Source organism: Humulus lupulus, chromosome 9 (assembly GCF_963169125.1).
Source record: "Humulus lupulus chromosome 9, drHumLupu1.1, whole genome shotgun sequence".
In the NCBI taxonomy this organism is placed as follows: domain Eukaryota; kingdom Viridiplantae; phylum Streptophyta; class Magnoliopsida; order Rosales; family Cannabaceae; genus Humulus; species Humulus lupulus.
Window position 1 is genome coordinate 127,227,085 of NC_084801.1, and position 72,089 is coordinate 127,299,173.

General features: G+C 36.0%; 2 protein-coding genes across 2 annotated transcripts; one reads left to right on the forward strand and one right to left on the reverse strand.

Annotated features, from left to right (window-relative positions):
* Positions 1 to 37,634: 37,634 nt before the first annotated feature.
* On the forward strand, positions 37,635 to 39,748 carry LOC133802386 (CBS domain-containing protein CBSX5-like). The gene is made up of 2 exons (XM_062240684.1): positions 37,635 to 38,203; positions 38,641 to 39,748. The coding sequence occupies exons 1-2, from the start codon at positions 37,857 to 37,859 to the stop codon at positions 39,416 to 39,418; spliced, it is 1,125 nt and encodes a 374-aa protein (XP_062096668.1). The 5' UTR covers positions 37,635 to 37,856; the 3' UTR covers positions 39,419 to 39,748.
* A 148-nt stretch (positions 39,749 to 39,896) lies between these two features.
* Positions 39,897 to 42,819, reverse strand: LOC133802385 (uncharacterized). The gene is made up of 3 exons (XM_062240683.1): positions 40,799 to 42,819; positions 40,590 to 40,680; positions 39,897 to 40,487 (listed from the first exon to the last, which is right to left on the reverse strand). The coding sequence occupies exons 1-3, from the start codon at positions 42,740 to 42,742 to the stop codon at positions 40,297 to 40,299; spliced, it is 2,226 nt and encodes a 741-aa protein (XP_062096667.1). The 5' UTR covers positions 42,743 to 42,819; the 3' UTR covers positions 39,897 to 40,296.
* Positions 42,820 to 72,089: the final 29,270 nt, after the last annotated feature.

Sequence of the window (72,089 nt, forward strand, 5' to 3'; positions counted from 1 at the left end):
TAAGCAGGCAAACAGGGCATTCAAGCACATATTCAAGCATATTAGTCAATCATACCAACCAACCCTGAGTCAAGCTTGTTAATGACAGCGAGCGTACATGTTCGGTCAATCTCCAGAACCATAAACCTTGGCTCGCTCTGATACCAAGTTGTAACACCCTAGTTCCTTAGAGCCATTACTATGTGAGTTTAAAATGTGCTTTCAACTCGCTAATCGAGGTTTAGGTCAAAAGTGTAATTAAATCATAAACAGAGTAATAAACTTCAAAAATAATTTCAATTACTGAAAAACATAATGTGTTTGACACTTGGGATCCCAAAATACTGTTTAGAAATATTTACAACATATAAGTACAAACCAAGTCGACTAGACGACAAAATCTAGGTTTTAATATAATCATCTCTCAAAACGACTGGCTGTGGTAGCCAGGCAGGCCAAACATGTATGTGTCGCTTCACACACTCCGTACTCATGGTTGGTCGACTTTCCCCTTGCCCTTACCTGCACCACAGAGCACCCGTGAGCCGAAGCCCAACAAGAAAACCCTTACAAGCAGAAAACATATGCATAACAAACACTTAGCATATAAACAGGCCATCAATAGGCTAAACACATATGGCCATGCTGTCCCAGGCACTTTACCAGGCCCTAGGTTCGCGGTCCACACCGTGAGGATATCTCAGGTATCCTTTAGGGTCTCGCCCTGGCAACTCGCACTCCATGTGCTCAATGCTGCTCCTGGCCCCTTGCCTCACTCGGCCTTGCACTCCACGTGCCTAACGTCGTTCCCGGCCCCTTGCCGTTCCCGGCCTTGCCGACCTCGGCCTGCGCCGTTCCCGGCTCTTGCCGAACATTCACACATTTGTATTCATAACATAATAAAGCATATACTGAACATGAACAAATTCAATCAAAGGGCTACGCCCTGCAATACAATCATATAGGGCTCTGCCCTGCATACAAGCTCTATGGGAACAGTGGTTTTCTTACCTGAGTCCCGAGCTTTCCAAGCACCAATATCCCAAGCACAGTCCCCTAAACTGAGCCTCGTCGAAACCCTAGTCACAACACATTAACAATATTCATCCATCAAGTTCTAATCCATTAAATAGCTTTGAGTTATAATTCTAATCTCCGGGACCTTGAATCCTATCAATCCGGATGATAAAATCCATCCCGAGCCTTAGCAAATAGGTTCCCAAGTCAAAACCCTCAAGTCACCCTGCACCTTGAACTAGGGCCGCGGCCTAACCCCACAAGCGTTGTGGCTAGCCTCAAAACAGAGGCTAACACCTCCCTGAAACACGCACGGGCCGCGGTGCACTTGGCCAAGAGCCGCGGCGCGCCTCGAGCCCCATGGCCCCCCAAGGCCTCGCATGCACACGGGCTGCGGCATGCCCCTCCTAGGGACGTGGCCCTTGCCTCCAAACCCAGAAAAACACCATTTTTCCTTGCATATCCTTCGATCCAACACCTCCAAAATCACCTCCAACCTCATAATTAAACCCAGAATTCATATTTATGCAACCTAAACATACCAACAACCTCAAGAACCAATTCCCACACCCATCAAACAATCAAAACCTGTCCTAGAATCCAAACCATGCATACTCTATGAAAACCAGCAGAAATTCCAAACTTAATCCTTATAATTTAAAGCTCACCCTTGCTGGATTGAATCTCTGAACCAGCTTCCTAAGCTCCAAGCTTCAAGCTCCCCTAAATCCCAGCTGAATTCCTTAGCTTCAAGTTAACTTCACCAAGTTTTCCCTTGATATGCCTTAGAGAAAGATGAAGAGAGGACAGCTTCAAGAGAGGGAGAAAGAGTCGATTTCTAAGTTTCTAAAAACTCCCTAGGCTTTGTTTTATTTAACTTAAGCTTTAAGGTTACCTCAAGGCTCGAGGTGCCAAAAATGTCCCTAAGGGCAAAATGGTAAATTTCCTCAATATTCCCTCCTAGACATTCTAACCTCAAATATATCTCCAAATATTTATTTCCATAACCCGATAACCCCATAACACATCTAATACCCAAAATATCCCTCGACTCGCCTTGAGTCGGATTCTCAACCCCGTTGTGACTTTCTGGCTAACTGCTCCCTAGGACTGTCTCGGAACGTGCTACACAGATATATATCACAAATATATCACATTTATACCCTCAACGGGCTAAAATCACAGACATACCCCTAATATCCAAACGGGGCCCACATGCATATCTAATTCAACTAAACATGCATCTCTATCACATATTCACAAATTATATCCATAATTCACCTATTGCCCTCTAGGCACGCTAATCAAGGCCCTAAGCCTTATTAGCAAATTTGGTTCGTTACACTTTTCTTATCCCAACTTTTTGCCACCAAGGTTATATTCGTACCCCACCCATTGGATCAAATTCCAAATCGATCCAAAGGCCCAGATCAACCTGACCCTTGATATCCTCTAGGGCTTATAAATAAGCCAACTTCATCTTCTTCCTTTTACTTTTGTTCTTTCTACAGAAAAAAACTCGTACCAGAAAAAGAAAAAAACCAAAGATTTCTTTGTATGTTCTCAAAACCCAAAAAGCAAAGCAATCTTTCAACCCTCAGTTCAGTGGGATCATTTCTGCTGCCTCTTCTACAATCGAATATATCCTCGTATCCTCGATCCAATTTACGTAAGTGCTCTGATCATTCATAGGTGTATATATATATTTTATTTTCTACGTGCTTTTCTGCTGTATAAATATGCTTGCTATTTTTTACTTCTAGCTCTTAAAATGTAGTTTATCTAATATTGCGCAAACTTTGGATTCAAAATTTTTGAAATTACGGTTCTCAAACCCAGATTTAGTGCAAAAATGCAAAAATAGGGTCTTTCGGATTAAAGTAGTGTTTCATGTAAGCCAAGAAATAGGGGTTTTGATTTAGGGTTTTAATTGCACAAATCCCAAAATGATCACCTTTTTGGGTAATTGTCAGCTTTATCCCTAAAAATCTGGGATCCTTAAAATTGATATTGTTGGAAATGTGCCCTGAAAGCATATGTAGTGGACATTGTTTTTATGAAATAAATAAATAAATTGAATTTGTTATGCATATATTTTATGGACTATATTATTCTATGATAATATTATGTAAATATCAGGAAAATTCCTAAGTTCATGAATGTAATCTCAAACACGTATTAGTACGAGAGGATTGTGTTTGAGATAAATGAACTTGAATAGTTCGCAGTAAAATAAAGTTATGGAATCTTTAGATTAATTACTGCAAGTACGGTCCACTAGTATTATGAATACATGTGATCTAGATCCGGATCACTAGTGTGGTAGGACACTTTAGTGGAGGTGCTTTATATATTAGAGAATATATAGAACTGGACCAGATATGTTTACTAATACTTAGTTAAATACTGTTTCGAAGTATCAATTAAATATATCAACTGATGATCATATACAAATAGATCTTAATCCTGAGGTTACTATGAACTCCTGTTTATGTTATATGAGTTCTTTGATTCACTTGTTAGGGTCTGTCAGAATGATCAGGCTAAAAACTTTTGTTTTGGGAACTCATTAATATAGATGGCTGGGGACATAGTATACAGATATGGAATCTATACCTTCTCGCAAGAGATTGAATGATGGTTCTCTTAAGGGTTGACTTTTGGGACTGAAAGGTTATTGAGCTCAAATTCATAATTTAGTTATGAATTAACCTTCACTAGTAGAGTCAATGGTACTTAAGGAAACAAGACATAATTAAAAGGGTAAAACGGTAATTTTATTCCCGATTAATTATGAACCATTATTAGAGGGTCAAGTTGTATGCAATGATTAAATCAATGGACGCTTTATGATTATAAAGTACTCAGTAAATGAAATGTCTATAATTACAAGAGTTCAATCTCATATTTATAGTGGAATAATCATGAGATTAATAAATTAAGATTATTTAATTAAAGAGTTTAATTAATAATCTCAAATTTATTGGAGCTTGGAATTATAGGTCCATAGATCCCCATAGCGGCTCTATCAACACTGTTCAAGGTAAGAGTTGATATGAAGGGAAAATAGTTTAAAGACATATTTAGGAAGAAATTTGTTCTTTAGGCCAAATATGCAATTATATGATAATAGTGATTAATTGATTAATTACAAATTAGTTGTAGTTAACCAAATTAATTAATATTTAATTATTATATAATTTTCAAAATTATATTAAATAATTAAATTAATTTTCGAAATTTAATTAAATAATTAATTAATTGTAATTTTCAAAATTATGATTAATTAAATATTTATTTTCGAAAATTTTGGGTTTAATTAATTAGTAGAATTAATTAAATATCTTTATTTGAGTGGGAGAAAATAATCTGATAAGTTCAAATTGGATTTGAATTTAAAAGATTAATATTTATTCAAATTATTAATTATATTTGATAATTAATTAAATAGATAGTTAATTTGAATTCAAATTTGAATTAGCTATCAGGTTGTTAGATCTTATCTGACAAAGAAATTTGAATAAATAATTAAATAAAATTTGAAAAACTAATATCCCTAGAAATTAGGAAGCTACACGTTCACACACAGTCCATAGACTGTGTGTGGCGTGTAGGGCATGGTATTTTTTAGGGATGGGATTTTCAATTTCATTTATTTAATTAATTAATTAATGGATAATTCAAAAAATTAGTTTTTGGATTTTTTCATTAATGGAATAATTAATTAATTAAAAATTAAATTGTAAAATGGTTACAGATTTAATTTTTAAATTTTGAATTTTTTCTGTTAAGTATGACTGATCAGATAATTATTCAGATAAGAAAATAAGAGAAGTGAGAGTGAGACTACTCTACAATTTTCGCTCTGTGAAAATAGAACGATAGTTTTCTCTCCCTGAAAATAAAGAACCAATTCTCAGGCCTATTCTCTTGATCTCATGTGTTGAGTACATCAAGTAGAATCACAAATAAACTATCCTTCATTCTCTAAGTGCCCACACATTTCTTGAGGTGTAGAGAACGCTTTGGAAGATCTTGGTGTGAGTACGTGGAGCGGCTTGGATAGGAAGATCGCTCTAAATACGAAAAGATAGCAAGGACACTTGATAGGCTTCAAGAGGTATGATTTCTATCACTATCTTGCTTATGATTAATGTATGTATATTAATGGATCCGCATATTTAAAGGTAGTTTAAATATGTTACAAAATTTTTGTTGTACACTGGGCCAACCCCACCACCTTTCCGCTGCGTATTAGGAAACTCGTTCCTAACAGATATCCACCTCCCCAGTCTCTCGTGTTGAGTACATGTTTAAAGCCTGAACTTTACAATAGTTCGGGACTCAACTTTGAATTCAACATATCCTTTTGAGACCTCAGTCTCGATTGAGTTAATTCCATGATCTCGGGCTTTCGAGCTCGAATCACCAAAACTATCTTTTCTCTTTTCTTCTTTTTCTTTCATGCCTGGCCCTCACCCTTTTCTTTCTTGCTAGATGTCGCAGAATTCTAAGAATCGGTTGGGGTCAGAGCTCGCAATCCCCTATTCTCCATCAACTCCTAGCCCGGAATTGCTCTTCACTCTGAACCAACGCTTGATACGCGAGCACCAGGAGAGGTGCGAACAAGAAGACATCCAAGATCACTTCCGACGCCAGATTGACGAGGTCGAGGAGAAGAGGAAAATACTTCGGGTCGCAGTCTACCTAGATCCGGATCCCGAGATCAGACCCATCCCTCTCGATCCAAAACTCAAAGTCACCATCGCTTTTGAGCCTGATGTTATTTCATTCTCGCTGATGGGAGATCCTTCGAGCCGCCCTTCTACCTCACAAGCTGCTTCAATTCTGACCTCAAGGGAGGAATTCTTTGAGGCCAAACACTACTGAAGCTCAATCACATCCACTAGCCAAATATTCGACCTGCTAGCCTACCATGGCTTGAAACTCTCAGGCGCTCTAATGTGTCGGCCTGCGACCTCGAGTGAGCAGAGCTGCTTTTCCCTGGGAGATGGCAATCCCAACAAGAAAATCAAGCTCGCCGCATGGAGTCACAATCACATGAGGGCAGGGGCTCTGCTCCCCCTGAAGTCCTACTTCAAGGACTTTCTAGAATTTGTTTGACTCACTCCCTTCCAACTCCAAACCAACTCTTACAGGGTCCTCTCGGCCCTTAAATCGTTATATCACAAGCTGAGGTGGGAAGGACCCTCACCTCGAGAGATTTTATATCTCTTTTGCCTCAAGGGAAATCCCTCTCGAGCTAGGGGGGGAGACAACTTCTACTACCTCTCAAGCTATCCAAAGGAGAAGAAGCTCTTCGGGGACATGCCCAACCATCCCCCGAACTTCAAGCTCGCGTTCTTCTGGATGGATGGCCTCGCCCATTCGAAGTTTTACTCCTTCTAACACATTCGTAAGTGCTCTTAAGCCTAACATTCTTTCTTTTTCACCAAATCATAAGGCTCAGAATTCTAATGTTAAACTGTTTCTACAGCCAACTACCACCGTCCCACTCCTACCGACTCGATGGTGGAACATAACGCAGCTTTGTTCCAACTGCCTTATGGATGGCGATCGCTGTCGTATCTTCTCCATGAAGAGCGACTTCGAGCCTGTGGCCTTTTCGAGGAAGGCCAGTCAACCGATGACTTTGCCTACCGCAAATACATCCGGTGGGATCACATGCCACTTCCTACCGACAAGCTTCCTCCCAGGAGGAGGTCTTCGAGCTCACGGGCTCGCCCCCTTGCAGCTCGATGTAATGACCGTCCTGCTTCGGGAAATGCAGCTTAAGACAAGCCTTCACTGAGCTCGGGTAGTGGAGGTAAAGTTGTGCTTAGCTTCAAAATGTGGTCACCTTCCTTACTTAAGCACAAGCCCGACACCTCAATCCTTTTCCACGACCCTAGGGATAATTTTTACATTTGGACCTGGGTAGATCATAGGGTGCATAGGTTCGATTGTTTTCTAGGCCCGTTTCAAACCATGTATAGTCTAAATGAGGCCTGGGATGGGGTCGCCTTTCAATACGGGACCAATATATATAGAGACCTCTCGAGGCTAACCCCTACTTATAGAGAATGGACTCCCCAGCATCCTTGGAGGATAGAGAAATTACTTGGTTGTCGAGCTCAAGCTTGATATAGAGTACCAGTTAGGTTTCTTTTCTCCTTATTTTAGTAGCTTAGGCTTGTATACTAAACTGTAACTTGTATGTTTTGCAGACGACATGGACACTGACTTGGACAACATGCTCAATCGCCCTGCAGGAGCCAAGGGAAGCAAGCGCCCAAGGGCGCCTCAAAGAGGAAGGTGCCCATCCAAAGCCCTGAAGAAAACCAAGGTGACTCTTCCAGCCTCGGCTGTCCAAGATACGAGCCAAGCTTTTGACCCTATACCCGAGGTCAGGGTCTCATCCCCCAAGCGACCTGCACCGGCCCCCAGAAAACCAGTCCTACCTGGGAAAGTCTTCCGTCTATCTTGACCCACGTTCCCGAGTATGTGATTGATCCAGTCGCGGGGTCACACGGGATCAACTTAGGCTCGGACATCTTATCCCGAGTCTGCCAAAGCCTTAGAAACCTCAGAGCTCCCCAATGGCAGTTCCTTACCTCCTGCCACGACACAAACACCATCTTTGACAAGGGCATCGCGCTCTTCACTTCGGTAAGTCATTTTATTTTATAACGTTGCCTATACATACTTATCTTGTATGTTTAATAACCCATTTTTGTTTATGTGTACAAGCTTTCGTCACATTTGTTCAACACAACTTCAAGTTGAACAACGAGGTTTTAGCGAGTCGGGCCCACGCTCAAGAGGCGAAGAACCTCCAGTCAAAGCTCGCAGACAAGGTCAAGGTCGCGACACTGAAGGTGTCCGAGCTTGAAAAGAAGCTGGAGGCTGCCCTGGCATCTGCCCGAAGGGTGTCCGATCTCGAGTCTACAATGGCCGTGACTTTGAGAGAAGTCAAGGCCAAGAACTCTGAGATCAAGGAGAAGGACTCCAAAATCAAGAACTCCAAGAGCTCAATGCCAAACTAAAAGAGGACAAAAAGGCAACCTTCGATATAATCGAAGGTGAGAAGGCCCACCTTCTTGAGGTCGAGGATGAATCACTCCTCTCCTCAGGGTCCAGATCCACCATAGGCTGCTTTCCCAGTCGTCGGGGATATTCCTCGGTACGAGGAATCTGCTCCTCGAGTATCTGGGGCAATGGTCGCCCACCAGTACTGGGGTTGTTGGCAGCGGCCATTGATGATTCAGGAGGTTTTCTGATTAAACAGGATTACCTCTTGTTTAATGGCTCTCAATGAAAGCACCAAACTATTGATGTCATTTTTCGTCAACTTAGAAATGAAGAGCAACTAAACAAAATACCAAAAGAGACGAACAATAAAAGATATGATTTTTACGTGGTTCAGCAGTTAAAATCTACCTAGTCCACGAGTCGGTGTTATTCACTTTATGGAATTCTCTCAAAGCTTTCTGGAAGCAATTTTACAGAGTCTTCCCAATACTAATTTTCTCAGTCCCCACAAATGAATTATTCCACACTATTTATAGAGTGGTTTACCGAATATCTCCCATCATATTTCGGGGAGTTATTATACAAATGAACTAAATGAATGTAATTAAATGCATATAATTACTACGTACGCGTATAAACCCCATGATATTTGGGATTTAATAACAAATTACAACCAATCCCTTAGATATAGGGATTCTATAACAATAACTATGTTCACAGTTATCTTGCGACCTTAGACACCGACCCACCATCACGAGCTCACTACCTCAGTTTGCCTCGGCTTTTTACAAGCAACCTTGTTCGGATTATCCTTTTCGAGCTCACAATGCTCGAGCTCGAAGCGTCTTTGTCTGATGGCAGGAAATGAATCAGGAAATTTATACTAGTGCTGAACCATTGTCATTGTAGCTTCGAGCTTGACTTATGATCTCAGAATACCTCTGAGACCACATAGTTTCTGAGCTCGCCAGTTCCGATATTGTCGCACTTACTGCTCAGCGAGACTGTTCTTGATATTTTCATTAAAGTTGATTATGGCGAACCTGCTTATTCCGAGCTTACACTTTACGAGCCTCACTTTTGAGATCAAAATTTCTATCTTCAAAATTTGGGTGTAACATATATTAAAAAAATAATATAATATATAATGTAACAGGAATGTATATTATCACCTATTTTTTTAAAAATCATGTCACAATCTTTGGAGAGGCACATAAAAGATTATATAGATAGATGTTCTATCATATTAATAAATTTAAGATAATCAAGAAAATTAAGACCATATAATATATAAATTTATTTTTGTTATGTTATCATCTACCTTTTTTGCTCATCTTATAGGATAAAAGAAAAAAATTGTGATACTATATTTAGTACCTCATATTTTTTTATATATAAGAATTAGAAAAATTATTAGCAAATTGAAGAAAAAAATTAATTTTTGAGATAGTTTTAAGTTATGAGTTAAAATATATGTGTATGTATATATATACATACTTTTAGGTGAATTATACAAATATAGCGTTAAGAAATTGAGAAATTACAAAATGTATACAAAAATTATAACTTTATATTATTATCAAAAAAATTATAATTTCTTTAATCTGATTATATTCTTTTTCTAAAAATTTATAATTAACCAGATAAATATAATTTTTTTAAAATATGTATGTAGTTTTTTTAAGGGAATATACTTATTTGGTACCCTATGTTTTTGCAAAATATTATTTTGGTACCCTTTGTTTTCAATAATGCTCATATGGTACCCTGTATTTTAAAATTGTACATATTTGGTACCCTAAACTCAGATTTGATAGATAAAATTTTGTCAATATAATCAAACTGTCATCAGTTATATGTAATTATGTAATTAAATTTAAATTTGTAACTTACATAATTGATAGCAGTTTGATTAAATTGACAAAATTTTATCTATCAAATCTGAGTTTAGGGTACCAAATATGTATGATTTTAAAATACAATGTACCATATGAGCATTATTGAAAACAGAGAGTACCAAAATGATACTTTGCAAAAACATAAGGTACCAAATAAGTATATTCCCTTTTTTTAATTATAAAACCGCGCGAGATGCAACTATATTTGCAAAGTTTTTAAAATTGTGAGTACACAACTAACGACATTCTTTCTTTCCAAAATCATTTTTCATTTTTAATTATTACAGCTTTGAAAAGTCTTATTTCTTTTTATTTTTTTTTAATTAGGTATCATGTGAATCTATCTTGTAAAAGTTGATTTTTTATTGACGTTGGAGAAATAGATTTGAATTTAGGACTTTCTCATTGTGGGAAGAGATGTAGTGTTATTGGATTATGCCTATAACCACTACAAAACAATATTTGATTCATTAATATATTTATACGCCTATATATTTCTCCTCTTTGTATGTGACCAATAAAGTAAATGGTTTATATCTTTTTGGATCCTGTGTTTTTTTCCATTACTTGTTTGGACCCTGTGTTCAGGGCCGTCTTAAATATTTTGGAGGCCCTGTTCTAATTTTAAAAATTAGGCCCCTAATAAAAAAATTGTAATTTGTAAATAAAATTTTTAACACTAAAAGAAAAAAAAAACTAAAAAATCACTAAAAAAAAGAGAAAAAAATCAAATTAGGCCCTATATTTTGGGTTGTTTAACTGGGTTTATTAAAAAAAAAATTTGAAAAACATTAAAAAAAAATATTGGGCCCTTTCTTTTTTGGGGCCCTGTGCAGTAGCCAAGCTTGCACACCATTAGAGCCGGCCCTGCCTGTGTTTTGACAAATTACTTTTTGGACCCTATGTTTTGTAAAATGATTAAAATAGAACCCTAAACCCGATTTTGGTCAATGTTTTCTCAACTAAAATCATAAATAATTTACCAAACTAACAATTCAGAACAAAAATAAAATCATTCTGCTTAAAAACTGTATTGTTATATTCATTTTTTTTTCATCAAAATTGAGTTTAGGGTTCTATTTTAACCATTTTATAAAACATAGGGTCCAAAAAGTAATTTGTCAAAACACAGGGTCCAAACAAGTAATGGGAAAAAATACAGGGTCCAAAAAAGTATAAACCCTAAAATAAATATGTGACAAAAGTCTTAATATTTTTTATTTATTATTTTTTAAATATGGTTGTTAATTCGGCTAAAGTATTAACATTTTAAATTTGTTGTACTTATATTCTCAATCTTATTTTTTTTTACAAAAGTTTCTAATATTTCATTTTAGGTATGATTTTTAAAAATTATTAAAAATCTTCAAATAAATAAATTATAACCTTTTAAAAATCTAAAATACATCTATTGAGATATAAATGTAACAAATTAAAAATATTTAAGACTGCAAATATAAAAAAAAAATTACGTATGGTTTTCAAAGCTTTTAAATAGCCTATAGGCTACTTTTGAGAGTGTTTTGCATAAACTTTCAAAAATACCTTATACATTGCTATAGAGCATTTTACAGAGCATTTTACAGTGTCTAATACCATTTGATGTGATATACGCTAATTCATGTATTTTAATTTTTTTTTTATTGAAAGAGAAATTTCAGAAAGGCAAATGAGCCAAAGAAACATACACAGATATAAATGCCACTTAAGGCCATAGACAAAATGGAAAACCAGGTCACCAAACATTAGATGTCTCCATGGTAAAGGCCAGTTGAGCAAGGGAGTGTGCCATATTATTATTGGCATGATTACAATGATAAATAGTAAAAGAATTAAACTTGCTACCCATGCTATTAATATTCTGTATGATCGTCTCAAACTCAGAGCTACTAGGATTGGAGCAGCGAACTGCTTGACAAACTCTCAGACAATCAGACTTGATTCTGACATGTAGAAAGCCAAGGCGACTACAGAGCAACATCCCTTGAACAACTGCAATAGCTTAAGCAAAGTGGGGTTCCATTGTAGAAGAGATTGGAGAGGCCATAGATGCTAAGATGTGGTCTGTGTTGTCAAAAACTACCGCCTTGATACCAATCTTCATATGTGTTGTATCAACAAAAAGCTCCACTTCGTCAACATTCAGTGGCGTCTCAGGCAGTGTACAATGGCCAACGTGGTCCTCTTAAGTGACTTCGGTTACTATCTTTTCTTGTGCATCTTGATACCAAAGCAAATAGTCTAAGGACCACTCCAAAACATGCTCATTTAGTATCCATACTCGGTCATGGACAACCTTGTTGTGACAGACCAAATTCTCCAACAAAGCATAGGTAATTTCTCCATTTCAGCTTTAGTCAATCATTCCATACATTCAAGCAGGAAGACATAGAAGTCGTGACAGGTCCTAAACTTACCCATATTGCAAGTGTGCCAACCCTCCCTAATGCTACTCAAAGAGGGGAAACTCTAGATAGCATGTAAAGTGGTTTCAGGTTCCTCATTGCAAAGAGGGCAAACTTGGTCAGTGGGAACCCCATGCTTTGCTAGATTGACATTGGTGGAAAGAAAATTGTGCGATGCTTTCCAAGCAAAACTTTTCACTTTCGGTGGAATGCATAGAGACCCAGGAACTTCCACCACTTGGATTGGCCTGAAGAAGACGAAGCTTGACCATACCCCAAATCACAGATATCACACCAATAGCCACTCTTGACCGAATACAGACCTGATGCATTGTAGTGCCAAGAAAGACGATCATGCCCCAATGTAATGGGAATCAGAATAGAGAACACAACTCGAGCTTCTTCAAGCCCAAAGGACTGCTTAATGAGCTCAGCATTTCACTCCCTTAAGGGTTTTTTTTTAAAGAACTCACATGAACCATATTGTCTTTCCCCTTGAAAGAGAGTGACTCCCCAACATCCTTCTTAGGGATCCAACAGTCATTTGTAATATGGACTGACTCCCCATTGTTAATAATCCACCTGGACCCTTTGAGGAAAATCTCTCTGCCCCACATCACACTGCGCCACAGGTATGCGACTCACTGGTTAACCTTGGTGTGAATGAAGGATGACTTAGGGAAATAGGAACATTTTAGGACCTTGCCTGCGAGAGAATTTGGTGAATTATAAATACGAGTTGATTGCTTTTCAAGGAGGGCTTGATTAAACAGAAAGAGGTTTCGAAAGCCTAGACCACCATCTGACTTGTGCCAACATAAACGGTCCTAGTTGCACCAGTGCAATTTTTTTTTATCATCACCTCCCCACCAATATATTGCACACAATATGTGGATCTCATGTAATAAGGAAGCAGGCAGTCTAAATAAATTCATAGCATAAGTCAGAACAACCTAGATTAATGATTTTAGAAGAACCTCTCTGCCCCCTGCTGAGAAGAATTTTGACTTCTAACCAAAGAGTTTATTCCATACTTTGTCTCTTATAGATTGGAAGAGGCTACTTTTCCTTTTGCCAACGAAACAAGGGAGTCCCATATACTTCTCATTGCAAGGTACAAGGGGAACTCCAAGTTTGTTAGCTAGATCATCACACATTTGGGGGCTCATCTGGGGTGAAAAATAGACTGCATATTTATTTAAGTTTACTAGTTGTCCTGGGGCATTCTCATAAAGAGATAGGATTTCCTTGAAGCGAGTGCAACTATCCATGGATGCTTCTAAGAAAAAGAAGCTATCGTCAACAAAGAATAAAAGAGATACCATAGGTCTTCCAAGGCCACACTTTAACCCCTTAATCTGATCTATGCTTAGAGCATGCTTCAACAATGACTATAAGCCTTCTGCACAAATGAGAAAAAGGAAAGGAGACAGAGGGTCACCTTGTCTAAGGCCACGTGTGGGAGTGATGTTACCGATGATAGCTCCATTGACATTAATTGAGTACTCAACAGTTGAAATGAATTTTTCGATCAAAGCAATCCATGTGTTTTCAAAGCCTAACTTTTCCATAATACCCCATAGAAAGTTCCAATCTACTTTGTCATAAGCTTTTTCCATGTCAGCCTTGAAAGCACAACAACCTGTTTTACCTATTTTGTGTCGCTTAATGGCATTGAGACACTCAAAACCCACCATTGCATTATCTGTAATCAACCTTCTAGGAATGAAGGCACTTTGCTCTTCAGAAATGATATTTCCCGAGACTTCCCTTGTAACATCCCAAATTACCTAATAAGTCTTAGGGCCTTGATTAGGGGACCATGATGGAAAATTGTGGAGAGTTATATGAATATATGTGATTTAATTATGAAATATGTGTTTATGTGATATATATGTGCATAATTATATGATTACTTGAGTTATATTATAATATGACTAGATATGTGTGAGGTGTATTAAATATCCATGTGGGCCCATTTCTTATTAGAAGAGAAATTTTCATAATTTGGCACGTTACGAGTATATTTGGAATATATGTGCATATATGTGATATATGTTATGATTGGTTAAATACAAATAATAAGTGTTAAAATACAAGCAATGTATAAACACTTACTATAATTCACATAATGAAGATATGAATTTGAGTTTCAATTATAGGCACTTATAAAATGCAAATTTGGGTCCAAAGTGATACATGAGAGTATCTAAGGGTTCCCAAACAGTTTGATAGCATTTGGAGCATTTTCGAGACCTTTGGAAGTGTCCAAAGTTAGAGAGGGTGGCGATACGTCGCCACCCAAGAGGCAAGACATCGCCTGAAGGCTAGGGCTTCTAGAAACCCTAGCAGGTGATGCGTCGCTTGCTGTATTACATGAAATATCGTAAATGCTCTAAATGACATGTTTTCATGTCTAATTCTATTTGTTAGACATAATGACGATTCCTACTCTATATAAGGGTCAAAAATAGTGATTTGGAAGACTTGATCACTCTCTCCAATCTATCTCTACCCTCTAGCTCCAAGAATCTCTAAGTTTTCTCCAAGAACACTCCAAGAAAGTGCTTGACTTTGAGAGTTGAAGGCTTGTTCAATCTCAATCCTCATTTCCTCTAGAGAAGGCCTCAAGCATCAATGGTGGCTGGGAAATAGAGTATTAGGACAGCGTTTTACAACGTGTATAATCCTTGGTTTGTGTTTGTTTACTCAAGGGTTTGCTCAAAGGATTTGCTCAAATTGGTGAACTTGCATGGGGTTTGAAGCTTCATCAAAGTTGAAGAACACCATTGTTCTACTTGAGTTTGCATGTTCTTTCTCAATCTTTTTTAAGTCTCTGTCAATCAAAATTTTGTGTAGATTCAAATTTTTGTGGTGGCGTTATCTCACTCTCCCCCAACATTCTAATATTCTATAATCTGAAATAGCATATCATGGAAGAATCTAACTCTCTTTTGGCATTGAAATTCATAACTCAAGACTTTGTTAGATTAGATAGATTTGATGAGACTAACTTTGTTCGTTGGCAAGACAAGATTAGATTCTTGCTCACTACTTTGAAAGTTTTCTATGTCTTGGATAATGACCTCAAGGCCTTGGAAGATCCCAAGGAAGATGATACACAAGAAGTTGTCAAAGAAAGGAAAAAGTGCAAAGAAGATGAGTTGATTTGTAGGGGTCACATTCTCAATGCCCTCTCGGATAGGCTCTACGATCTCTACACCAACACCAAGACCGCCAAGAAAATTTGGAAGGCCTTCGAAAAGAAGTACAAAATGGAAGAGGAAGGTACTAATAAAATCATTGTTACTCAATATATGGAATTTAAATTTTATGATGATAAACCCCTTCTCCCTCAAATTCACGAGTTGCATATTATTGTGAATAAATTGTCTACTCTTAAAATTGTATTGTCGGAACAATTTCTTGTGGGTGCCATTATAGCCAAGTTACCTCCTTCATGGAAAGACTATAGGAAAAAGATTATCTATAGAAATGAAGAGATTTATTTGGAGAAAATTCTCAAACACTTGAGAATTGAGGAGGAATCTCTCTCTAGAGATATGAATGAAGAGACGTCCAATGGAGAGACTTCTAAGGCCAATGTTGTGGAAAATCCTCCTAACAAAGGGAAATGGCAAGAACAAGGGCAAGGGTCAAAAACCCTTGGGGCCCAAGAAGAATGAGGGACAATTCAAAAGTTCCAAGGGACCTTCCTTTGTGTGTGGCAAGAATGGCCACTTTGCTATAGATTGTAGGTTCAAGTGGAGCCATAACAATGAGGCAAAATTCAAGTCAGCCCAAGATGAGCTAGTGGCAACACTAAGTGAGGTTAATGCCATTCATGGAAAGGTGAGTGGGTGGTGGTATGATACTTGTGCCACCATTCATGTTACCTATGATAGAACTCTATTCAAGACCTTTGAATCTTCAAAGGAAAGGCATGAAATCCAAATGGGTAATTAGAAAAGGTCCAAGGTTGAAGGAAAGGGAACCAATGACTTGTTCTTCACATCCGGCAAGAAGGTTCTACTCACCAATGTTTTGTATGTATCGGAAATGAGTAGAAACCTTGTGAGTGGAAATTTACTTGGCAAACCAGGAATCAAGGTTATGATAGATTCCGGCAAGCTTATTTTATCTAAAGACAATATTTTTGTGGGAAAGAGATATGCTTGTGATGACATGTTCAAAATTTGTACTTCTATTGACAATGTGAACAATAAAGTTTCTTCTTCTTGTTATATGCTTGACTCAAATTCTATTACTTTGTGGCATGTTAGACTTGCACATATAGGATTTAGCACAATTAAAAGGGCTGTCAAATGTGGATTAATTTATTGTGATAATGTTAATCATGAAAAATGTGAACTATGTGTTAAATCTAAAATGGTAAAGAAACATTTTCCTAGTGTTGAAAGAACTCTAATTTGTTAGATTTGATACATAGTGATTTATTTGAACTTAATGGAATGTTGACTAGAGGAGGAAGTAGATATTTTATTACTTTCATTGATGATTGCTCTAGGTTCACATATGTATATTTGCTTAAAAATAAAAATGAAACATTTGATTTGTTTAAAGTGTATAAAGCGGAAGTTGAAAATCAACTTGAAAGGAAAATTAAAATACTTAGAAGTAATAGGGGTAGTGAATATTTTTCAAATGAATTTAACTTGTTTTGGGAAGAACATGGAATAATTCATGAATATACAGTCCCTTATACTCCACAACAAAATGGTATAGAGGAAAGAAAGAATAGAACATTTATTGAGATGATTAATGCTATACTATTACACTCAAAATTGAATTTTAGTTTGTGGGGTGAAGACTTGCTATCCACTTTTCATATTTTGAATCATATTCCCATGAAGAAAAATAATATATCTCCATATGAGTTATGGAAAGGAAAGAAACCAAACATTGGTTATCTTAAAGTGTGGGGGTGTCTTGGTTATTACAAGAGCATCGATCCAAAAAGGACCAAGTTGGGTCCAAGAGCTATAAGATGTGCATTTATGGGTTATGCCCAAAATATAGATTATTAGACTTGGAGTCTATTGTTGTAACGCCCTACTTCCTTAGATTCGTTACTATGTGAGTTAAAAATGGGCCATTAGCTCGCTCATTGAGGTTTTAGGTTAAAAGTGTGACTAAACTGAAGTTAAACCTGTTTAATGACAATAATTATAAAAATTTCGACATTCATTGAAATCATAAAAAGTTATACAGTTGGGATCCCAAAATACTATTTAGAAAATTCATTACAATTCAAAATTACAATTAAGGTCGACCTAAGCGACAAAGCGGTTCACTACAGTACTTTCCCCAAAATAACCCTGGTCGTGGCAACCAAGTAGGCCAAACATGTACCCATCGCTCCACGCTCTCCGTACTCATGCTTGGTCAACCTTCCATTTGCCCTTACCTGCATCATAGAGCACCCGTGAGCCGAAGCCCAGCAAGAAAACTCAACATATAACATAAAGCATACAGCAAAACAACCAACGGGCTAAACACATAGAGGCCTACGCTGTCCCAGGAGCTTTACCAGGCCCTGGGTTCGCGATCTTGACCGAGCGGGTGGATACAACATCCTAGGAGGGTCTCGCCCTAACGGCCAGCACTCAACGTGCTTGATGTAGATCCCGGCCCCTTGCCGTACCCGGCTTTCTGCATTTCTTGGCCATCGCCGTTCTCAGACTTCGCCGTTCTCGGCCCTCGTCGTTCACTCATAAACATACATAACATTCACAGCTATTTACACACATATTAAACATAAACATTAGGGTCGCGCCCTGCAATACAAACAATATGGCCATGTCCTGCTCTACGGGTACAACAGTTTTCTTACCTGTGTCCCGAGCTGATAAGCCAATGTGATCTCAAGCACAGTCCCCTAATCTGTGCATCATTGAAAACCTCAGTGAAGATTCTGAGCTTAGACTAGCTTTCCAGCACCCTTAGCTTATCTTCCCCAAGTTTCCAACTTTAGATTATGAGTTTCCCTTCAATTATACCCAAAGTTCTCTAAGTCACAAAGAGAGGGAGAGAGAGAACCGAGAGGGAGAGTGTGGCAAGGTTGAGAATGGTCCAAAACATTCTAGTGTGCTACTGATTGAGTCTATCCTAGCTACCTTATGACCAAAACGCCCATATGTCTATCCTCAATCCTTTAATGCCATCAAGGGCAATCCCGTCATTTTCCGCATCCCGCTATGTCCTCGAGTATTCCTATAAATCCCCATTTAATCTCGACATGTCCAAATAATTTCTAAATTACTACTTGTTACCCAGTAATTCCCGAACAGATATTATATTCCCAAAATACCACTAGGCTTCTCTCGAGCCGGGTATTCAACCCTGTTGTGACTATTTAGCTAAACCGCTCCCTAGGACCATCTCGGATCGTGCATCATGAATATATCACCACCCCCTCATGGTCTCAATCACAATCTACACAAATATCATATTTATGCCCTCAACGGGCTAAAATTACAAATATGCCTCTAATAGCTAGATGGGGCTTACGTGCATATTTAATTCACCTAAACATGCATTTCTAATCACATAAACAATAAATTCACATATTAGCATAATTAAATCAATTATTTCCCTCCCAGCATGCTAATCAAGGCTCTAATCCTTATTAGAAAATTTAAGACGCTACAACTATCCCCTCCTTACAGAAATTTCATCCTCGAAATTACCTGAATAACTCGGGATACCGATCCCCAATATTTGTCTCACGCTCCCAAGTCGCCTCTTCCACTTTTTTTTCCTCCACATCACTTTCACTGAGGCGATAGTCTTGCTCCGCAAGACTTTATCTTTCCGGTCTAAAATCTGAACCGACTTCTCTTCATACGATAAATCCTGATCCAGCTCCAGGTTTTCATAACCAAGGACGTGCGTAGAATCTGACACTTACTTCCGGAGCATGGATACGTGAAACACATTTTGAACCCCTGATAGAGCTGGAGGCATCGCCAATCTGTAGGCTACCTCTCCAACCCGTTCTAAAATCTCAAAGGGGCCAACAAACCTTGGGCTCAACTTGCCCCTTACTCCAAATTGTTTCACCCATTTCAAGGGAGAAACTCTGAGAAACATGTGATCACCGACTTGAAACTCTACACTCTTGCGTCTAAAGTCTGAGTAACTCTTTTGCCGACTTTGGGAGGCGAGCATTCGAGCTCTAATCTTCTCAATCGCCTCATTGGTCCTCTGAATAACCTCAGCACCTAGATACCTCCTCTCACCTGTCTCATCCCAATGGATGGGTGATCTGCACTTCCTCCCATATAACATCTCATATGGAGCCACTCTGATCATCGCCTGATAACTGTTATTGTACGAAAACTCAATCAAAGGGAGATACTGTAATGACCCAACTACTCTACACTTTGGACCATTAATGAAAACTATACATAGACCCTAATCCTTAATAGAACTTACAAGTGAAAAGATCATAACTTTATTAAAAACTTGAAAAAAAGTAAATGTTAAACTTACATAAAATTTAAAGTAGGATATGGGATCCCATTGTTTTAAAAGGAAAACATAACATAATTGTAATTAAAAGAGATTACATAAATAAGTGCGGAAAAATACACATAAAACCATAAGTAAAGACTTCATCCTCGAATCGAAACTCTCGGCTCTTTGAATCCATTCCGCCTCAATACACATTCCCCAAGCTTCCAAGAACCTTTCCCGCCACTAAAGCTATTTTCCTACACATATAAACAAAAAGGAGTGAGCCTAATGCCTAGCAAGGAAAATCTAACATATAACCATATACATAAAATTCATAATGTAACATAAACATATCATAACACTTATGTCACATATACTATAATGGCCATTATTACTTGGGGTCCCATAAACTAAACAAGTCATATGCCCATTAGATTAGTGGGGCTTGCTAGCTAAGCAAGTCATATGCCCATAATCTGTTTGGGGCTTGTTAGTTGTACGGGTCATATGCCCAAGTCTACAATTATAATACATATTATAACATATTTCATAACACATAATCATAAGATAACATATAAATCATATAACACATAAATCCTATCCTATTTTCCTTACCAAAAATTACCGGGATATGAGGACAGAGTTGGGACTTTGGAACACTCCTAAAAACCATAAATGGAAGGGTGAGTATACTAAAGAGAATGAGATGAAAAGAATGGAAGAATTATACCATTGAGAATATACTTACCAAAAACTTATGTACAAGTTCTTAGATTTCCTAACCAAGAATAAAGAATAAGGTTAGAATGCTGAGTAGAAGACTATGAGAACTTAAAGAAAATAATACCAATTGAACTAGAGTGTGGAATACCTTGAATGTTTCTATAGTCAATCTAAACCTTGAACCGAAATGCTATAAAACCTTACTTCCCAAGTGTTTGGTAAGCTTATAGTGATCAAGCTTTATAATTCCCAACCCAAGTGTTTACACTCTCACAATAACCTAGCAACTAGCAGCCTCTGAACTTAGTTTGATGAATGAATAAATGGCTGGGTACTAGGTCCTATTTATATAGTTTAGGAATGAAAAGATCTTCATTTAACTTGAATAAAAATAATGGCTTTTTAAGTGAAAAACATTTGAATTATCGTTCAGCAGAGGCTGAAGACTCATTCAGAAAGATGCTGGACTTATCAAGAGGTTGAAGATTTGAATGGAGAACATTTTCAAAATGCTTCAAAATTCCTTGAAGGAGGCGATATATCGCCTGGGCCAGTATGCCCGAGGCAATCGTGCGACATTTCGTATTTTTTGTATCCCCGTATTGCGATATATCGCCCCCTATAGCTGCGATATATCGGCATACGCTGAATAATTAAACACGAAATTACACAATTTTAGCTTAATTTGAATTGAGTAAACAGCCTTGACTAAGCCCTCTAACGTTTTCAAAGATGGTGACTGACCCAAGGATATTCAAATTTTCACCTTAATAAATTTATTCCTCAAAATACTTAATCATTATTAAACATACACATGACATGTGCTATTATCTTATTGGGTCTTATCTAAACCTTATAATATAATAAATATTACCCTCAATATCAGTCATATTAATCAAACCATAGGTTAAAATTAATATTCTTAAACTATAGGTTAAACTTAGAAAATCTACAAGTGTTACTATGAGTGTCCAAATAAATCCCGGTCTGAACCAAAAATCCACAGTCATAACAATAATACTACTATTACTATTATACTACTATCTAACTAGCTAAGTAAAGTTCTTTGGACTCTACAGATACTTACTCCAAAATCCACCAAAATCAAGTACGTAGGCTCACAACATATCCTCCAGTATCTGAATCGTCCTCTCAGACTGTCCATCCGTCTAAGGATGATAAGCGGTACTAAACTGCAACTGTGTACCCATAGCCTTCTACAGGCTCTCTCAAAACTTGGAGGTGAAGGTGGGGTTCCTGTTGGATACTATCGACCTCGGAGCCCTATGTAGTCGCACAATATCTTTCACATACAATTCAACGTACTGCTCCACCGTATAAGTTGTCTTAATAGGAAAAAAGTGGGCTGACTTAGTGTACCTATCCACAATCACCCACACTGAATCATGCTATCTCATAGTCTTCGGTAATCCAACCACGAAGTCCATGGTAATATTCTCCCATTTCCACTCCGGAATTCCTAGAGGCTGCAGCAACCCTGCTGGCCTCTGATGTTCAGCCTTTACCTGCTGACAAGTCAAACACTTGGCCACATAATCCACCATATTCCTCTTCATTCCCGGCTACCAATACAATGTTCTCAAATCTTGGTACATCTTTGTCGTACTCGAATGTAAGGAATAGGGAGTGGTATGAGACTCATATAAAATCTCTCTCCGGAAACCAGAATCCATCAAAATGCAAATCCGACCTTTGTACCTCAATAAACCCATCTCTGAAATAGAAAAGTCCTTAGCCGCTCCAGCTAAGACTTCCTCTATGTGCTCCCTCAACTGAGGATCTCCCCCCTGTGCTTCCTTGATCTTCTCAAGGAGCATAGACTGGAGAGTGATGTTGGCTAGCTATCCAACTACCAACTCAGTACTTGCTCTAGTCATCTCTTTAGCTAATCTATCTGATATCTGCCTCAAACTGTATAACTGTCCTAGGCCCTTCCGAATTAGTGCGTCGACCACCACATTGACCTTCCCAGGATGGTATAAGATGTTGCAGTCGTGATCCTTTACCAATTCCAGCCAATGTCTCTAGCGCATATTCAGACCTTCTGAGTAAAGAAGTACTTCAAACTCTTATGGTCGATGTATACTTCGCATTTCTCGCCATACAAATAATGCCTCCAAACCTTAAGTGAAAATACCACCACTGCCAATTCCAGATCATGTGTGGGATACCTCTACTCATACTCCTTCAACGGTCTCAATGCGTAAGCTATTACATTTCCGGCTTGCATCAATTCACACCCCAAACCCTGTCTGGAAGCATCACAGTAGACTACAAACTTTTCATTGTCTGATGACAGACTCAATACTGGAGCGGTGATCAGTCGCCACTTCAACTCCTTGAAACTGTTCTCACACCTGTCTGTCCACAAGTACTTAGTCTTCTTACACGTCAGTTTGGTCAATGGTGTGGCTATTCTAGAGAATCCCTCAACCAACTGATGATAGTACCCTGTCAATCCCAAAAAGCTCCTAACTTCTGGTACACTTCTCGGCCTAGGCCAATCTCCCACTGCCTCAATCTTACTTGGGTGAACCAGAATCCCTTCCTTACTGACAATATGACCCAGAAATGTTACTTGGGGGTAGCCAAAACTCATACTTGCTGAACTTAGCATATAATCTATGCTCTCTCAATTGTTGTAGGTACAAGCGTAGATGTTGCTTATGCTCTGTCTCTAACTGGGAGTACACAAGTATGTCATCAATGAATACGATCACAAACTTGTCTAGATAATCCTTGAAGACCGTATTCATCAAGTCCATAAAGGTTGTTGGAGCATTGGTTAATCCAAAGGACATGACTAGGAATTCATAATGTCCATACCTTGTGCGGAAAGTAGTCTTTGGTATGTCCTCCTCTTTAATCCTTAACTGGTGATAGCCTGATCGAAGGTCAATCTTGGAGAACACTGTCTTCCCCTGTAGTTGATCAAATAAGTCGTCGATCCTAGGCAGTGGGTACTTGTTCTTGATGGTCAACTTGTTCAACTCTCTATAGTCAATACACATTCTTAAGGATCCATCCTTCCTCTTGACGAACAACACTGGAGCACCCCATGGCGAAAAACTCGGTATGATGAATCCCAAATCCAGTAACTCTTATAACTGAATCTTCAGTTCCTGCAACTCCACGGAACCATTCTATTAGGTGTCCTAGATATTGGCTCCGTCCCTATCGCCAATTCAATGACGAACTCGATCTCTCGGTGTGGTGACAACTCTGGTGAGTCTGTAGGGAACAAATCAGGAAACTCACACACTAATCTGGTCTTATCTGGTCCAACCAAAACAACTCTAGAAGTATCCACAATGTTTGCTAGGAATCCTATGCAACCCTCTTGCATTAGGTCTCTATCCTTCAGTGCTGAAATCATAGGTACTCGCGGTCCACTCACTATCCCTACGAATACAAAGGGTACCTCCCCTTCTGGTTCAAAGGTCACCATCCTGCGCTTGCAGTCAATCATCGCCCCATACTTTGATAACCAATCCATCCCTAGGATCATATCAAAGTCATCCATCGCTAACTCAATCAAGTCCACACACAACTCCCTACGGTCTATCTCTAATGGAAATGCTTTGATCCATCTCCTAGAGACAACCAGTTCCCCAGTTGGCAACAAAGTCTGAAATCCCCTAGCATACAAATCACTAGGTCTACACAACTGATCTATCACTCTAGCAGATACAAATGAATGAGTAGCCCCTGAGTCAATCAATGCAGTAAAAAAAGAACCAGCACTAGAAATCTGACTTGTCATGACCGAGGGACTAGCCTCAGCCTCAACCTCAGCCTCAGCCTCAGTCTGGGTCAAGGTGAATACTCTGGCAGGAGTGAGGTTTTCTCTATGTTTCATTTCTTCCTTCCTAGCTTGTGGGAAGTCCTTCCTCAAATGACTAATGCTCCCACAAGTAAAGCAGGCCATGATCCTGCACTCTCTCTGATGTCGTCGTCTACACCAAGGACACACTGGGAAACTCCTCCAGTTGTCTCCCCTACCCTAACGGCCACTAAAAGCACCATGTGCCCTCCTATATGAGCCAAGAGGAAAAAAATGATCTGGGGCCTTTCTCTTTTGTTCACTGGGTCCACTACCCTGGCTAGATCCAGTAAAAGGAGGCACCGTCCTCCGAGTATCGAGCCTAGCGGCGCCCTCTTGCCAAATCTGATCCTCAACCCCCTCAGCTGTAAGGGTCTTTTCCACTACCTATGCATAAGTGGTAGTTCCTGGATCCAGAGTTATCTTGACATCGCGGGCGATCATAACAGTCAATCCCCGCACAAATTGATCTCTCTGTGCCATGTCAGTGAGCACCAAATCCGGTGCGAACTTTGCTAACCAGTCAAACTTTAAGGCATACTCAATAATCGTCATCCAATTCTGAGTCAGGTTAGTAAACTCATCAATGTTCGCAGCTCGGACTGCAACACTGTAATGCTTCTCATTGAAAATGTTTATGAATTCTTCCCATGTCATGACTGCTACATTTCTTCTCTGAGCACAACACCGCACCAAATGCCGGCATCTTCCCTCAACAATAAATTGGCGCGGCTACTCTCTCATTCACTTCCACCCTCATGAAATCCAGGATGGAAGAAATCATGTTCATCCACTGATCTGCTCGCAGTGAGTCTAGGCACCCTCAAAGGTGGGAGGATGTTGCTTCTTGAACCTTTCATACAAAGGTTCCCACCTATTCTCCATAGCAGGCTGGGCTGGCACTGGTGCCACAGCCTGTGGAACCTGTAACCCAATGCCCTATGGAATCTGTAACTCAACTATCGAAGCTCTTCCTCTATCTGATGAAGTCTAGCTTCCATCTCGGCAAATAACTGTTGCCAATTCGGTGGGGCAGGTGGAGGATCCTGACCCTGGTTGTCATCCTCGGCCCTATTGCTGCGGAGTCTGATTGATCATCGAGGCATTACTACAATATGCCTGCAATCAATGACGTCACACATCAGGCATGATAACAACATCCAAAACTACCTCCAATCTCATCAATCAATCACAACCAGCAAGTTCACATATCACACACATAAAATACAACAATCAAGGGGGCCATGCCCTAACATCATGCATATAACAACACACCCATAATGTTCTATCTATATATTCAAGCAAACAAGGCAACTTAAGCAAGCAATTAAGCATATATCTCATTAAATACCAACCAACCCTGAGTTGAGCTTATCACTGGCAACAAGCGTACATGTTCAATTGATCTCCAAGAACCATAAAACTTTGCACACTCTGATACCAAGTTGTATCACCCTAATTCCTTAAAGTCGTTACTATGTGAGTTAAAAATGTGCCATTAGCTCGCTATTCATGGTTTTAGGTTAAAAGTGTGACTAAACTAAAGTTAAACCCGTTTAATGACAATAATTATAAAAATTTCGACATTCATTGAAATCATAAAAAGTTATACAGTTGGGATCCCAAAATACTATTTAGAAAATACATTACAATTCAAAAATACAATTAAGGTCGACTTAAGCGATAAAATGATTCACTACATTACTTTCCTCAAAATAACCCTAGTCGTGGTAGCCAGGTAGGCTGAACATGTACGCATCGCTCCACGCTCTCCGTACTCATGGTTAGTCAACCTTCCCTTTGCCCTTACCTGCACCATAGTGCACCCATGAGCCGAAGCCCAACAAGAAAACTCAACATATAACATAACAATCCACAACATACAGCAAAACAACCAACGGGCTAAACACATAGAGGCCTACGCTGTCCCAGGCGCTTTACCAGGCCCTGGGTTCGCGATCTTGACCGAGCGGGTGGATACAACATCCTAGGAGGGTCTCGCCATAACGGCCAGCACTCAACGTGCTTGATGTAGATCCCGGCCCCTTGCCGTACCCGGCTTTCTGCAGTTCTTGGCCATCGCCGTTCTCAGACTTCGCCGTTCTCGGCCCTCGTCGTTCACTCATAAACATACATAACATTCACAGATATTTACACACATATTAAACATAAACATTAGGGTCGCGCCCTACAATACAAACAATATGGCCATGTCCTGCTCTACGGGTACAACAGTTTTCTTACCTGTGTCCCGAGCTGATAAGCCAATGTGATCTCAAGCACAGTCCCCTAATCCGAGCATCGTTGAAAACCTCAGTGAAGATTCTGAGCTTAGACTAGCTTTCCAGCACCCTTAGCTTATCTTCCCCAAGTTCCCAGCTTTAGATTATGAGTTTCCCTTCAATTCTACCCAAAGTTCTCTAAGTCACAGAGAGAGGGAGAGAGAGAACCGAGAGGGAGAGTGTGGCAAGGTTGAGAATGGTCCAAAACATTCTAGTGTGCTGCTGATTGAGTCTATCCTAGCTACCTAATGACCAAAACGCCCATATGTCTATCCTCAATCCTTTAATTCCATCAAGGGCAATCCCATCATTTGCCACATCCCGCTTAGTCCTCGAGTATTTCTATAAATCCCCATTTAATCTCGATATGTCCAAATAATTGCTAAATTACTACCCATTACCCGATAATTTCTGAACACGTATTATATTCCCAAAATATAACTAGGCTCCTCCCGAGCTGGGTATTCAACCCCGTTGTGACTATTTAGCTAAACCGTTCCCTAGGACCATCTCGGATCGTGCATCACAAATATATCACCGTCCCCTCATGGTCTCAATCACAATAAACACAAATATCACATTTATGCCCTCAACGGGCAAAAATTACAAATATACCCCTAATAGCCAAATGGGCCCCGCGGGCATATTTAATTAACCTAAACATGCATTTCTAATTATATGATCATTAAATTCACATATTAGCATAATTAAATCAATTATTGCCCTGCCGACACTTTAATCAAGACCCTATGGCTTATTAGCAAATTTGGGACTCTACATATGTAATAATTGAATCTAGAGAGGTTGAGTTCTTTGAGAACATGTCATGCGATGACAACAAGTTGGAACCAACTCAAAGTAGAGAGCCTCAAGAGGAGACTCCTAGAATAGTTGGTGAGCAACCTCAATTGCCTAGAAGGAGCCAAAGGCTCAAAGATTTGGGATCAAGTGAGAAGTGTTCTCCAGTAGAGACAATATACCTTGTTGGAGGTGACAATGAGGAAGTTACTTGGAAACATCCAATAGTACTTCAAATAGAAGATGATCCCAAAACCTTCAAGGAAGCAATGTCCTCAAGGGACTCCGCTTTTTGGAAGGAGGCAATTAATGATGAAATGGATTCAATTATGTCAAACCACACTTGGGAATTGGTTGACCTTCCAAAGGGGTCCAAACCAATTGGGTGCAAATGGGTATTTAGAAAGAAATACCATATCGATGGCACCGTACAAACCTTCAAGGCTAGGCTAGTAGCCAAAGGTTTCAAACAAAGAGAGGGAATATATTACTTTGCAGATATGCACCAGTAGCAAGAACTACTTCTATAAGGTTGTTGTTTTCCTAATCATCTATATACGACCTTTATGTTCACTAAATGGATGTCGAAACAACATTTTTAAATGGGGATCTCGAGGAGGACGTCTATATGGAACATCCATAAGGTTTTGTCCTTCAAGGAAATGAACATAAAGTTTGTAGACTTGTCAAATCATTATATGGTTTGAAACAAGCTCCAAAACAATGGCATGAGAATTTTGATAAAGTCATTGATTCTAATGGATTTAGACACAACAATGCAGACAAGTGATTGTACTCTCAAACTTGTGGTGACTTTGTCATACTTCTGCGTCTATATGTAGATGATATGTTGATTTTGAGTAATGACATGAAAGGAATAATGGAAACGAAGAGGTTTCTATCTTCTAACTTTAAAATGAAAGACCTAGGAGAGGTGGATACCATTCTAGGTATCAAAATTAGAAAGAATAGTGCGGGGTTTTGTGTTGAGTCAAACCCACTATGTTGAGAAAGTGCTCGACAAATTCAGTTATCTCAAAATCAAAGAGGCACATACACCATTTGATTCAAACATGAAGTTTGAAAAGAATGAAGGAAGAACGGTGGCTCAATTGGAATATGCAAGTGCAATAGGAAGTCTAATGTACGCCGCTCATTGCATAAGAGCAGATATTGCATATGCGGTTAGTAAACTTAGTAGGTTTACTAGCAATCCAAGTATCAAGCATTGGAAAGCTATTGAGAGAATTATTGGTTATATTAAGGGTACCAAAGAGTATAGTCTTTACTATACAAATTTTCCAAAGATACTTGAAGGATATTTCGATGCTAATTGGATATCGGGAGTTGGAGATAATCTCTCCACCACCGGTTGGGTGTTTACTCTTGGAGAAGGTGTAATCTCATGGGGCTCCAAGAAGAAAACATGTGTATCACACTCAACCATGGAAGCAGAGTTTATAGCTTTAGCAGTAACCGACAAAGAGGCCAAGTTGCTGAGAAATATCATGATGGATATTGCTTTAACCTCGGATATTGTATCAACAATTTCAATACATTTTGATAGCCAATGCGCACTTGCTATAGCATATAATAGTGTGTACAATGGAAAGTCTAGACATATTAGTCTAAGACATGAATATGTGAGACAATTGATTCAAGGTGGAATCATATTGATCTCATATGTTAAGACAAGTGAGAACTTAGCAGATCCATTTACAAAACCTCTTGTGAGAAGGTTAATAAGTTCTACTTCAAAAGGGATGGGATTGAAACTCATAGAACACTAGATTCACCAATGATGGAAACTAAACTCTCAACTTGTACAAATCAAGGGAAAAAGTTCAATGGGTAAGAACAAGTCATTGGTAAGTGAATAGTTTCAACACTAAAATTTATGATGAATTCCATTCGAGATGGTTAGTGTTGGTTGCTACCGAGTTAGGGTTAAGCCCAGGGCTTTTAATGAAGTTCAGTTGAGTGTAACAAGCATCTATAAAGGTAGAAAAGATGTTGTAATAACTTCACCTGTGTGGACTTAGAGGTGGTGCCGCCTCTCATGGGAGTTGGAGTTTCTCCCTGGACTTAGAGGTGGTGCCGCCTCGCATGGACTTAGAGGTGGTGCCACCTCGCATCTCCTCGGTTTCAAAAACGTTTGAAAAACTTGCCCTAGGGCCGATATATCGCCCATTGTAGGCGATATATCCCCTGGGCTTATGCCCCGAGTGTTCGTCGATGCATTTGTGCGAAGTTCATGTGTTTTCGTATTCCCTGTGTGGCGATATATCGCCCCTATAGCTGCAATATATCGGCATACGCTGAAATATTATACACATAATTGCACTTTTTTTAGCTTAATTTGAATTGGGTAAACAGCTTTGACTGAGTCATATAACGATTTCAAAGGTGCTGGCAGGTTCTGGGGTTTTCAAATATTTCTCTTATAAAACTATTCATCAAAAATGCTTAATTTCTCAATAAACATGCACCCGACAAGTGTCACGATCTTATTGGTTCTATCTAAACCTTATAGTATAATAAATAACATCTTTATAATCAACTATATTAATCAAACCTTATGTTATAATTAATATTCTTAAACTATAGGTTAAACTTATAAAATCTATAAGTGTTGCTACGAGTGTTCAACTAAGTCCCGACTTGAACCAAAATCCATAGTAATCAACATACTATAACTACTACTAGCTATTACTATATCCTACAATTGGAGTAGCCTTGGGTCTATAGTCACTCATGGCTAAATGTAGCTAAATTCCGAGAAATCCAAATTTAAAATTGACAAGTGAGTAACTAGAAAGAGGAAATACATGTTCACAAGTTATCTGCCTAGTCTATGCACGATTGGTGACCATACCCTGTTTCCTTGTGGCGACCAGCTGCGGTCTATTGGCAAACAACTTCTCTTTATTCCTAATCAACATTATTTTTACCACGTTATTGGCCATAAATGGGTACAACAGACTTAAGAATTTTGATTCTCCATTAATGATAACTATTTCTTTAAAACTAAATTTGATCAAATATAGGGAATAAACAATTTCAGTAGTTCATTATTTGTTCTTGAACCAAACTAGTACATTATTGTTTTATTAGTGCCATTAGGGATGGAAAAGAGAGTAGAGAATTGGTGGGAGTGCTTATCCTGTCTCCATTAACAATTTTAATCTTCATCTATGCATATTCCCCGTTAGGGGTGAGATAGGGAATAATGAGACTTTTTTATTCAAAAAATAAAAATAAATATAAAATAGGCAGATTACATAAAAATTAAAATATTATTGTAAATTAATGATTCAAAATACTAAATATTGTTTAAAATAAAAAAAATCTTTAAAAAGTTACAAATATACTACACAAATATATAAAATAAATAAAAAATTAATCAGGTCATTCGTACCTCATTTATGAAAAATTATCCTCATCCTATTCCTTATTAGGCAAGAAATCTCTACATTGTTAGGAGTGGATCCTCACATAGCTCCATCTCCATAGAAAAATATATTATGTATGGTAAATTAATTCAAAATTTACCAAACACAATATATTAAAATAATAATAATAATTAAATAATAAGGTGGTGTCACAAAGATCCTAAATTAGTTTAGAACAATAGATGAAATACAAAAAATAGTATTAATTAAACACTAAGATACCACATTCTAATAATTATATAGCATATTCCCTCAAGGACCTAGATGATGTCCCGTCCGGTACGGAGGCAGGACTTATGTCGTTCCATCATCCAAGCCGTGTATTTGTATATGTTTCAATCGTGTGGCTAAGAAAGTGCTTAAGAAATATAAAAGATATCCGACATTTGAATGACTATTGAGAGGCTATCATATAGGGGTAGCTAATATATCATTACTCCTTAAAACTTAGTTGGCCAGTTATACCTCAAGAAGAAAGTACTATCTATTTATTCATTTAATTATCCGACAATAGTCAAATAACAAATTTAGTTCTGCATTTTTTTTTCTTTTCACATGTTTACTATTTTGTATTATATAACAGATAAGACCTTCAACATACGAGGGAAACAACTTTGACATATTATTCAAAACAACTAATTAAATATAATATATTATTCAAACAAAAATTTGATACACTAAACCATCATATTATCTACGCTTTGTTTTACCAAAAAAAGTTAAAACTTTTATACTCCTACATTAAAATAAAAATAATTAAAATTATACTTTTTGATAATTTCATTAAAAAATCAATCACAAAATTTAATTCTTTTCACTAAACAGAAAATAAAAACAAATAAAATAAAAATTATAAAAGTATTTAAAAATAAAACTAATAGTAAACAGATGATGATATTTATTTTAACAATTTTTTTATATTCTTTAATTTCTTTTTTGTATTAATTTCAATCATTTTTTTTTTAATTTTTTCATACATTTTTTTTATGTATAAAAATCATGTATATTTGTTTTTACTTTAACAAGTTTTAATGTATATATATTATTATTTTTGCGTAATATTTTATTTAAATATATTTAGAATATGTAAAAGAAAAAACAAAGTGAGCTTAAGTTAAATATAAATGTGTATTTTATGCTAATTTTAATAAGTGCTAAGGCAAGATTTCATCAACTAAGAATTAGGAGAGCAAGAAGGTAAATAAGGAAATAACTAAGAATTCAATTTCATATTTATAGCAGAGTAACAATGAAATTAACAAATAAGATTATTTAATTAAAAAGTTTAATTAATAGTCTGGTTTGTTGGAGGTTAAAGGTTCATGGTCTCCAAGTCACATTTATACTACACTGTCTAGTGTACAAAGAGTATTGACAAAATAAATTGAGAGAGAATTAAAATTACAAGGAATTAATTTTAAAGGCAAATGTACTATTATGTGATAATTATATGCAATTAATTAATTAATTTAGTTGATATGTTCTATTTAAAAACTATATATTAGTTTAGAATAATATTAATTAAATTTTAATTAATTAAGGTTAATCTAGTGTTCTCCAACAAATTTGAAGAACTCTCTAGTTGTGACTAGGTTAACGCTAGGGGCTCTAAACTAGGATCATGTTCGAGGGTCGTTCTTATTTGCTTTGCATTGGACCTGAGATAAGAAAATTGCACCCAATACATGCTATATGTGAATAACTGTATGATTAGGGCTCAACCCCACTAAAGAACATAGTTACTACTGTGTGTGCACTTAATTGATTGAGATATGATGATTATGTATGCATACTTGTGTTGTTTGGAGTATGCTTATATGTATCTAGTTATTTGTTAAGTCATTGACTTATTAGTCAAGGGCGGCAATAGTGTTATACGTTGGTCGAAGGGCTTAGGCCTAATCTGGAACGTACTATTACGTTGACCGACCATATGGTCGCTTGGAAAACAAAGCGTTTGACTAGCTCTATGACTAGTTATACAGAGCTAGGGCAAAGGGCCCCGGGTGACTCTACAGTCACCTAGCAAGGGCATAGGGCCCCAGGATGACTCTATGGTCACCTATCAGGGCAACGGGCCCTAGAATGATCCTATAATCATTTAACCCTAGTTACACGTTTTTAACCAAATGACTTGATTAGCAAGTCTAGCACTGTTTAAAGTACATAGTGTAATGATCTTGGTTAACCAGAGCGTTACAATATCTCCTGTCAACAATTCTTTGCATCCATATCTACCTAGTTGTTAAATGCCCACGTGGCAGCACACAATTGGTCTAGGTAATTTACTTTTTGGATTTTTATATAAATATTTAAAAATTAAATAAAAATGATTTATAATATTATAAATAATAATATCCCACTCAGTCACTTGACAACCCTACTATGTGATATTTGGAAGAATTTATTATTTCATCTTTAATATCAAGTTTTTTTTTCTAGTTAGAAATTATTAAAGCTTACCTAATTCAAAATTAATAAATAACATATATTTGACTTACATGTTTGTTAAAAAGTTTTAAAATATATAAAAATACAATTTAACATTTATACTTGTCTTGTTATCTAGTTGATGGGTTAAAAAAGTGTTTGTGAATAAATATAATTTTATTGTTAAATAACTAGTAATGGTATTTGTGTAAATTTATATTAAAGATATAATTAGAAACAAATAATTAGCTAATGGAGGGTGTGGAGAGAAAAAAAAATGAGTGTCAATAAAATCACCATAAATTTATTTATAACTAATAAAAAAAACCCAAGCAATCTTAAATTTTGCATATTAATTGTACTCACAATTTGATTCTCCAAACTAATCTCTCATAATGTATTAACTAATTTAGTAATTATTAACTAATTGGATTACTGGGTGTGAAATTCAAAACATTTGACTATGTCTAGAGTCACTAGAGAACTAATTTGGTAACCATCCACCAATTAGGTTACTAGTTGTCATATTTAGAACAATTGGCTATGTATAGTGTTACTAATTATACTAACATCCCTTAATATCCCATTTAGTCACTCTGGAACTCTAGTAATGAGAAAAACACATCATTTCTACTCACAAATTGCAGCCTCCAAGCTAATCTCTCACAATTTGACAACTAATTTGGTAACCATTCACTAATTAAGTTACTAGTTTGTGATATTCATAACATATGACTATGTCTAGTGTCCCTAATTGTACTAACATCCCTTAATATCCCATTTAGTCACTCTAGAATTCTAGTAATGAAAAAATCACCTCATTTATACTCACAATTTGCAACCTCCAAGTTAATCTCTCACAAATTGAGAAGTAATTTGGTAACTATCCACTAATTAGGTTACTAGTTTGTGATATTGAGAGCATATGACTATGTCTAGTGTCACTAATTGTACTAACATCCCTTAATATCCCATCTAGTCACTATGGAATTCTAGTAATGAGAAAACCACATCTTTTCTACTCACAAATTGCAACCTCCAAGCTAATCTCTCATAATTTGAGAACTAATTTGGTAACCATCCACTAATTAAGTTACTAGTTGTGATATTTGGAAACTATGTCCAGTGTTACTATATAGTATTAACATTTCCTAATGTCCCATAATTTCATAGATTTTAATGTGAAATATTTCATGAATGAAAATATTTTATTTTAATTTAATTTATGATTATTTTGTAGGGAAATATTGCATTTTTTGTAACATGGACAAGAAAAAGAAAAAAAAATTGAAAAAGAAATAAAGAAGATGGAAAATTTGAAGACCAATATAATTAATATTTATAAGATTACATAAATTTTATTATAATTTTTGTTTTCAATATAATTTAATTTTTATATATTAAATTATAAAAATGAGGCATTTCTAATCTAAATATCGTGTAATTCTTATATTCTAAATAATAAAAATGAGGTAATTCTTAAATTATGTTGCTAGTTTGTGATATTCACAATATTTGATTATGTCTAGTGTCACTAATTGAACTAACATTCCCTAATATCCAATTAGTAATGAGAAAACCACATCATTGCTACTCACAATTCACAACGTCCGAGCCAATCTCTCACAATTTGAGAACTAATTTGGTAACCACCACCAATTAGGTTACTAGTTGTGATATTTATAACAATTGACTATGTCTAATGTTACTAATTGAATTAACATCCCACTTCTTCACTCAGGATCCCTACCAATGAGGAAACCACCTCATTTATACTCACAATTTGCAACCTCCAAGTTAATCTCTCACAAATTGAGAACTAATTTGGTAACCATCCACTAATTAGGTTACTAGTTTGTGATATTCAAAATATTTGAACATGTCTAGTGTCACTAATTGAACTAACATTCCATAATATCCAATTAATAATGAGAAAACCACATCATTGGTACTCATAATTCACAACTTCGAAGCCAATCTCTCACAATTTAAGAACTAATTTGGTAACTATCAACTAATTAGGTTACTTGTTGTGATAGTTGGAAGAATTAACTATATCTAGTGTTACTATATAGTATCAACACATTTCCTAATGTCCCACTTAGTCACTCGACAATCATAGTAACATAGAAACCACTTAGTCACTCGACAGTCCTAGGTTACTTGTAGTCATATTTGAGAACTAATTTTTGACAGAATTGTACTGGAGAGTGACGAAGCGACTATTTTCATAGGCTTTCTGTCCTATTTAACAATTAAAGTGCTTTTTTAATGGTTTAGGCTGCTGAATTAGTACAACAATTGTATTAATGTAAGTGGCTAAGAGCAGCTAAATAGTAGATTTGTTTCAATGGCCATGTCTAGTGTGAATGATAGTACCAACATCCCCTAATATCCCACATAGTCGCTTGGGAGCCTTACTAACGAGAGAACCACATCATTCGTACTCACAAATCGCAACCTCCAAATAGATATCTCACAATTTTAAAACTAAATTGGTAACCACCTACTAATTAGGTTAGTAGGTGTGATATTGGGAACATTTGACTATGTCTAGAGGCACTAATAATACTGACAACCCATAATATCTCACTTAGTCACTCAGGATCCCTACCAATGAGGAAAGCGCATAATTTATACTAAAAAATTACAACTTCCAAGCTAATCCCTTACTATTTGAGAACTAACTTAGGTAACCATTCACTAATTAGGTTCCTAAGTGTGAGATTATTTTACATTTGACTATGTCTAGTGTCACTAAGAATACTAACATTCATTAATATCCCACTTAGTTAATGGGATCCCTACTAAAGAGGAAAATACTTCATTTATATTCACATTTTTCAACCAAAAGTTCCTCTCTCTTTATTTGATAATTAGTTTGGTAATAATAGACTAGGGTGTGATATTTGGAACATTTGACAATGTTTAGTGTTATTAATTGTATTAACATCCCATAATATTTCTCTCAATAGGTTGAAAGCTCTCCTAATTAGAAAACCACTTCAAATTAATAAAATATTTTGTGAAATGCCCACACAATTTTTTTTAAGAACCCCTTTTAAAAAACATATCATTAACAACAAAAGTTTAAACTTGTGTTAAAAATTACATCTTAACAATTTGAATCTAAAAAAAAATATTTGGCAGTAATATATTTTCTACTATGCCCCAAAAGGAGAAATCGAATAATTTGTTGGGCCAATTACACTACCATGCTTAAAGTTTATAATGACTTGTAATCATTTACTGGCCAATTACTGGTCTCTGATGATAAAAATGACATTATCAATTTACCAAGATAAATTATGTGGAAATTACATTGTATACGATTTTTTTTTTGGCCATTTAACTTTTTATGGAAATTTTGAATTGTTAATGTTTTTGTAGTTTTTTTAAATATATATATGATTTTTTCTTTCCCATATAAATAGTTAAGTTTAGAATTAAGCCATAATTTTTTTTCACATTTCAGTTGTATTATTTTTTAATGGTATTTAAAAAAAAACATACTAGTTATTGGATTTTTTTTAAAACCCCATATTTTAAAAAAGATTCCATAAATTATTATGATTAATCATAGTGCATCCCTTTCTTCAATAATTTCTTAATGTTATTCTACAACCTCTTCACTGCTTTTTACATAGCAATGCCATTTTTATAAATCAAATTATAATAAAATTAATTTTTTATTGATATCTATTTAAAAATACCAAAATTTATTAAATTATGAACATAAAGATTTTTCCACCGCCTAACATAGTTTGATTCCATTGTCTGAGACTAAAATTAATGGGTTGCCTAGTCTAAACAATTGTGTATTTTAATTAAAACATTGTGTGTTCCTCTCATATTAATGTGTGATGTAAATTTATGTTGCATGTAAACTCTAAATTTAAATGGCGTGTTAAAACTGAAATTACATAATAAATCCTAGAAAAAATAATAAAATACTAAAACCAATGTCCAATTACCATTAGAACCTTAGCTACTAGCAATTTTTTTAATCAGATAAAACCCAACCAGTCACAAAACCGGCTACCACAAGTCAATAGTAAGAAGAAATCAGAACAAATCACTTAAATATTATATGTTCATGGGCGTGAGCAAACCCGTTTCTCTACCAAGCGGTTTTACATCCATGGCCTTCCCTCAAATGTATTTTCAATATCTGTCATTACTTTATATATATGAATGACGCGTGAGAGTGGGACCCATTCCAAACACACCGGTTATAGCCCGTACAAGTAGAAATGAGCTGCCTATAAATAACAAATCCGTATCACAATAAAGCGAAAAAAGTATCTCAAACTTCTTCCGTTTCTATCGTATCCAAACACTCCCCTCCACCACCACCACCACAATTTTTTATATAAATTCATCATCGTCTTCTTCGTCTCCATCCTATATATAATATATATTCTGAGATTTTGCTCTCTCTCTTTCACTCTCTAGTTTCAGAATCATCGGAGCTAGCTTAGCTAAATCCATCGCCAAAAAAGCTCGATCATCAGTGCATGGCAGTGAGTCTATTAGCGCGTGAGGCATCTGACCTATGTCTTGGAAAGCCTGCCCTTAGGTCGCTTTCCGCCACCGCCACCGTCACCGAGGCTTTATCGGCTTTCAAGAGGTTTCGCGAGACCTTCCTCAGCGTTTGGACCGCCACTGACCAATCCAACGCCGCCGCCGCCGCTGCTGCTGATGACTGCCTTTTCTGTATAGGAAAGGTTTGTATGGTCGATGTGATCTGCTTTCTTTGTAAGGATGAGAATTTAGCGTCTCCAGCTCAAGCGCTTCAGTCTCCTGTTTCCGTTTTGATCCCTAAGATTCCTGGACTTGTTCGCCATTTGGAACCCAATGCAAGGTTTATTATTATTAAATTATTTTCCGTTTCTTTTCTCGAATTTTGGTTTACATATTAGGTTAAAATTGAAGTCAAATTTAGGCGAATCCAAAACCTTCATTCTCAATTTTAGAATTATATATCATATCTACAATTAATATAATGGGAATAAATGATCAGATTTAAAATTTCCTTAATTCAGCAACAAAAATGCTTAATTAAAAAGAAATTGTATTTAATGTCAGGGCCTACACATGTATTAACATAATTAAGAAAATATTTTTGTAATTAAATAACAGTTATTATAAATATAATTCAAAGAACTGTTACAAAAGTCTATATTGTACAGAACAGGGTTGAGTGGGGTTGAATCTAATCAAGTTGTTTTTATTAAACTTTATTATACTGTTCGGTTGAAATGGGATTGAATCTAAATGGTTTGTTTTAATCATTTCCAGGCTATCAGAGGCCTTTGATCTAATTCTCGAAGGTGCACAGAACCTGATAATTCCTATTCAAAGTTCAAGAAAGAAGCTGCACCAAAAACCAGCTTCATTCAACTCAAGTCGCCCCAACAACAGGGAGTACTGCTGGGTCACCCAAGAAGACATAATTCGTTACCTACTCAACTGCATAGGCCTCTTTAGCCCCACTCCAGCCAACCCCATCAACTCCCTCAACCTCATAGATGACCAGAACATCCTCGCCGTTCACTATGACGACCCCGCATCGGCGGCATTGCCCCTCATATCCCAGAGCCTCATTAGCCAAACATCGGTTGCTGTGATTGACGGAGAAGGAAAATTGGTAGGTGAAATCTCGCCCTCGACCTTAAATTTTTGTGACGAAACGGTGGCTGCTGCCATAGCTACACTCTCGGCCAGCGACCTAATGGCATACATAGACTACGGTGGCCCTCCAGAGGACCTAGTCCAGCTGGTGAAAGATAGGCTCGAGGAGAAGAATTTTAGGGCGTTGTTGGAGTTTATGGATGAAGACTCGACGAGTTCTTCCGACGATGAGTTCGGGTATGGAAAGAGTGGGAGGTTGACAGTGAGGAGTTCAGAGGCTATTGTTTGCTATTCATGGAGCTCGTTGGTGGCTGTGATGATTCAAGCACTGGCTCATCGTTTGAACTATGTTTGGGTTGTTGAACAGGATGGAACTTTGGTTGGGATTGTTACATTTGCTGCGATGTTGAAAGTTTTTAGGGAACGTTTGAATACAATGCCCTAAGTTAGGGAAGAGAAGAGAAGCAAATGCCAAGATTTTAAATGCTTATATATTCTTTTGGGAATCTTGAACTAAAATGCGAAAGAGAGGGATATAATTTTGTGATGGTATCTTTTTGGATATTCTGATGTTCCCTTTGACACTTTCAAAGTCTAAAAATGTGGACCTAAAACCTTGACTCGGACAATCAGACGTTTTTTGATCAAGAAATTAGTGTGTTTTGCTAGTATATAGATTCTGACACTAGATATTTAATGTACTGGGCCATCAAAATTGATAACACACTACATTTGCAAGGCCAAATATAATACCAGAAAAGGATTGAGATTTTAATTTTTTATTATTGAAAATATGGTGTTTTCTCTTATTTTGACAAGTATGGTAAGGTTACAATTTTTCAAAATAAGTGAAAATTACTTAGCAAAAATAACAAAAATTTTATTGTGTAATGCCGGATTTAAAAAAAAAAAACTCAAAATAATTCCATGGAAGTGTTAAATCAGTAAATATTTGGTCTTATACCACTTAATCCAATACAATACAAGTATTATCATATATTACAATTGAATCTAAAATTGTCAAAAATAATATTAACAAGTATTCATAGTGATTGAATGGACGCCTAGTAAGGGAACAAGAAAAAACAGCTCCTCCATTTATTGGACGCCTAGCAAGGAGGAATTTTTTTTATTATATACTCTGCTCTAGGCATCAAATCTTATTTTGCTAAGAATGGTCCAAACAAAGAGCACAACTTAATCTTTATTTTCTTGTGAAGTGGGGAAAACATGGGGAAAAGATCAAAAAACCCGAAAGGCTGAGATTGAATGAAGGGAGATATGGTCCAAAAAAATAGGCAAGTTCAGTCTGTTTTTGAATGACTAGAATTGCCTACTGCTAAGCTCAGATATGCATGTTGACAAGGCTTCTCTTACTTGGAGATTGTTTGAGTTCATATCGAGAGCGTCTTCATATAGCCTCTTTGCCTGCTGAAGCAGTTTCATTTTTTCTTTACTACTACTTGGCCGCAACCGGGATCTTTGTTGCAGTACCGTGCCCCATTTGAACAAAGCTGCAAATTAATGATTGAAGTTAGGAACAAAGTAGTTCAATGCTTAAAAGTTTGGTTATTGACAGTGCAGATGATTTTAGGGTTAAAGAGCTTGTGACATGCCATCTGGTGCATAGACGTTGCCTTTGGATATCATTGCATCAAACTTATCGATTGCAGCCAGGAACACTTTGTCAGCATCAAAGGAAGCCTCCTGCAAAACCGAAAAACCACATTATTTTAAGTCTAAAATACTGAACTAGCATAAATTCATGATAATGAAGCTGCAATATAAGAATATGATGATAAGGTAGAGAGGAATGAATGCTTACTGGTCCAATGTCTGCTATCAACTGTGCGCGAAAAGTGAGAGCAAGACCCCAATTATACAGGGCCCTTACATCATTCCCATCAATGGATAAAGCCAGCCTATATTTTCTTCCAGCTTCCACGAGAAGTTTTTCACACTCTTCACAAACATCAATGAGGGCTGACGCAATGCCATCTTTACTTCCAGTTTGATTGCGTATGCTACCCCATTTTCCAACAGATGATGGATTACTTCTTGAAAGTAGAGTCCTAAACTCACGGCTAACCCTTAATTTTAGTTCTCCATGAAGAAGGTAAGTGTTTCCCAACAGTCCAACAGCTAACAAGCTCATCGGCTTCATAGCTATAGCCTTCGACAGAAGTTCGGCAGATTTATACAATACAATGTCTGCAAGTTCCATCTCGGGACTATCCCTCATGAACTCTTTAGCTTGTCGAAGGAGGTCATTAGCTTCACTAAGATACCGATCAAACAAAACATCATCCGAAACCATTGAAGATTTAGAGGAATGAACCTCACTGTCAAGTCCAGGTTGGTCATCAGCCACATGGGTATTGTCTTTGACATTCATGTTCTCTTCTCTCAATGGAGGTACATTGGCATTATACTCACTTTTGTCTTTGATACGAGAAGACCTGTAAACATCATCAGATCTCTCAAGCTTTTGCTTTTGAGCAAAGGAAGCTTCAGTTTCTGTGTGTTGCATTCTGACACTAAAATTGACAGATTCAAGAAGATTATCATGGCCCATCTTCAAAGAAATTCGATGATTATTCACCAACCGCAATCGCTTATTATACTCATTACTATAATTAAAACTGTTGGCCTGCCCAAGTCTGCCAACTTCCTCCTTTATTTTTCTGTTTCTGATTTGTTCATCTCCATTCTCATCAAAAGCGAGCTCATTTGATGAATCATTCTCATCAAAAGAGAGATCATTTGATGAATTGTGAGATAGAACAGAATTCGCTCTTGGCTTATTCGCATTAACTGGGTTTATAACCTTTTCCTCAGCAGAAGTAACTAAACTATTAGCACGAGTTTCATCATTCACAGCAGCTCCAACCGTTCCTCGCTTAACACTATTACCTTTCACTTTTGTTGGTTTGGAATCAACCAAGTTTTGTCTAAACAAAGCCCCGAGAGATTGAAAAAAGTCATAGCCAATTTCACCAAGTTCTTTGGTTTTTTTATTTGACTTCTGATTCTCAGCTAACACAGCACTAAAACTACCAAAATGATCATTTGAAGCCTCAATCACATTCCTAGCATTTAAGGCAGATAAACTAATGGAGTCCAAGACCATGGTATAATCTTCCAAATCTACAATTCTAATTTCTCTAGAATCAATAGCTTTCTCTAATCTGTTCTTGAGATTATTCACTTTAACATGGAATTCATCTACAACTTCCATCAAATTCCTAAATTTATCAATGTAAACCCTAACATTTTCCTCTTTCACCCGCTTCTTATTCCCATTATAGCTCAATTCACCTATTCCTCCGCCACGAACAAGCCCAAGTGAAAACCCAACAGCAAAAACCAATACAGAAGCCGGAAAGACTATAATTGAAGAAACTCTAACCCTAGAAATCACCAAAGCACACAATAACCCTAATGCAAATACGAAAACATGTTTTCTGTCGTAAAATCCAACAGAAACAAGAAAATTACGAAATTGATCCGTGTCAGACTCACCAGAGCAGTCCAAGTCACCAACGAGTCCCAGATTATCCCAGCCTCCATAGCTCGCTGACCCAGAAGCACAATTCGCTCGGAAGATAGAGAATTTGAGGAGTCCCGGTCTATCAGGCCATTTCCTGTGAGAAACAGATGGAAGGCTCCGGATTTCACGAGAAAGCGAGGGAACAATGAAGAGAAAATTTAAACTTGGGAAGTGAGGCCTCCAAAGATTGATTACAGAATTCGATATCAAGGTCTTCATTGAGATTTGTTTCGAAGAGGAAGGGATTGTATGGACGAAGCCTTCCAGTGAAGCTAGTTCGTTCTTCTATCATCTTCTTCAGAAATTGAAGTAAGAGAAGGGCAGTTTCGTGAATATGAGAAATATATGGGGGTATTTACGTCACTTGGTTTTTTTCTTTAACCGGTTAAGTAATTAATTTTTCGCCTAATATTTGGTCATAAGCCATAAAAGTGGTCATCTTTACTAATTTTATACCAAAATTGACCATCGTTAATAATTAATTTTTGTTTTTAAGGGTTCTTAAGCTAAATTTTAGGCCATATCATAAGCCATAAAATAATTATTTATTTCTTAAATATTCTAGCAAAATGATCAATAATATCATCGGTAATTATATAATTTAGGAACTTTTGCGCGTAATATATGTGTTCATTTCTTAAATTTTATGTAATTAGTAATGCTTAAATGTTAGGTACATATTTTTATTTTTGAGTATTGTTGTAAGGCATCGTATGGTACTGGACATCTTAGGTGATAAATATCAAATTTGTGTATTTTTAATTTATTATTCTTGTATGATTATGCACCTGATTATTTATTTATATGTTTTTAGGATTTCTAAGACATTTTGGTGATAAATAATGAATTTTGGATGTTTTACAAGCAATGGTTAAACTCGGCATTACAAGTTTGAAACTTCATATTTAACTTTGACAATGTTCGAATAATCTTTAGGGAATTTTCTATAAATACATGTTTTAGATATTTTTCTTAGCTTTCCATAGTCTTTTGAATCGTCGAGAAAGTTATGGTTAAAATTGTTAAGATTTATGTCCTAAAAGCATGTAAATGCATTTTATTGATTTAAATAAAAGTACAATTTTATTAAATTTGAATGTTATAATTATTATTTGAATAATTTATATATGAATATCAAGAAAATTTCATATTCATTTATGAGGATACGATAGAATTAATATCATATACAATTAACAAAATACTTAGTAACATATTAAAGTAAGAAATCTTTAATGAATGGTTACTAGTACGGTTTATTGAGCATACGGGATGCAAGTAATCTAGATTCAGATTAATGATGTGGATAGACATCTTGGTAAATGTATTATATATAATAGTGATTATATATAACATGATCAATATGAAATAAATATCTTTATAAACTTACTGTTTGTCATAAAGATTTAATTCTTATCATAATAGATGATAATTTGTAAATAAGTCTAAATCCCGAGTAGTCATGAACTCATGTTTGTGCTCATTGGATCTTTTGATTCATTCGTTAAGGTCTCTTAATATAATGAAGCTAGTTACTTTTGTTTTGGAGATTCAATATCATGAATAGGTGGGAACATGATTTACAATAATGGAATCCATACTTTCTTAACGGATCAAATATTGGTTCCCTTAAGGGTTGATTCTGGAACTAAATAGTTATTGAGCTCAAATTTATAATTTGATTATAGATTAATTATGCGCTAGTGAATTAATGGTTCTTAAGGATCAAGAGTAAAACGGTAATTTTGACCAGCTCTAATTGACGAACCAATAAATGGAGGACATAACTACATTTGTTGATTATAGCAATGGAATACAAGAGAAAACTCTACAAATATCATTCTATAAATACTTTGAGTGCAATTCCATATTTATAAATGAGTAATCATGGAATTAATAAATAAGATTATTAGATTAAAGAGTTTAATTAATAATCTGGTTTATTGGAGCTTCGTATAATAGGTCAATGGTCTCCAGGTCACCTCTGTCCTACACTGTCAAGGGTAAGGATGTCATAAGGAAGAATTATAGAGAATGACTTAATTGTAAATGAATTAATTTTATAGGGCAATGAAATAATTATGTGATAGTTATGGGCAATTGATTAATTATTTAACTATATAGTTTTTATTTTGAAAAACTATAGGTTAAAATAAATATTAATCTTCTTTGGATTAATATATAAAGAGAGATTAATAATTATCTTATTTAGAATAAGATATTTATTTATTTATTTAAAACTGGTATTTTAAGATAAAGTTAATTTTGAATTAACTGATATTTATTTTGGGATAAATATATTCTCTTAAATATTAATTAAATAAATAAATGAGAAAATTAGGGATAACCCTAATGGTGTGGTCGACACACTTACTGTACAGTGAGTGTGGCGCCACACACAGGGATTTCATATCCCTGAGAATTAATCAATTTTATTTTAATAAAATGAAGATTAATTAAATTAGTTAATTATCTTTATAAACATGATAAAAAACGATACTTTTCCGAAGAAGTTAATTGTTTTTCATAGGTTGTTAGACTCTCTATCCGAAAAGAAGCAATAATTTTTCTAAACCTGAAAATTATTCAATTCCTCTTCTCTCTATCAAACCTCTCTAGATCTCATGTGTCAAGTACATCTAGAGAGTCATAAATCAACATTTTGAATCCTACGTGCCCACACACGTCCTTGTGTGTTTGACGATTGGTCTAGAAGATCAAGGTGTAAGCTTTCAGATCTTTGATAGGAAGATCGTTTATACAAAAAGAATCGAGGGCACGTGATAGGCTACAAGGGGTAATCTCTAATCTGATTGTATGTGATTTAATATATATATGTGTGTGTGTGTGTGTGTGTTATTATTAAATAGGGCTCATTCCTCGTTGCATATCTTTGATTTGCTCTTTTAATACCAACAATTGGTACCAAAGCAGTCTACATATATATATTTATATATATATTAAATGTTGTGTGAGTTTTTTGCATTTGTTATATGTCTGTTGATAAGTATATTGAATGGATGGATATATTTTTTGAATGTATATTTGAATGATGGATCGTTAATTAAATGATACTATTGGGTTAGGAATTTGAATTTCTAGGTCTTGTGTAAAGCATAAATGGCATAAGATTCTTGTAAATTTTAATTTTGAAATGAAGGTTTGAAGATTCTATACACAAAGAAAAGAAGAACTCAAGCCACCAGCCACCAAGGCAACGACCCAAGTTCTTAGGCCCAAGCCACGCGGTTGCATTCCCTGTGCGCGCGCAAGCCTAGAGGCTCCCAACCTCATGCACGCCTAAGTCCCAGGCTCCCTACTACCTCACACGTTCCTGAGCGAGCCCTCCCTGCCACCAACACGCAGTCTTGCGAGCCCAGGTAGCCACCTGCTGCGTGCGCCAGTCTTGCCAGAGCCCCTATCATGTGCGCCCCTGCCCCATGCCGCAACCACCTAGCCGTGAGCCATGCTGAGCCCTATTGGCTCCCATGGTGTCGTCGGCCCTAGTGGTCTAGGGCACCAATCTTGTTGCCGAAATATAGATCCTATTTTTGTGTAATTAATCTTTTATTTAATTAATTTTTAAAATTTTGAATTTAAAAGATTAATTATCTTATTTTATTTTTGTTAGAAAAATAAAATATCTTTTAGTTGGTTAAGATTTTATCTTAAGTTTAAATAATTATTTGAATTTGATTATTTAATTATTTAAATTCAACTAATTTAAAAAGATGACAAAATAGTTATTTAATTAAAAGTTAGTTTTAATTAAGTAAATTAATTGGAAAGTTAGTTTCTAATTAATTAGTCAGGCCTAACAAATTTCTAAAGATTAGCAAGAAAGCCTAAAAGAGAGAAGAATCATTCTTGAAGTCTTGAAAACAAGTCAAAGGCTACTTTGAAATTTTATTTCTATTTTTTCAAAGGTTGTAAATTTAGAAATACCCAATAGTACTCGGTTCATCATTTATTGTTTATTTATTGTATTTATTGAAATAAATATTAATTAATGTTTGATTGATAACATGATCATGCATTAGTCAATTACATGTCATTCATGAAATCCCACATAATTTTTATTAATCATGCATCTTTTATAAACATGATTATTTAGGATTGTCCTAATTGTTTATGTGAATTGCTTTGGAGAAATCAATTGCATGTAAACTACTAAGTATTAAATTAGTTAAAACTTGGTAACTCACACCATAACAAAGACAATATTGTTTTTATAGGTCTTTAAGATAACCAACTTTATTTAAAAAATATTTTAGTAAAGTTAAATGAATGTAATGGGTAATTATCTAGATCATATTAATTGTAGAAACGTGATCTTTTATAATTAAATGTATTTTTTAATTAATTACATTCATAGGTTATTAATAAACTAGTAATTAATTTGGAATTAATTGATTAGTTTAATAAAACACATTATTCTAAACTAGTAAGTGGGAGAAGTCAAACATCTCAATGTAGTCTCCATTATTAGTACAACATCGTGAGATATGAATAGGGCCTGGAGGCAGCTTTGTTTCCGTCCCCCTAAGGAAGATTTCTAGACATATTAATACAAAGGTTGACTTCTTACAAAGATAGGAATGAGTGATGTATTTTAGGCTTGACCGACCCTAAGATGACACTCTCTAAGTTAAGTCATAAATTCTGAAATAATGGGTTACACTTATAAAGATACAATTAAGCTTTTGCAATGAATAATCGCATCTTGAACAAACCAGCGGTACTTTATTTTCAAAAGAGAAAATAAAGAGTTATTTTGAGTTTTAAATTATAAAGATAAGATTGTCTTATAAGCTATCTGAATTTAACTTGACCGACCCTAAGACGACACTTTATTTGTTGGGTAGTTTCATCATGGAAAATAAATGATTATTTATGTGTTTTAATTGTTGCATTCATGCATCATATTTACTTTCCGAATAATTGATATTTTTTCAAATAGTAAATTGTATTTTATTTCTTATAGTAATGTCGAACAGTGACATTCCTATAACTGCATTACTTTCACTTGAAAAACTTAATGGTGATAATTTTATAAGATGGAAATAAAACCTGAATCTTATGTTAATCTGTGAGAACCATAAATTTGTCCTGATTGAGGAATGTCCCGAAGAGCCCGCTGCCACTGCCTCGAAGAATGTTCGAGAAAAGTATGATGCCTAGATTCAATCCAACAACAAGGCAAAGTGTTACATGCTAGTGAGCATGGATGATGTTCTGAGAACAAAGCATGAACCCATGGAAACTGCGTTTGAGATAATGGATTCTCTACAGGCCATGTTTGGACAGCAATCTGATCAAAGTAGACTTGAGGCTACTAGAACCTACATGACTTCTAAGATGAGAAAAAGTGTTTTTGTACGTGAACATGTCTTAAGCATGATTAATCTGATGCATGAAGCAGAAATACATAGGGCCATCATTGATGGGCGTACACCAGTAAGCATCATACTTGAATCGCTCACTCATACCTTCTCTACATTCACCACCAACTATATTATGAATAAGTTGGAATTCAACATGACCCAGTTGTTGAATGAACTGCATACATTTGAGTCTCTTAACAAATCCATTACAAAAGAGTTTGAGTGCTTATATGTTTTGAGCATGTTATTATGTGAATTTTATTATGATATGATCACGCTTGCGTGTTTAAGTGTATTAAATATGCATGTGGGCTCGTTTCTTATTAGAATGACATTTTTGTAATTTTGACCCATTGAGGGTATAATTGTAAATATGTTTGATAAATGATTGTGACCACATTATTATGTGGATATATGTGAGTTACCCGGCATGAGGTGATCCTAGGGAGCTAGTTAGCAGAAAAGTCAAAACGGGGTAAAAATACCCGGCTCGGAGTGAGCTTAGGGGGATTTTGGTAATTTGGAAAATTATCTGGAATCATAGAGTAGCGGGAATTGATTGATGATTATTGGATTGTTAGACTATTTAGGATTGTATGAGATTTGAGGTTAGCAGGAATTATGCCAAATGATTAAATTTCCCTTGAGGGTAACCTTTGGGGATTTAGTGGGGCAAGGGGCAATGTGGTCATTTGACCACATTAGATAGCAAGGCGCAGCTGAACTTAGGCTCACACATTCAAGCTTTTCTAGGGAATTTTGAGAGCTTCTCATTGAAGAACACAAGGCACTCCAAGGCTTAATCAAGTTAGAATTTTGGAGATTTGGGGCCATTTCTTGAGGAATTGCAACTATGGATTGGGACTAAAGGTTTCTAAGGCCACCATCAACCCCAAGGGATTCGAATTTAGAGGTGAGGCCCTGTTCCTTTTCGTGTTCTTCAAGTTTTCTGAGTTTGATTTCTAAATTGTATGTTTATGGGTGTTTGGGATGTTTGGAGTAGTGGGTTTTGTTGGCTAAGTCTAGCGTAGTGTTTCTGTGGTTGGAACACTTGGATATGTCAGATTTGAGGTCTGGAATTGGCTGGAAATCATAGAGTTACGAGTTCTGGGCATATTTTTAGTTTCTGGTGACCTAGCGTGACCGCGCTAGTGTCCCAGAAAGGGGGAAATTGGAATTCAATTTGGGGGCTCAAGTTATGGGGCGCACCACGCCAAGGGTTGGTGCGATCGCGCCAATGGTCTAGAAGCCCCAAAATTTCTGTGGGCCTGACTATGCCAGGGGCCCCGAAATGCTGAAATGTTGATTTTTAGGGCTAGGCCTGGGGGCTCGAGAATCCGATTTGGGAGCCCGCTTGGGGGCTTGGGGGAAATTTTTAGCGCCTCGTTAATTGGAAATCATGGTTTTAAGAGTTAGAGTTTGGTTTGGAACTCGGGTTCTAGGGTTAAGTCCTGATGAATATATACTTGTGTTGTGACTAGGGTTTCTTCCAGGCTCGGGTCAGGATTAGCGCTTGGGGTTGTTCCACTATTTGCATGAGGATCGAGGTAAGAAAACTACACCCGATGCGTGAGATGTATGATTGGGGCTTGACCCAACTATTAATGTAATATGATTGGGGCTTGGCTAATTTGTTAAATGTAAACGTGATTAGGGCTTGGGCCCAACTAATGAGCATGATTATAATTATGCCTGTGTATATATGTTTTAGTATACTGTAATGCATTGTAGCTGTGTGTATGATGAATGTATTATGTGGATCGACTTATAAGTCAAGGGTCTATAAGGCTTGGCTTATAAGTCGTGATCGACATTATGCGCGTTGAGCGCAGGTTGTTATGGCTAGGCCACCCGGGAGTGCATTATGCACTTGACTGGCTCAAATGCCATATGAATGAATGGGAGTGTAACACGCACTTGTGTGACCCTATGGTCACTTACTTGTACAGTGTGTATGCTTGGTTCCAGTTATTACTGTTAAGCATGTTGTTATGTTTTGTGAACTATCTGAATTTGTTAATATCTTTTCTTGCTGAGTCTTTTGGCTCACGGGTGCTTTGTGAGGCAGGTAAGGGTAAGGAGAAGCTTGGCTAGCCATGAGTTGGAGAGAATTAGAGGCGATGTGTAATATGCAGTCCGCTCAACCGCCATGGCCTAGATATCGCAGGGGAACTAGGGTTGGACCCTGTTTTTCTGCTTAAGCCAACTTATTTTGTAATCCTTTAGTTGTAACAAATTTTTAAACTTGTATTTTGGGATCCCATGTAAAGACTAAATTTTTATTTTAATGGAAATGTTTGTTTCTTGACCAAATTTTTTTAATACCTGAACCCTTAGTGGCTTAATCACATGTTTTAGTCCAAATGACTCGTTTAGCGAGTCCAACACTAATTTTAAATACACGTGGTAACGAACTCTAATTAGCAGGGCGTTACAAGGAAGATGATCAATGATAAGGACAAAGGAAAGGGAAAGAAGTCTAAGAAAAGCTAGAAGGCACCAAAAGCAAAGGAGAACAAGAATGATAATAACTCCATGAAGAAAGAACCAAAAGGAAAATGTTTCCACTGTGAACTTGAAGGTCAATGCAAGAGAAACTGTAAAAGGTATCTCTCAGAGATGAAAAAGAAAGGTAATTTTGATTTACTTGTACTTGAAGCTTGTGTAGTGGAAGACGATATGTCATCTTGGGTTTTAGATTCAGGAGCCATTAACCATGTTTGTTCTTCTATGCAGATACTTGAGTCATCAAGGGAGCTGGCTGATGGCGAGATGACCATGCGAGTTGGAAATGGAGCGCTCATTTCAACTAGAGCAAAATGAATAGTTCGTTTACATTTTGGGAACAATTATCTTGTTTTGAACAATGTTTATTTTATTATGAGATTTTCTAGAAATTTAGTTTCTTTATCTATGTTGCATGAACATTCTTTTGATATTTCTTTTAATAATAATGTGATTATTATTTCAAAGAATGGTTTCAAAATTTGTCAAGCAGAACATACAAACGTATTGTATATGCTTAAACCTAATGAACAAATGCTTAATAACTCAGAATTATTCAAAGTAGCAAAACCGCAAGGAAACAAAAGACAAAAAGTTTCAAATGAGGATGACACATATCTTTGGCGACTTAGACTTGGTTATGTAGGTGTAGACAGGATAAACCGGTTAACAAAAGGTGGACCTTTGAGAGAACTAAGAGTCATAAATTTTCTGGTTTGTGAATCTTGTCTAGAAGGCAAAATGACCAAACGTCATTTCTCAACGAAAGGCAATAGAGCTAAAGAACCTTTGGAACTTGTACACAACGATGTCTGTGTTGGGAAAACTTATACATGATCTTGTTTAATTTCATGTAAATCTTATGTTAAACAAATTAATATGAGACAACCTAGAACATGTTTCTATAATTGAATTCAAACATAAATAATGATAAAAACACTTACATTATACGCAACAGAATGAATAAGTCATTTATTCAGTTTCTCTAACCCTTGTTTTCTTTTTGTCACAGGGTATCACCAAGAAACTAAACCGATATTCAAATTTCTTCACAGTCTTCCAAAGTATCCTTAGAATCATCTAGACTAGAGTGGACAATTCTCAACACATGAGATAGATACAAAGAGAAGAAGAATAAAAGATAATATTGAGGCTTAGAAAATGACTTATGCTGTAGAGATAATTTAAAACCTAGAGCATCAAGAATAGATCTTCTAATCTTCAGATAGATAGTCTTTCAATCATCTGATTTCTACTCTCACCTAGCATTCCTTTTATAGGCTCAATTAGGTCATTTATTTTTAATTAAAAAGTAAATAAAATAATAGATAATATCAGCCACTAGGTCGAAATTCTCATGGGCTTTAGACCCGTGAAATTTCTCATTTAATTATAAGCTCATTGAACTTAAAATCAAGACTTGTATAATTTTCTATTAATTTAATTAATTAAATAATTTATCAAATTAATTATTTATAATTTGAACCTTGTTTTAAACTTATTTATTAATTTAGACACCAATTTGTCTTAATTAATAAATCTGCCTTAAAATCTCTTTTTTTCTCTAAATTGTATAACTCTGTGAAACTATCCAAAATTGACCTGCTCAACTTTGATAATTCTAATTGATAATTAAATTAATTAATTGAGACTATCTAGATGATTTTATCCAAGGACCAGTGGGGACCATGGGCCTATGAAATCAAGCTTCAATAAGTTATCATAAATTTACTAATTTATTAATTCCTCGTGACTCCACTAAAGACTCAACGCTCTATAACCAATATAGATACGCTATTAATTATCCATTGTTACAACCATAATTGTCACTCGATCATCTATAGACGATCTACAATGAGATGGAACTAAAATACCGTTTTACCCCTCATTGTATTTTATCCTTAAAACACTTAGTTCCTTGTAAATGATATTTCAATAAACTAATATTAATTACTGAAATGAGATCTCTATCATTTAGCACCTTGAACCAAACTAAAAGGAAACCATCATTTTAATTTTTCATCAGAATCTATAGATGTTCATATCTATGATTAACACTCCCACTCAATTATACTGTCGAGTTCCCAAGATGTAAGTATGAGCTAGTCCGTAGGGTAAGCTGGTAACGAACAAGTCAAAGAACTCAAATAATACAATCAGTTAGAATACTAACCACTCAGAATTGAGAATGAATTGACCTATGGTCAACTATATGACATGACTAGAATAGATAATACTAGTATGTTTACTTATCCTATCTACTATCAATATCGATGCAGTCCGATGTAATAAATACATTCGATCTTATCTACTTTGCTAATGTTCTGCAAAAAACATAACACTGCAATGTGTAAGTAGATCACATCATAGATTGACAAGTCAGTGTATATCCTGTGCACTGACTAATCTTAGGACTAACTTATTTTGAGCATATAATCATATTTATATTCCACTGTGATTACGTCACTATAAATATGATTAACTATATGCTCAGGATTTAATAGAAGTTTATATTAAACAAATAATCATGAAAATAAACACATGTGAGCAAAGTGATTGACCAAGTCAAAAATTAATTTCTATTATTTTGTTGATAATAAAATGAGATTACAAAGAAATTAGGTTTTAATTAGGGCATAAAACCCCAATAGTCTGTGGTCCAATCAATGTACATGCAAGAGGTGGGTATGAGTACTTCGTTACTTTTATTGACGATTACTCAAGATATGGGCTATGATCCAGAAACAAGAGGCTGTCCTTCTCATGTTCTTAGACCTAAAACAGGGAAACTTGATTCAAGGTCTGAAGTGTGCATTTTTGTGGGCTATGATCCAGAAACAAGAGGCAGTTACTTCTATAGTCCCAAGGACCAAAAAGTATTTTTTTCAACAAATGCGACCTTCCTTGAACACAAATATATGAATAATTATAAACTTCGAAGCAAAGTAGTTTTGGAGGAACTCACACCTGATAAGATTCCATCACTTTCATCGTCATCATTAAATGATAAATGACAAACTGAGGAAACCACTATTTCTGGAAAAGAAACCCCGGTGCAACGTCGTAGTGTGAGGATTGTGAGACAACCTATTCGCTATGAACATGAGGCACATGTCCTTGTTTTTGATACAAACAAGGATGATCCATTAACCTTCAAAGAGGAAATAGATGATCCTGAAAAGGAGAAATGACAAGAAACCATGAACCAAGAAATGGAATCTATGTATTCCAATTTTTTCTTGGAACTTGTAGATCTACCTGAAGATGTCAGACCCATTGGGTGCAAATGGATATACAAGAAGAAAAGATGTGTAGATGGGAAAGTGGAGACTTTCAAAGCAAGGCTACACTCAGAGATAGAAGGTGTTGATTATGAAGAAACATTTTCTCCTGTGGCCATGCTTAAATCCATTCACTTCCTCTTATCTATAGCTGCCACCTATGACTATGAGATATGACAAATGGACGTCAAGACAACCTTTTTGAATGACTATCTTGATGAAAGTATCTATATGGTACAACCAGAAGGGTTCATTAAGAATGGGGAAGATCCAAAGGTTTGTAAGTTTCTAAAATCCATTTATGGATTAAAGCAAGCATCTAGATCTTGGAATATCACCTTTGATGAAACAATTAAAACATATGGCTTCGAATATAATATCGACGAAGCATGTGTGTACAAATACATCAAAGGAAAAGTAGTGGTTTTCCTTGTTCTTTATGTGGATGCCATTCTCCTCATTGGCAACAATGTAGAGACATTGTCAAACATAAAGAAGTGGTTAGCCGAAAAGTCCCAAATGAAAGATTTGGGCAAGGTGAGCTATTTTCTAGGAATCAAAATCCTTAGGGATAGGAAGAACAAGCTCTTGGAACTTTCTCAGGCTAATTATATCGATAAGGTGCTTGAAAGATTCTCTTCGGAAAATTCCAAGAAAGGTCAATTACCGACCATACATGAAATTACTCTTTCCAAGGTCTATTTATAGAGTTAGAGTCCCAACTTCTCTCCTAATTCTACTCCAACTACTCTCAAATTTGAAATTTAAATAAAATAGAATCTTAATCTCTAGAGATAATATCTCTACACTATCTTATTACTATTTTTATTAAATAATTGAGGAATAATCTAACCATCAAACTACCTAGGAAATAATTTCTTAACCTCTAACTACCTTCACTTTCTGTCTCTCTCTCTCTTCCACGTCATCTCCTTCTCTCAAAAATTATAGTGGTAGAAAATGATCTTTCTTATAAATCTCGTAACTCTGGACCCACATGTAGTAAAACCAAGATAACTGGAGTTGTAGGAGTTCTATTTAGATAATCTTTGTACCGTTGGAAAATTAATTCAATTATCTACAACTTTCTAAAAATACTAGTTTTCTAAAATCATAATACAACTAGTTCAAAAATTGGTCCGAAGTTACAATATCCTAAAGTTACGAAAATTCCATTTAATTGTCTAATTCACAATAAAATAACAACTTAATCCACAAATATCTTAACTAACCATAAAATAACATCCTAATCTACAACCAACCATAACTAATAACCATAGAGATAAAATAATAACTTAATCCACAAATATCTTTGTAATGACCCGACTATTTCTAAGACTTTAGACCATTAAAACCTACTAAGATATAGCTACTAATTTGAATACATACATAAGAAATAAGATATCCTTATTTAAAACCCAAAATATTGTGCAAAATACAAAGTAAGAATGAAATATAAAATACGGTATGGGTACCCATTGTTTAGTACATAAAAACATCACAACTTTAATCAAATGTTTTAAAAGAACTAGGTGCGGAAATACATAAAGACATAAAAAAAAAGACTTCATCCTTGATCTTCCAGCAGTCCACTCAGTCCATTCATCCTCAACACACATGCCAAGCTGCCACGAATCCTTCCCGCCTTCCACATTCATTTTCCAGCATCATTCTAAAAAGAAAGGAATGAGCCTAATGCCCAGCAAGGAAAATCTGCTAACAACATATATCATAAATCATAAACATAGACTATATCATAAACATATACTATAAAACATATGACTATAAAAGCGTATATCATATAGGACTACAATATTAATGGTCATTAACTCATTAACATGGCATGTGATAAAACCATCTAGGTCCTCTATTGTAACTCCCATTTGTTTTTACAAATACATTACAAAAATTATGAAAAAATAAGAGAAGATATTTTTATTCATACTTTTGAGTGCATTACAATGCTAACCGAATGCTAGAGTTATTAAGTAAAGTGGAAGAGTAACTAATGAATATGCAACTATAACATTCATGGGCATTTCATTAGTATAATACCCATAGAATGATGCTAAATACAAGCAAACAATCACTAAAGTTATGAAAATTAAAGAGAAATTCATGATTTGATGATGAATTTTATCTAGAAGGTTAAGAGATGAAGAAGTTGTGCAAGTAAATGGTTGAAGGAACAAGTATTTATATGACAAAAACTAGCCGTTTATGACCGTTGGTGAATAGTGATCCTGACCGTTGGGGATATAGTTGTTTTCTATTATGGGATTTTAACAATTCTAAGTTGTTGAAGTAACCAACATGTGAGAATAATTAATTTATGGGTGTTAGAGAAACATTTTCAGAAAAGTTTGTGAGTAAAAAATGTTAAACTAAGTAATATAAGAAGATTGGGAAATTTTCATTTTTTTACTATTCACTGGGTACTATTCATAGTGGGTCCCACAGTGGGGTCCGCAAGGGTCCCACAGTAGGGTCCACATGGGTCCCACAGCGGGGTCCACCCCATGGTTCCCACATGATGATGCAGTAGTGATATAATGATGACTTTAGCAAACCACCATGTTTATATTTTGAATATTTTATTATTCCACTATGCTTGATATTTTTAATATTTTATTAGCATAGTAACCCAAAATTTTCCTATAAATAGCCCTTCCAAAACTCATCTTGAATCACAAAATCCTCATTTTCTTTCTCTTACTCTACCCAAAAATCTTCTTAACACTCTTCTAAAGTTCTAAACCTTGAAGATCTAGGCGAAGTTCTGTCCGAAACGCTAGCCTACGAAAACCTTTTAGGTAAGCTCTTTCCCGAGCCTTTCTTTTCAGTTATTTAGTTATTATATATGTATAGATTATTTTACTATGCCGTTATAATGCCAAAAGTTATATATAGATTATTTTACTATAACATTATAATGCCAAAATTTATATAGATTACTTTACTATGCCATTAAAATGCTAAAATTTATATATGGATTATTTTACCATGTCGTCATATTTTACAAATGCCAAAATTGAAATATAAACTATTTTTTTATGTATCTTTATAATACTAAACTTATATAGGCTATGGTCACACTTTGGACTATTTGGACTTTTATTATATGACCTTATTCCCTATTATTATGGACTGATACTATGACCTGGACATTTTCGTATGACCATGACCATGAATTTTAGACCAGGATCTTTCCATGGACAATTATAGTATGACCATATGCTTGGACATAAAATAAACAATAAAATAAGAAAATAAGAAAAAATAGAATAACAACAACTATAAACTAAAATTACATCATGTAGATTTTATGTAAGTTAATAGTTTGTGTTTTTATCAGGAAGCTAACAATTTCTGTTGTTTTATCAAGACGCAAGGTAAGTAGAATCCTCATCTACAATACAAGTCTTTTATGTGTCTTATGTGCATTTATATGCTTTATATGTTATTCTGACATGTTGTTATGCATAAGTTATTTTTAAGAATGTTATATTTCTTATGCATAAGCACGCTTAATGTTCACAAACAAGTTATTGAAAGCGTTAAAGTAGAGGTGCTGCTTGGGAGACCTACGTCCCAAAAATGTAAGGAGGGAGATGTACGTCCCTATATAATGAATGTTTATGAGGGAGAAATTCCCTATTATCATGTTTATGTTCAGGTGGGAATGTGATTCCCTATGTAATGCCGGCAGCAGCATCCTCTAGGGCCAAAAGAAAGGAAAGTGAAAGAAAGAAAATACATAACATGTTGCACATTTATTTTAATGCATATGAGGTAGTTATTCTGCTTACTGAGCCTTAGCTCATCAGATAATGTTTTGTATTGTAGGTAAGAGGCCCCAAATATAAATTGTTGATGAGTATACGTGGAGCCAACATGACTGTACATATGGGGCTGACCTGAAGGGAGTGGAGTTCTGCTATGTTATTTTATAAATAAACGAGAAACTTGATTTTATAATTATATTTCATTAAAAGTATTTTGTGAACTTTATAATTTAATTAAAGCTTTAAAAGTATTTCATGAACGTTGTAATTTACATAAAGATTTTCAATTTATCGGTTGGATACATCTTCATTTCTACGTTAAGGTGTAGTAACGCCACGAAAATTATTTATAAAAGTATTAAGATTTGTATGTAAGATAAAGTTTTTATTTAGTTGTGAGTATTGTATGGTTTGAGGTTATGAACATTAGTTATGTATTGTTTAATAAAGTTTTTGTAAATTCAGAATTTCAGTATTGTTATATTCAGGTTAAACTTTGTTTTTACACTATATATATATGTATGTTAAGAAAGGAGGTCGTTACATCTATATACTAATCGAGGTAGGTTAGATCACAACTATAGTATATGATAACCCATCTAGGTCCTCTGTCTACTAATCGAGGTAGGGTAAATCATAACTCTAAACTATGAAAATGATAAAAATTCTTGGGGTTTGCTATCTAAGCAACTATAAGCCCCAAGTGACTACAAAACATATTTATACATATATACATAGCACATATCACAGCATAAAACATATCAAAACATATAAACACATAATCTATCCTATTTTCCTTACCAAAAACCGCGATATGGAGACAAGAACGGGATTTTGGAACACTCCTAAAACCAACAGTAAGAATCGTAAGCTTCTAAAGAAAAGAGATGAAAAAGAGAACTAAACCATCCAAGTAGAAACTTACCGAAAACCTTAATGTTCAAGGAACTTATACACCTAACCAAGAATCATAAACAAGAGTTAGGATCTGAAAGAAAATGGAAAAAAAACTATGAAGAACTGTACTTAAGGATAGAAATACCTTGAATGATCTTATGACTTGATCTATACCTCGATACCGAAATAACTCTATATCTTACTTCCCAAATGTTTAGAAAAGCTTAGATTGGAAAAGCTTTTATCCCAAAACCCAAGTGTTTCTCTCTATAGTAAACTTAGTAGCTTGGAGGCTCTAAACAATGCTTGAATGATGAATGAAATGATTGAGTACTAGGTCCTATTTATAGAGTTCAAGGAGTGAAACTAACCCCATTTAGAATTAATAAATAAATGAATATAAAATGAAAAGATTTGAATTTTCGTTCAACAGATGCCCAGAACTCGGTCAAAATCGTTCAAGGGCAGGTCCAAGTGGTTAAGGATGTTTTAAAATTAAATCCTCAAGTTTCAAAAATTCACTCCCAGGGGCGATATATCACCTACCCTGGGCGATATATTTCCTAGACCTATATCTCGAGCCCCGTTCATTTGTGCGAAGTCGACATGTTTTTCGTATCTCCTAGACCTAGGCGATATATCGGCCCCTATAGCTGCGATATATCGGCATACATTGATATATCAAACACGTATTTGTACTTTTTCAACATATTTTGAATTGATTAAACAACTTTGACTGAGTCAAAACGTGATCCTAACAGCTGCTGGAAGGTTCTAGAGCTTCTAGATCTTTCTTTTATTTAAACTATTCATCAAAAATACTTAAATCATTAATAAACATGATTGTGACAAGTGTCACATTCTTAATAATTCTATCTAAACCTTAGGTTATAATAAATAATACTTCTAAGACCAAAAATATTAATCAAACCTTATGTTATAATTAATATTTCTATACTATAGGCTAAACTTATAAAATCCATAACTGTTGCTATGAGTTTCCAAATAAGTCCCGGCTTGAACCAAAATCCACAGAATCTAACATGCAGTCGTACTAATTCTCGGACATAAATGTCTGCGTACTAGTTTGCTGTGTATGTAGTCTTGACAGGCAGGAAGTGAGCTGACTTGGTTAGTCTATCTACTACTACCCAAGCCAAGTCGTGCTACTTATTTGTTCGTGGCAATCCTGTCACAAAGTCCATGGCTATGTCTTCCCACTTCCATTCTGGAATACTAAGTGGTTGCAATAAGCCTGCAGGCCGCTGAGGTTCTGCTTTCACTTGCTGGCATACTAAGCATTTAGACACATATTCTGCTACGTCTTTCTTCATTCATGGCCACCAATACAAAGCCTTAAGGTCGTGAGTCATCTTGGTCGATCCTGGGTGAACTGAGTATGGAGTATTGTGTGCCTCTTCTAAAATCTTCATCTTAATTCTATAGTCATTCAGCACGCATACCCGACCTTTATATCTCAAGAACCCCTGTCCTGATAAAGAGAAATTTGTGGCCTTGCCTTCTTTGACTGTAGCTATGTGAGATACTAACGTGTCATCATGCCCTTGTGTAGTGTCCCAGAATTTTACTTAGCTAGATAGTAGTAGTAGTAGTAGTAGTAGTAGTTAGTAGTAGTTTATAGTATGTTAGTTTTTCGTGGATTTTGGTTCAAGCGGGGACTTAGTTGGAAACTCATAGCAACCGTTATGGATTTTATAAGTTTAACCTATAGTTTATAAATATTAATTATAACATAAGGTTTGATTAATATTGCTGGTCCTAGAAATATTATTTATTATAACCTAAGGTTTAGATAGAATTATTAAGAATGTGACACTTGTCATAATCATGTTTATTAAGGATTAAGTATTTTTTTATGAATAGTTTAATTAAAAGAAAGATCTAGAGGCTCTAGAACCTTCCAGCAACTGTTAGGATCACGTTTTGACTAAGTCAAAGCTGTTTAATCAATTCAAAATATGCTAAAAAAGTGCAAATAATGTTTGATATATCAACGTATGCGATATATCGCAGCTATAGGGATCGATATATCGCCTACGAAAGATACGGAAAACACATCGACTTCGCACGAACAAACAAACGGGGCTCGGGAAAATGGTCTAGGCAATATATCGCCCAGGGTAGGCGATATATCGCCCCTGGTGCATTATTTTTTAAAGTTTGGGATTTTAAATTTAAAAACAGCCTTAACCACTTGGACCAGCCTTTGAATGATTTTGACCGAGTTCTGGATGTCTGTTGAAAGAAAATTCAAATCTTTTTCATTTTATATTTATTTATTTATTCAAATTAAAAGGGGTTAGTTTCACTCCTTGAACTCTATAAATAGGACCTAGTACTCAGCTATTTCCTTCATTCATTCAAGCATTGTTTAGAGCCTCCAAGTTGCTAAGTATAGAGAGAAACACTTGGGTTTGGGGATAAAAAGCTTTTCCAATCTAAGCTTTTCTAAACACTTGGGAAGTAAGATATAGAGTTATTTCAGTATCGAGGTATAGATCAAGTCATAAGATCATTCAAGGTATTCTTATCCTTAAGTTCAGTTTTTCACAGTTCTTTAGTTTTCTTTTATTTTCTTTCAGATCCTAAATCTTGTTTATGATTCTTGGTTAGGTGTTTAAGTTTTCGAAACTTAAGGTTTTCGGTAAGTTTTTACTTGGATGGTTTAGTTCTCTTTTCATCTCTTTTTCTTTAGAAACTCAAAATTCTACTATTGGTTTTAGGAGTGTTCCAAATCCCGTTCTTGTCTCCATATCCCGGTTTTTGGTAAGGAAAATAGGTTAAATTATATGTGTTTATATGTTTATGTTATGATATATTTTATGCTATGATATATATATATGTATAAATATGTTTTGTAGTCGCTTGGGCATATGACTTGCTTAGATAGCAAGCCCCAAGAATTTTTTCATTTTCATGGTTTAGAGTTATGATTTACCCTACCTCGATTAGTAGACAGAGGACCTAGATGGTTTTATCACACACCATGTTAATGAGTTAATGGCCATTAATATTGTAGTCCTATACATATACGTTTTTTTATAGTAATATGTTTTATAGTATATGTATATGATATAGTCTTATGTTTATGATTTATGATATATGTTGTTAGTAGATTTTCCTTGCTGGGCATTAGGCTCATTCTATTATTTTTAGTTTGATGCAGGAAAATGAACATGGAAGACGGTAAAATTTCGTGGCAGCTTGGCATGTGTGTTGAGGATGAATGGACTGATGGAAGATCGAGGATGACGTTGTTTAAAGTCTTTAAATTTATGTTTTGATGTATTTCCACATTTAGAATTTAAACAATCAAAGTTTATGTTTTATGTTTTATAACAATGGGATCCCATACCATATTTTATATTCCATATGACATTTTATATTTTTACCTTATCTTGTATTTGGTACAATATTTTGAGTTTTAAATAAAGTATGTTATTTCTTATGTATGTATTCAAATTAGTAGCTATGTCATAATAGTTTTTAATGGTCCGAGGTCTTAGAAATAGTCAGGTCATTACAGTTGGTATCAGAGCAACAATTCATATGCATGAAGTTCTCCTTGATACACACGCACAAGCTCCGAATCTAACCGCCAATGTATGTGTTTATGTTTATTATGCTTATGTTTATGTTATTAGCTAACGTTTTAGCCATTATGTTTTCAGTTAAGAATGGATGGAGTCTTGACCTATCAGGATATCCGAGCCATTATGGCATTGAAAAGGATTAGAGAGCCAAGGAATATCGTTGGAGTGTTAGAAAGAATCACTCAGAGATTAATCTTATTCCACAAGGAGATAGTTCATCTTTAAACTACTAAGCAAATTATGATGAGAGCTACGGAGCAATATGACCTAGTAATTAGGCTTTTTAAAGATTTTCCTTCTGTAATTTCAAGATTAGAAGAAATATGGGAGACTACAGATGATGATGATGATGATTTACCAGTAGCCATGAGATATTATTTTCCCATACTTAGCTTCACCTCTAAGTTGGAATTTTAATTCACTAATGAACAAAAGCATAGAATCTTTATGAATCTTCCCCGAGGTAATTTTGAGGCCCACGATAATGAGGATTATGAAGAAATAGATGATGACATGTTAGATGAAGGTTCAGATGTAGAAGATCTTGATTTTTAGATTCACCTTAGTTGTGTTAGTTTTATTTAGTTATTTATTTATTATTTTTGCATTTAGGATTGTACTTAGTGAAAACCTTTTTCCAAATGTATATTATTGTTATTTTTGAATGACATATATGAGTTTGATTTTTTTTACAATCATAATAAATAATAAATTTAATAAATAATGACCAAGTTCGATCATTACACCTTGCCCGATCCGTATATCTTATAACAGACTTGACTGGATGGACAAGTTAGCCAGTTTACCAATGACTACTTCTATTCCGACATTGATTAGCTCTTGCTGAAGCAGCTTTTCTATTCTGGATATTGCTGCTAGATTCCCGTAATTCTTTCTACTTAGCGCATCAGCAACTACGTTTGCTTTTCTCGGGTGGTATAGGATTTCGCAGTTATAATCCTTTACTAGTTCTAACCACCTACGCTGCCTCGTCTTGAGTTCCTTCTGTGTGAAGAAATACTTTAAGCTCTTGTGGTCCGTATAAATCTCACACCGTTCTCCATACAGATAGTGGCGCCAGATTTTCAATGTGAAGACCACCGCTGCCAACTCCATATCGTGCGTTGGATAGCGTTACTCGTATTCCTTCAGCTGCCTTGAGGCGTAGGCTATCACTATGTCATTTTGCATCAGCCTACAACCCAAACCTTGCTTCGACGCATCACAATATACTACAAACTTGTCGTTGGGGGTTGGTACACAAAGCACTGGTGCTGAGCATAGCTTATCTTTGAGCAACTGGAAGCTCTCTTCACATCTATTTGTCCAGTTAAACTTTTGTTGTTTCTGGATCAGGTTGGTAAGTGGAGTGGCTATCTTAGAAAAGCCTTCTAAAAATCTCCAATAATAGCCTGCTATCCCCAGAAAACTTCTAACCTCTGACACATTCTTAGGTCTTGGCCAATCCTTCACAGCCTCAACCTTAGCTGGGTCTACAACAAATCTGTCCTTGGATACTATGTGGCCAAGGAACGCTACTTGCGAAAGCCAAAATTCGCACTTCTTGAACTTGGCGTAAAGTTGATGCTCCTTCAGTCGCAACATGGTCATTCTTAAATGTTCCCCGTGCTTGACTTCACCCTTGGAGTACACCAAAATATTGTCGATGAACATCACGATGAATTTTTCCAAATAATCCTTGAAGACCCGATTCATTAAATCCATAAATGCAGCTGGAGCGTTGGTAAGACCAAAAGACATAACTAAAAATTCGTAATGTCCATATCGAGTTCTAAAAGCTGTCTTAGGAAATCCTCTTCCCGTACCTTGAGCTGGTGATATCCGGACCGTAGATCAATCTTTGAAAACACGGTCACTCCTCGGAGTTGATCAAACAAGTCGTCGATCCAGGGTAGCGGGTACTTATTCTTAATTGTCACCTTATTTAGCTCGCGGTAATCTATACACATCCGCATGCTTCCGTCCTTCTTCATAAATAGAACCGGGGCTCCCCATGGAGAATGGCTTGGTATAATGAAACCCAAGTTCAGGAGTTCTTGTAGCTGCATCTTCAACTCCTTGAGTTAGGTTGGTGCCATCCGGTATGGTGCCTTTGAGATAGGCTCGGTTCTCGGTACTAGTTCGATTGTGAAGTCAATTTCCTGAGTAGGCGGCAGCCCTGGTAAGTCGTCAGGAAATACTTCTGGGAATTCTTTTATAATGCGGACGTCCCCAACCTTTAGTGGTGTTTCCTTTACCACATCCGTAACACTGGCTAAGAATGCGTGACATCCTTTCTCTATCATTCTCTGAGCTTTGAGAGATGATATAAGCGGTGTCCGTAGTCCTGAAACTTTTACCATAAAACATAGTCTCTGATCGTCATGAGTCTCGAATGTCACTTGTTTACGTCTACAATCGATGGTTGCGCCTTGCCTTGCTAGCTAATCCATGCACAGTATTACATCAAAGTCTTTGATCTCTAGCTCTATCAGGTCTCCTTCTAATTCTACATCCTCGATTTTGATTGGTACGCCTCGTACTATCCGTGATGATAGGACTACTTCGCTCGAAGGAAATTTTGTCACAAACCTAGTTCTAAATCTTTCACAAGGTTTGTCTAATTTCTCTATCATTCCTAACGAGATACACTAGTGTGTTGCTCTCAAATCAAATAATACTGAACATATATTATTGAGGATAAGAATCTGACCTGTGACCACTTTGTTACTAACTCCAGCTTCTCCCTGGGTCTAGGCAAAAACTCTGGCTGGAACCATCTTGTTGTCCTTTTTCTCTTCTTACTTGAGTTGTGGACATTCCTTCTTCCGATGACCTTCCTGACCACAATTGTAACATCATTTGGTGTTTGCATGACACTCCCCATGATGTTTCTTTTGGCATTTGGAGCACTGCAGGTATTCTACATAACCCGACCTATTATTTACATTGCTTGTCCGTGCTCTTTTTTCATTGCCAGATTGCTTATTGTCAGGATGCCTTCTCTTCTGGCCATTATTTTTGCTATGTTGATGGTTGTTGTTGTGGTTCCAACCATTCTGAGGTTGATTCTGCTTCTTTGGTTCAGGCTTGCTGGCCTCTTCCTTACTAACATTCGCTTGAAGCCTTTCCACTTCTATAGCTGTTTTTAGAGCATCGACATAAGAAGTGGTTCCTGGATTTGCTAGCTTGACTCATAGCTCAATCTTTGGTTTGAGCCCTCTAACGAACTTGGTAACCCTCAGGAAATCGATTGGGACCAACTTTGGCGCAAACTTGGCTAGTTGGTCGAACTGTCAAGCATACTCTGCTACCGTTAAGTTGCCCTGCTTCAGACTGGTGAACTCTTCTACCCTTGTAGCGATGACTGCCGAGTTGTAGTACTTCTTATGAAAGAGCTCCACAAATCTAGTCCATGTCATGGTGGCGACGTCGTGAGTCTGCTGTACTAAATCCCACCAGATTCTAGCATCCTTCTTTAGAAGAGACGAAATGCAGGATATGCGGTCTGTGTTGCTGAGATTCATGTGTGCTAGGATCGACTCTACATTCCTGAGCCATTCTTCCACCTCAAAGGGGTCGATTATCCCTTCAAAGTTTGGAGTGTTTTACTTACGAAATCGCTCGTTAATTGGCTCTATGTATTGAGCTGGGTAAGGGGCATAGTTCGCCATTGGCCATCCCCCATAAGGACCTACTTGTTGGGGGTGCTTGAGCCATTTGCTGAGGCTGCGGTTACGGTTGAGGCTGAGGTTGTGGCTGAGTTTGTTGTCGTTGTTGCTGCAGCAATTCTTCCACCTGTTGCTGTAGCCGGACAATTTCAGCGGTGTTGTCAACCGGAGGCAGTGCACTTCTATCAGCAGCAGTATTGGTAGCACGCGTTCCCCATCTGCGAACTAGAGGGGCTTCATTAGTCTCGTTGGCGGCGCTGGAGGCAATGCCGGCTGTGCATGCAGACCTTCTGAGTGACATCTTCAGCAAAGTTCTAATAGTCGAGAAAAACATGTTAGAGCTTACCCCTAATAGGTTCTAAGACAAAACTTAGTCTAGGCAAACATAACTCGGACCTATTTGTTATGGTTTCTTATGAAGAATTATGTAAGCCTTCTTTATAATTAGGGTGTTTTTCTATACTTAGAAAATTTTCCATCTTTATGATTTCTAAATCTGTTTCTAATCATCCTATATGACTTAATTCTCAGGCTCGAAACTCGTCGCTGTTCCAAAGTTAACCATACTGAGGGAAGGCTGGGATCAGTAAAATTGTTCCCACTACTATGGCCCCCTAAACTCTCAATATAGAACCCGATCCATTGATTTGTATCCACTCTCACCGAATTTGGTCATTATTTATTTATTTAAATTTATTATGATTGAAAAAAAATCAAACTCATACATGTCATTCAAAAATAACAATAATATTCATTTGGAAAAAGATTTTCACTAAGTACAATCATAAATGCAAAAATAATAAATAAATAAATAAACTAAAATAACATAACTAGGGTAAATCTAAAAATCAGGATCTTCTACGTCTGACCCTTCATCTAACATGTCATCATCTATTTCTTCATAATCATCATTATCTTGAGCCTCAAAATGACCTCGGGGAAGATTCATAAAGATTCTATGCTTTTGTTCATTAGTGAATTGAAATTCCAACTTAGAGGTGAACCTAAGTATGAGAAAATGGTATCTCATGGCTACTGGTAAATCATCATCATCATCATCTATAGTCTCCCATATTTCTTCTAATCTTGAAATTATAGAAGGAAAATCTTTAAAAAGCCTAATTACTACGACATATTGCTCCGTAGCTCTCATCATAATTTTCTTAGTATTCTGAAGATGAACTATCTCCTTGTGGAATAAGATTAATCTCTGAGTGATTCTTTCTAACACTCCTATTGTATTCCTTTGTTCTCTAATCCTTTGTAGAGTCCAAGAACTTTACTTAGCTAGTTAGATAGTAGTAGTAATAGTAATAACTAGTAGTAGTTGTAGTATGTTTATTACTGTGGATTTTGGTTCGAGCCGGGAGTTAGTTGGACACTCATAGCAACACTTGTAGATTTTATAAGCTTCCTATAGTTTAAGAATATTAATTATAACCTAAGGTTTGATTAATATGACTGATTATGGAGATAATATTTATTATACTATAAAGTTTAGATAGACCCAATAAGATAATAACACTTGTCATATATATGTTTAATGAGAAATTAAGTATTTTTGAGGAATAGTTTATTAAGAGTAATATTTGAAAATCCTAGAGTCTGCCAGCAGCTTTGAAATCATTAAAGGACTTAGTCAAGGCTGTTTACTCAATTCAAATTAGGCTGAAAAAGTGTAATTACGTGTATAATATTTCAGCGTATGCCGATATAGTGCAGCTCTAGGGGGCGATATATCGCCATACGGGGATACGAAAAACATGTAGCTTCACATGACCACCTCGACGAGCCTTGGGCATATGAGCCCAGGCGATATATCAGCCCTAGGGCATAAGTTTTGAATGATTTTGAAACCGAGCTCATTTTAATCCTTAACCTCTTGATAAGTCCAGAATCTTTTTGACCGAGTCTTCAGCCTCTGCTGAACGATTATTCAAATGTTTTTCAATTAAAAAGCCATTATTTTATTCAAGCTAAATGAAGATCTTTTCATTCTTGAACTCTATAAATAGAACCTAGTACCCAGCCATTTCTTCATTCATCAAGCTGAGTTCAGAGCCTACAAGCTGCTAGGATTACTTTAGAGTGTTAAACACTTGGGTTGGGGTTATAAGCTTAATCATCTTAAGCTTATCAAACACTTGGGAAGTAAGGTTTATAGTGTATTTTAGTTTCAAGGTGTAGTTCGGGTATAACAATTTTAAAGGTATCCCTATTCTTAGTTCCTTTCTGTCTTGTTAAGTTCTTATAGTTTTTCTCTACTCAATTCCTAACTCAGTATTCTTTATTCTTGGTTAGGCATCTAAGTTCTTTGAACTTGAGGTTCTTGCTGGTAAGTATCTTTTCGATGGTGTAGTTCATTCTTTCATCTCTTTTCTTTAGAATACTCACCTCTCTATCAATGGTTTTTAGGAGTGTTCCAAAATCCCGACCTTATTCTCATCATCTCGGTAGTTTGGTAAGGAAAATAGGATAGTACTTTATGTGTTATGTGCTATGATTATATAAGATGTTATGATTATGCTATAGTATGATTTTATGTGTATGATATATGTATGTTTGGGGCTTATAGTTGTTATATAGCAAACCCTATCACATTTATGTCTTGGGGCTTATAGTTGCTTAACTAGCAAACCTCATTGTAGTTTGAGGCTTATAGTTGCTTAGTTAGTAAACCCCAATAGTCACCATGTACATGGGTTAGAATTATGATATATGTGTTATAGTATATGATATATGTTCATAGTTTATGTGTATGATTATGTTCATGCTTGTAGTAGATTTTCCTTGCTGGGCATTAGGCTCATTCCTTTATGTTTTATATGTGCAGGAAAATAGTTATGGCGGCGGGAAGGTTCTTGGCAGCTTGGGAATGTGTATTGAGGGAGAATGGAATTGGTGGACTGCGCGAACGATTCGAGGATGAAGTTGTTTAAAGTCTTTTAATTATGATTTCTATGTATTTCCGCACTTAATCTTGTAACCATTTTATTTAAGATTTAAGTTATGATACGTTTTATTTTCAAAACAATGGGATCCCATATCCTACTATGAATTTTATGTATTTTAACTCTTGTTTTACAGTTTTAATAAAGTTATGGTTATTTCATATGTATGTTTTCCTTAAGATTAGTGTCTATGTATAGTAGTTAATAATGGTCCAAAGTCTAGAATAGTTGGGTCGTTACATCCTTTTCAATGCCTTAATGACTTGGATATCATGATAGGTCAAGGCTCCATCCATTCTTAACTGAAAACATAATGGCTAAAATGTTAGCTAATAACATAAACATAAACACTTACATTGGCGGTTAGATTTGGAGCTTGTGCGTGTGTATCAAGGAGAACTTCATGGATATGAACTATTTCTCTGATACCAACTGTAATGACCCGACTATTTCTAAGACTTCAGACCATTAAAACTTACTAAGACATAGCTACTAATTTAAATACATAAGAAATAACATAGCTTTATTTAAAACCCAAAATATTGTGCAAAATACAAAGTATCAAATATAAAATACGGTATGAGTACCCATTGTTTAGTACATAAAAACATAAAAAAACATCACAAATTTAATAAAATGTTTTAAAAAAACTAGGTGCGGAAATACATAAAGACATAAAACCAAAGACTTCATCCTTAATCTTCCAACAGTCCACTAAGTCCATTCATCCTCAACACACATACCAAGCTGCCACGAATCCTTCCCGCCTTCCACATTCATTTTCCTGCATCACTCTAAAATGAAAGGAATGAGCCTATGCCCAGCAAGGAAAATCTACTAACAACATATATCATAAATCATAAACATAGACTATATCATAAACATATACTATAAAACATATGACTATAAAAATGTATATCATATAGGACTAAAATATTAATGGCCATTAACTCATTAACATGGCATGTGATAAAATCATCTAGGTCCTCTATCTACTAATCGAGGTAGGTTAGATCACAACTATAGTATATGATAACCCATCTAGGTCCTTTGTCTACTAATCGAGGTAAGGTAAATCATAACTCTGAACCATGAAAATGATAAAAATTCTTGGGGTTTGCTATCTAAGCAACTATAAGCCCCAAGTGACTACAAAACATATATATACATGTATACATAGCACATATCATTGCATAAAACACATCAAAACATATAAACACATATAATTTATCCTATTTTCCTTACTAAAAACTGGGATATGGAGACAAGAACAAGATTTTGGAACACTCTTAAAACCAACAGTAAGAATCGTGAGCTTCCAAAGAAAAGAGATGAAAAAGAGAACTAAACCATCCAAGTAGAAACTTACTGAAAACCTTAATGTTCAAGGAACTTATACACCTAACCAAGAATCATAAACAAGAGTTAGGATTTGAAAGAAAATGGAAAAAAAAAACTATGAAGAACTGAACTTAAGGATAGGAATACCTTGAATGAACTTATGACTTGATCTATACCTCGTTACCGAAATAACTCTATATCTTACTTCCCAAGTGTTTAGAAAAACTTAGATTGAAAAAGCTTTTATCCCAAAATCCAAGTGTTTCTCTCTATAGTAAACTTAACAGCGTGGAGGCTCTGAATAATGCTTGAGTGATGAATGAAATGGCTGATGTAACACCCTACTGCCTTAGAGCCGTTACTAAGTGAGTTTAAAATGTGCAATTAACTCGCTAATCGAGGTTTTAAGACAAAAGTGTAATTAAATCATAGATAGAGTCATAAATTTGAGAATAAACCTTTTATTGAAAATTTATAACACATTTAACATTTGGGATCCCAAAAACATTGTTTAGAAGTATTTACAACTCAAAATATAATTAGAGTCGACTAAACGACAAAATTCAGGTTTTGTACAAACATCTCCCAAAACACCCCTGGCCGTGGCTGCCAGACAGACCGGACATGTACGTGTCACTCATCCCGCTCGCCATACTCAAGGTTGATCGACTCTCCCTTTGCCTTTACCTGCACCACAGAGTACCTGTGAGTCGAAGCCCAGCAAGAAAACCCTCACAAGCAGATAATAAACGCATGTCAAGCACTTAATATAAAATCGAGCCAACACGAGGTCATACATATACGGCCATGCCGTCCCAGGCACTTTACCAGGCCCTGGATTCGCGGTCCAAACTGTAAGGATATCCCAGGTATCCCTCGGGGTCTTACCCTGGAAAATCGCACTCCACATGCTAAACGCTGCTCCCGGCCCTTTGCCGTTCTCGGCCTTCGCCGTTCCCGGCCTTCACCGTTCCATCATTAATATACATACATTAATGAACTAAATAGACAATTAAACACATATAAAATCAATCAAAGGGCCACGCCCTGCAACACAGCCATATAGGGTCGAGCCCTACAACTCAATCATATAGGGCCGAGCCCTGCAACACAAGCTCTATGGGAATAGTAGTTTTCTTATCTGTGTCCCGAGCACAGTTCCCTAGTCCGAACCTCGCCGAAACCCTAGTCACAACGCATTAACAATATACTTCCATCAAGCTCTAATCCATTAAATAACTTCAAGCCTTAACTCTAATCTCCGGGACATTGAATTTTATCAATCCGGGTGATAAAATCCATCCCGAGCCTTAGCAATTAAGTTTCCAAGTCAAAACCCACAAGTCACCCTGCACCTTGGGCTAGGGCCGTGGCCCAACCCCTCAAGGGCCGCGGCTAGCCTCAAAACAGAGGCTAACACCTCCCTGGACACATACACAGGCCGCGGCATGCTTGGCCAAGTGCCGCAGCACGCCTCGAGCTCCATGGCCTCCCCTGGCCTCGCGTGCACACGGGCCACGACCCTCGCCTCCAAACCTAGAATAACACCATTTTTCCCAGCATTTCCTTCGAGCCAACACTTCTAAAATCACCTCAGCCTAACACTTAAACCCAAAATTAAACTTGAACCTCCCTACCACACCATCTAAGCTTCACAACAAGTTCAAACAGCCATAAAACTCAGCCCACAACCAAACTTAACTCAAGATTCTAGTTCACATGCAACTTATAGTCTTAACTATAATTCAACTGAAACTCAAGGGATTTTAAAGTTAGACTCCTTACCTCAGCTGATATTTCCTAGCTTTCTCTTACTCCTCAACTTTCAAAGCTCACCCACTTCAAGCTCCAAGCCTTAGATTTCTGGTTTGAGTCTCCCAAACTCATACACCAAAGGAAGAAATGCTGAACCGACCTAGAGAGGAAAAGCTGAGAGTTGCTTCCTTTACTTAGTTCCAGCAGTTTCTTAAGTTATCTAAGTCTAATATTATCCTTACAAAATGACCAAGCTGCCCCTTAAGCTTAGCCTCTATCCTTAATTGACCCAAGGGCAATTTAGTCATCTACTAAGTCTCGCTAAGTCCTCGAGGCCAAAATAATAGATTTTCCCAATATTCCCTCCTAGACATTCTAACCTCAA

Coding starts and splice junctions, on each gene's coding strand:
- LOC133802386 (XM_062240684.1), top strand. CDS start 37,857: ATGGCAGTGAGTCTATTAGCGCGTGAGGCATCTGACCTATGTCTTGGA. Junction 38,204..38,640: donor CATTTGGAACCCAATGCAAG/GTTTATTATTAT, acceptor AATCATTTCCAG/GCTATCAGAGGCCTTTGATC.
- LOC133802385 (XM_062240683.1), bottom strand. CDS start 42,742: ATGAAGACCTTGATATCGAATTCTGTAATCAATCTTTGGAGGCCTCAC. Junction 40,681..40,798: donor TGATAGCAGACATTGGACCA/GTAAGCATTCAT, acceptor TCGGTTTTGCAG/GAGGCTTCCTTTGATGCTGA. Junction 40,488..40,589: donor CAACGTCTATGCACCAGATG/GCATGTCACAAG, acceptor ATTAATTTGCAG/CTTTGTTCAAATGGGGCACG.